The following is a 51,840-nucleotide window of genomic DNA, read 5'->3' as shown; positions in this document are numbered from 1 at the left end:
TCCCGTGGTAATACCATCAGCTAACAGATGTTGAGGGGTGTTACTGTGGTTGTGGTATTATATTCAGAGGGTGCACTGTATGGCAACGTTATATTCAGAGGGTGCAGTTTGTGGTAGTATTATATTCAGAGGGTGCAGTGGGTGGTAGTATTATATTCAGAGGGTACAGTGTGTGGAGGTATTATATTCAGGGGTACAGTATGTGGCAGATTTATATTTAGAGTGTACAGTATGTGTTGGTATTAAAAATCAGAATGTACAGATGTGTGGTAGTATTATATTCAGTGGGTACGGTGTATGGAAGGTTTATAATCAAAGAGTATAGTGTATAGTAGTATTATGGGGGGTGGGCTTGGGGAGAAAGCTGACAGTTTTCCTTTAAAGGCTTGCAAAATGAGCTGCACAAAATATGCAACAGATACTGTACATGTGAACATACCCTGACAGAGTCATTTGGTGTCTCCATTTTGGCCACTAAAATGAACGGTGCCCACTGTTGTATGCCACAGTATACATTCACATAAGATACAGATACCTGTGAGGGCAGCATAAGCCTGCCCGTCATTTGAAAAGTTGCCATTTTTAGCATTTGATCCAGCAGTAAAAAGAAGTGTAAGTTCTTCCATTATATTTCTCCAATCTTTTTTAATCCGCTTCTAGTTTGTGCTCCAAATCTGCAGGATGTGATGGCAGCGTAAGCGCAATGTGAACCTGGGCTTGTCACCAGAGAGAACTGCTACAACGTGTAAAAGGCCGTGAGAGGCTGCGGCGTAACAACGGAGACGTTAACCAGCGTGCTCCGCCGGCGTCATGACGTAAAGGGGCGGAGTTTGGGTGTCGGCGGATGACAGTGGGAGGAACCGAGGAATGGAAAAAAAATAGCAACATCCGGGAACCTGGCAGGCACAGGAGCGAGGCGCAAAATGGCCGCCCGGAACTAAGCTACAACTTCAGAAGTTTGTGGTGAGTGAGTGCAGATAGTAGGGAGAGGCAACGATCGGGAGTTGCTGACCCGACCCAGGTGGCATCTAAGGTGGTTCCCGGTCGGGGGATTGGCACTGGGTTATGTGTAACCATGGCAGCAGGGCCCATACCGGCCTGGGGGGCAGAGCTGTCCGGGGACAGATGGCGTCCGCACAGGAGGCGGCTTTCAGTATAAAAGCGGAGAGTTGGGTGAACGTAGTGTGAGGCCGGGGCCGCCGTTATTCGGACTGTGTAACTTCCCCTGGGCAGAAGCCGTTCCGCCGTCTGTTTTGTATAACTTTATTAACAGTGGATGGAAGTGAACAGTGAGCAGAACAAAGAGCCTGAAATGCGTGGGCCAGTGTTTTGTGACATAACGACAAATGTGCAGAAACTGCTTCTACTTATGTCCTGAAAACTGCCTTATCGCATAAGAGGCATTGGCTGTCCTGCCCCCATACCCCTGTGTGTCCCAGTGATCCCTTATACCAGGCTTTCCCAACCAGGGTGCCTCCAGCTGTTGCAAAACTAAAACTCCCAGCATGCTGGGAGTTGTAGTTTTGCAACAGCTGTAGGCACCCTGTTTGGGAAACACTGCCTTATACCCAGGATACATAGGTTTACATTGTGTGGATGTGCGGCTTCAGAGTACTACTAGCACTGGATTCCAGCCTTTAGTGTAAGGCCCTGTTCCTACTGCATTAACATTCAAATAAAAGGTGACCAACCTGGGTTAACATAGCCATTAAGTAACATATGCTAACCTGTGCTGTATGTTCCACAGCTAGCCCTGTTTTCTGTTTAATTTTGCAGGATTCGAAAGAGTATCATACTGCGCTTTGTGATCCTGCATGCAAAAAGTACACGCTTAACATAGCATGAAAACGCAGTCTGAATGGGGCCTAAGGTGCTGTTCACATTAGCATTATGGGGGAGATTTATCAAAAACTGTGCTGCGGAAAAGTTGCCCCAATTGCTCATAGCAATCATTCGGATCGCCTTTTATATCCTTCAAATGCCTTTTTAAACATTAAAGAGACAGTCTGCTTGCTATGGGCAACTGTTCCTTTGCACAGATTTTGATAGATCTCCTCTTATGCCTTTAGATAATAATCGCGCTGATCGCTGTAAACTGATGCTGAAGAATCCTAATGGACACTCATACGTTCATGGCTTCTGGTCATTTTGACAGCAGAAATAAACCTGTAGACTAGTGTTTCCCAACAAGGGTGTCTCCAGCTGTGGCCAAACTACAACTCCCAGCATGCCCGGACAGCCAAAGGCTGTAGACTGTGTTGTTGTCAGACTTACCAAAAACCCAGGTGAACTGCTAGTGTGAACAGAGCCAATGCTGTCAGAAAGGTGAAGCTATCCAGCACTCTACCGTTATTCACAGAATCTTCATAAACCCTATGCAGAATACATGTTTGTCCCTGAGGGAGATACATTTGTCTGTTTCATGATTCCTGTTACCAGGGAAAAGTGCATTATAAGAGCCTAAAGGACAACAGTAAGGCGGCATTTATAGTGCATATTTCGGTGCACATCAAATGACAAAATGATGCATGTCCCAATGTTTCTAAGGCTAGGTTCAGACTACCGAATTTCCGGAAATTCTGCTTGCTAAAATGTATAGTGTAGTGAATGGTTTTCCGTTCACAAATTCACACTTCGGAATTTGTGAACGGAAAATCCGCTTGGACATTTGCGCCCGAAGAATGGCGTTGCTCTTTCTTCAGGCGGAAAACCACGCGGAACACATTGCAGTCTATTGGAGACTGCAGTGTCCGCGCGGTCCTAGTCAGCGCTGGCCGCACTCGGAATCTCCGGGCCGAAATTTTCTGGCCGGAGATACCGTAGTCTGAACCTAGCCTAATAGGTATACACACCACAGTTAAAGGGGTATTCCAGATTTTTTTTTCTTCAGTCTTTGAGGCCAAGTTATAATACTCTATATGTTGCATTTTTTTCAGCACGTATTTGAAATAGGGATCGACCGATTATCGGTTTGGCCAATATTCACGATTTTGGATGTTATCAGTATCGACAATTGCCTTGCCAATAATCCGATAATGCACCGCCCTCCCACCGCCCCGGCCAGAGACCGCCGCTGCCCCATTGCCTCCCCCATCCCCGGTTTTATAACTAATTGTTCCCAGGGTCCGCGCTACTTCTGGCTCCTGCGACATCCTGTGTTACGCCATGCACTGCGCAATGACGAGTGATGTCCTCAACGCGACTTCATCGTCAGTGCGCACAGTGACTGCTCAGGATGCCGCAGGAGCCAGAAGTAGCGTGGACCCCGGGAACAGGTAATTATAAAACCGGGCAATGGGGCAGGGGCGGTGGTTGGACTAAGGACCGGCAAGGGGAGAGAAGTAGGCAGCTGCGGTCTCTGGCCAGAGGATGGGGGGGGGTTGGACTCAGGACGTCCCTAGGACAGGCAGGGGGAGAGAAGCGGGTGGTGGCGGCGGCGGTCTCTGGTCCCGCAAAAGCCGCTGCAGTTCATTGATTTAAAGCGCCCGCTTTAAATCAATGATCTGCAGCGGCTTCTTCGGGGGAGGGGAGGGGGATAGAAATAGCCAATAACTTATACCTAAAAAATCAATATCGGTCGATCCCTAATTTGAAATATGTGATATTCCACGAATTCTGAGCGAAGGCATGTCAGAAATGTTCACTGAGTGGGGCTAATCTGCCTCATGCCAAAAATTAAGACAAAAATAGCAAAAAAAACATGGACAAAAGACTAAAATATGTGACATCCTAGGCCTCCCTAATTTTTTAACCCATATTTGTTATCCCATATTTTTTTATAAGGTTGACGTGAGTGAAATCAGCGCTGCATGTGAAGTGTGCTCAGCGGCCTTGTAGATGAGCATGTAAAGCTGATATATGATGTCTGCTGTCATATGGGCTTTGTATGGTGTTGGTCTGGTGTGGAGAAAAGCCAGGTCATCTTCTGGCACTGTTCTCCCAATGAAGAGATCTTGGAGAGTTTTTTGTTACAGAAGATTAATGTTTAGAATTTTGTAACAAATATATGATGAAATGGTGCTCACAATCTACAAGGTCCCTGCGTGGACTTAGCACATCCTCAGGTACAGGGCAGTATTTTTCTTCTCTAATTTACATCATTGATCTCTCTGAAACATTTCATTCATAGTGACTTTTTACACACGTGTTCTCTTATGGACACTATCCAAAATACATTTTATGCCTAACACATATGGTCAAACTTGAGGGACAGAGTTGTCTTTATATGTATATTGTAGTTGCCACACAGGACGTGTATAATTTTGGTGGATGAGTTATTGGTGCCAGGCTCCTACCATCCTCTGTCAGTCGTAGTGGACAGCAATGCCACCAGATTCCCCGGCTAATAACTCCCAATCAAAGTGGGTCATGTGAGAGAGACCTGATGTGATCGATGTGCAGAATTTTCATAGATTTAACATATTTCATACATCCCTCCCAATTCTGCTGATCTTTTATGATAAAATGTTACCTGTCTGTCTTTCTTTCCCATCTCAGGTGCAGATTCCATTTTTTGTGAGTGCTGGACTGGACCACAAGCTACCGGCATTGAGAAGACTGTCTTCTGTTAGAATTCCATACAATCGAATTTCAGTTTTTGCTTCATCTCTGAAAGGAGTCACACAGATACATGTGTTTTCATGAAGAGGGGGGAGAAACCAGAGGGCTACAGGCAAATGAGGCCTAAAACATTCCCAGCAAGTAATTGCCCAGGCAATAGCAGACAGATGTTGCTGGAAATACGCGAGAGCCTCCGCCATCTACCCAAACCATCTGATGTTGGGAAGGCTGAGCAGGGGCCACCTAAAGCTGATGATCCAAGACAGGGTCGGAATCCTCCTAAATTTGTCACTTATCACAAAGCTTTGGCTGAGATTCGCAACTCTTTGCAGCCTTTTGCCAACTCCACTAATGCTTCTCAGAGGAGTGGAAATGAAGTAAATCGAAAAATGCTCCATGACCTACAGGCTGCTGGGTTTGATGAGGTAAGTCATCTAAAGCTCGGGGTACAGACATGACGCTTGAGTCACAAATGCAGTGTTTAAGTCAAAGCCATAAATGAATCCAAAATAAAGAAAAAATATAGTAGAAAGATAGCACTCTTTGGTATCAACTCTTGTTCTCGGCTACATGAAAACTGTCACTCCAGCCTTAAAGTGTACCTATAAACTTTTTATATAATGTAGATAATACCATTATATGTATATTTGTAATATACATTGGTTAAAAATTGCGTATATGTTTGTCCCTACAGCTATTTGTGTGTCTCTGTGAGGAGACCAAATACAGGAAGTGTGAGTGGACAAGCCGGGCTCTGTGCAGTGAGGCTCTCTGACATGCTATGGACTCACACATAAGGATGATTGACAAGCCAGGAGAATGCACAGAGCCCTGCTTGTCCTGTCCTCACTTCCTGTGTTTGCATCAGAGACACACAGACAATAACTGCAGGGACAGCATTTTTTTTCACCCAAAAATCTACACGTTTTTTTAATCAATGTTTTATTACAAATATACATATAATGGTATTATCTACATTATATTAAAAAACATTTACGACAAATACACTTTAAGGGTGTATTCACACGTACAGTATTCTGCGTACATTTGATGTGCAGGATTTCAAGCTGTATTCAGTTTATTGAAATCTGCAGCAGAGAATTCTGCGCATGAAATCTGTGCAGAATACTGTACGTGTGAATAGACCATAAAGGGGTTTTACAGTATTACAAAAACAGAGCCACTTTCTTTCAAAAACAGCACTACACCTTTCTTGGGTTGTTTGTGGTGTTACAGCTTTGCTTCACTCACTTCAATGGAACTGAGCTGCAATATCACACACAGCCTAGAGACAGGCATGCTGCTGTTTTTCTAATCCTGGAGAACTCCTTTTTAAAGAGGTTGTCCAGTTTAAAACTCATTTAAATACCCTATTAGGTAATTCTTAGTTAATAGAGGAGTTGTAAAAGATCCTTGTCTCTTAGAGTAGAGAGCAAGTTTGAAGAGTCTTATTCCTGAGGACCTATCATGTCCTATATTATACAGACAACACTTACTTACAACTAGGTCTCCCCACAGATTACAGCTAATCACTGGGGGTCCCAACAAGTGGCCACTTTGTAGCACAGGATAGTGGCATCTACTCGGCAGCTTACATCTGTTCTGATGGCGCTATTACAACACAATTGCAGTGATGAAACACACTCGGCTTGTGAAGGGTGCAGATAGTCTGAATGAAATTACATAGCTGTCTGCCTCGATTCTGTCAGTGCTCTTTCTTTCCTTTCCACTGTCCAGTCTCGGAGAAAGACTTTATTGCTATTGTGTCACAATAATAGATTCCTCTATTAAATAAATAATTTCAGGGATCCTCCCATCACTAATTTTTAAGTGTAGATAATACCATTATATGTTTATTTGTAACGTAAATTGTTTTAAAAAAAAAAATGTGTATTTTTGGGTGAAAAAAAGGCTGTCCCTGCAGGTATTGCTTGTGTGTCTCAGTGAGGAGTCCAAGTGCAAGGAGTGAGGGTGGACAAGCAGGGCTTTTTGCAGGCTCGAGGCTTGTCAATCATCCTGCTGTGTGAGCCGTGGGCGTGTTACAGAGCCTTAGTGCTCGGAGCCCTGCTTGTCCTCGTTGCACGGAGCCCTGCTTGTCCTCGTTGCACGGAGCCCTGCTTGTCCTCGTTGCACGGAGCCCTGCTTGTCCTCGTTGCACGGCGCCCTGCTTGTCCTCGTTGCACGGCGCCCTGCTTGTCCTCGTTGCACGGCGCCCTGCTTGTCCTCGTTGCACGGCGCCCTGCTTGTCCTCGTTGCACGGCGCCCTGCTTGTCCTCGTTGCACGGCGCCCTGCTTGTCCTCGGTGCACGGCGCCCTGCTTGTCCTCGGTGCACGGCGCCCTGCTTGTCCTCGGTGCACGGCGCCCTGCTTGTCCTCGGTGCACGGCGCCCTGCTTGTCCTCGGTGCACGGCGCATGTTATTTTCTGCATTATATAAAAAGTTTCTGCTAACAACAGGTACTCTTTAAATGTTAAGCTGGACTTTTACTGTTTGTTTTAAATCTGGTCTTTGCTTTGTAGGATATGGTGGTCAGAGCTTTACAGCAGACTAATAGTCGCAGTATAGAAGCAGCAATTGAATATATCAGCAGGATGAGTTGTCAAGATTCATATAGGGAAACTCCAATTGTTGCTGCAGGAAGATCACACAACACTGGAATGATACCTTCAGGTAAACTGTGAATTTTAGTGTAATATCAATTTTTGACTTTGTGCGACAAACTCCTCAGTAGAGATGAGCGAACTTACAGTAAATTCGATTCATCACGAACTTCTCGGCTCGGCAGTTGCTGACTTTTCCTGCATAAATTAGTTCAGCTTTCAGGTGCTCCCGTGGGCTGGAAAAGGTGGATACAGTCCTAGGAAAGAGTCTCCTAGGACTGTATCCACCTTTTCCAGCCCACCGGAGCACCGGAAAGCTGAACTAATTTATGCAGGAAAAGTCAGCAACCACCGAGCTGAGAAGTTCGTGACAAATCGAATTTACTGTCAGTTCGCTCAACTCCTTAGCATTACCTAGGATATGACCATGAAATTTACATTAAAATAAATTTCACTGAACACCTTGTGTAGATTATCTAGTATGTTCTAGGGATCCACCGCTATTGATTATTTAGGGCCGATACCGATAATCTATGACCTTTCAGGCCGATAGCCGATAACTTCTACTGATATTCCGGTATAAGTTATCGGCTATTAACACCCCGAAACCCCCGGCCCCCAGAAGTCGCTGCAGATCAATGATTTAAAGCGGGCGCTTTAAATCGATGAACTGCAGCGACTTTTGCGGGGCCAGAGACCGCCACCGCCGCCTGCTTCCCTCCCCCTGCCTGTCCTGGGGTCCTCCCTAGTCCAACCACTGCCGCTTCCCCATTGCCTCCCCCATCCCCGGTTTTATAATTACCTGTTCCCGGGGTCCGCGCTACTTCTGGCTCCGGTGGCGTCCTGAGCTGTCACTGTGCACACTGACGGTGACGTCGCGTTGAGGACGTCAGTCGTCATTGCGCTGTGCAGCGCACAGCAATAGCGCAGGACGTCGCAGGAGCCAGAAGTGATGCGGACCCTGGGCCCGGGAACAGATAATTATGAAACCGCGGATGGGGGAGGCAATGTGGCAGCGGCGGTCTCTGGCCGGGGAGGCGGGGCATTATCAATATATCGGCAAGGTAATTGCTGATGATGTCCATAATTGTGAATATCGGCCGATAATATCGGCCAAACCGATAATCGGTCGATCCCTAGTATGTACACTTTTAAAGCCATAAAAAATTATATAAAATATGAAGAAAACTGTGCCAGAGACCCCAATATTTGCCATGGTATATCATCAGCTGGTGTGGTGACCAATGTCGGGGTGGTGGCATCCTGGGAAGCACGGCTCTCAGACTTCAGTGTGGTTGGTATCATTTCTATGCTATGTTATTTAGGTGGCCATTTCTATTCTAGCAGTTCGGTACTTATTTTTGCACTTGCACTTTTATTGGCCTTTATATTTGAATGTGCAATTTTTGCACATGTCTATAGCATTTAGCCACTTTATATTATTGCACTTTTACTAGCATACATGCTTATAGACTGCATAGCCCATAAGATTTGATATATTGTTGTACCATTGTACTCCGGTCACCCACACTGGTTTCTATAAATTGTTCAGCACTTGCAGATATTTATTATATACGTTCCAGGCTGCTGCCTTTTCTGTTGTTGCATTCCTCCTTGTTTTTAATAAATTTTATTGTTTTTCACACTATGTACCAATAAAGATTGTCTATTTTTTGTGTAAAGAACTGTTTTTCTTTGGGTATATATCATTGTTTGGAGCCTATGAAATACAGGCTTCCAATACGCATAATTAGGTAATTTTTATAGCCCTGTTGATTTTGGGCATGGTACTAAATACCTATGGGTAGCTAATATATATAGGCACCCCTTTACTTTATCCATTTAGGTTTTCTTTCCCCAGGGTGTGTAGTCTCTACATGTTTGCTTTGTTCATTTACTTTTTATATAGATAAAACCAGAAGTGAGTTCTGGGTTTATCTAGAGAAAAATCCAGCTTGATCTACTTCTAATGTTGGCTCTAAAAACTGCAGTGGCATCTATTTTCAAAAAGAACTGTGTGGCACTACCCTAAAGGAATCCAGACAATGTTTATTTATTTATTTATTTATTTTGGTAATAAATAATAAAGGGAACCTGTGATGCCATTGTGAAGAAAAAATATCTAGCATCTTCACAAAAAAATACTATTAGCCAGAGTCTTGTCCAAAAGATGTGCTCATGTAAATGTCAGCCATATTAAATTTGGAACTATGCAAATTTGAACTATGCCCCAAGGCTGCCACGCCTATCTTCTTTCCTTCAGTACTCGGACCGCTGTGTGATTGACAGGTCCCAGCGCATGCGCCCTGCATTACTCCTAGGTGTCACCGGTGTGAATGCACTGTATGCTGTGGTCACTAGAGGCAGATAGCTTGCTCACCCTCTGCCTCTAGCATTGTGCAGGCGCTGTGAGCAGGAAGGCATTGGGAGCAAGCAATCCCAGCGATGAAAGAAAGGAGATAGGCATAGCATAGCGCATCCCCTGCCATGCCTATCTGACTGTTAGTGGCTGTACAAAAAAGACAATTTTCAGTTCATAAAACCAGCTATAAAGGAGGCAAAAGTCATGGTGGATTGCTATAATAAACCCAGTTCACAGACTGTTGTTAGGTTGTATAGCTCAGAAATCATGACCGCTGCGCTTTAAAGCCATAGTAATTAATTGTCCTTCAGTAGTAGTGCAAGACCTATGTAGCTATAACACATTTTTCTATTTTATTTTGCAGGTAATATTCAGCATTCTGTTAATCGCCGGCAGAGCTGGAAAGGGTCAAAGGAGTCCTTGGTTCCCCCAAGACACATCTCACCGTTGTCTGACAGTGTTGTTTATGGGGCATCAGAAATTCAAAGTACCCAAACAGATATGGGAAGGCCATTGTCTGGATCAGGCCTTCCAGCATTTGCCCAGGCACTTCCAGGAAATGGTCAGCGAGTCAATCCTCCACCTCCTCCACAAGTCAGAAGTGTTACCCCTCCTCCACAACCTCCACCCAGAGGTACTGCTCCATCCCCACAATCGTGGGAACCAAATTCACAGACAAAGCGTTACTCCGCTAATATGGATTTTGTTATTTCCCGTATATCTCCAGTTCCACCTGGAGGTTGGCAGGAGGGATATCCCCCTCCAAATATGAACTCTGCACAGATGATGAACCCACAGTCTCAAGGACAGAGATCTATTAATCCTGTGCCTGTAGGAAGACAACCCATCATAATGCAGACAAACAGCACCAGCAAATTTGGGTATGCTGGGAGGCCTGGCATGCAGAATGGTAATGGACAAGCTGAATTCATAGCGCACCAAGGGAATAACAATGTAGGAAGGAGTCAGCCACCACCGTATCCTATGTCAAATGGTCCGAACAGTACAGCACTACAGATGCAAGGCAGTAATGGACCAATGTCTCCTCCTGCTTTTAACAATGGAAATCTTCCCTCATCTATGCTAGTACCAAATAGAAATAGCCACAACTTGGAAATGTACAACCTAGGCATTCAAGGCCATCCAACTTCATGGCCACAGTCCTCTTCAACCCAGTCCCCCCAAGGAAATCATGACATGCCATCATGGCAAAATAATATTCCTGTGAGGTCCAACTCTTTCAATAATCCAATGGGAGTTCGCCAGGTGCATCCTGCTAATACTCAACCTTCCGCCACAACTGTGACTGCTATCACTCCTGCCCCTATACAGCAACCTGTAAAGAGCATGAGAGTGTTAAAACCTGAACTTCAGACTGCGCTGGCACCTGCACATCCATCTTGGATGTCCCAGAGTGTACAACCAGGACACTACTCTGAAGTAGCTGCACATAGCAACCTGCTGCCACAACAACCAGAAGCACCAAATTATCAGGGGCCGCCACCACCGTACCCAAAGCACTTACTGCAGCAAAACACAACTGGTTATGAGGGGGGCTTGAAATCTGGCAAAGATGATACATCTGTTCCTCACTCCATCCAAGAAGAAGGCGATAAAAACACTGACGCTCCGGTTGAGGCCACAGAAAAAGAAAAGAAACAGATCACAACATCACCTGTGCCTGTAAGGAAAAACAAGCGAGATGAAGAGAGAAGAGAGTCTCGCATCCAGAGCTATTCACCCCAGGCGTTTAAGTTTTTCATGGAGCAACATGTGGAAAACATTCTTAAATCCCACCATCAGCGACTGCATCGAAAGAAGCAGCTAGAAAGCGAAATGTGCCGGGTAAGAATCTAACATTACCTACATTAATGACTGTTTTCTAAAAGTAACCTACAAGGGTATTCCTATAACAATAATATGGCATATAGCATGTATACACCATAAAACAGTTCAGGTTAGACCTCTGGGATCACCCCAATCTGGAGAATAAAAACAGATTGTCTGGATTTCCCATGCACAAAAACTTACCTGGTAAACGTCTTTAATGTTAGCCATACACATAAGATCCAATCCTCTGTAACTCTGTCATGCTTAGATTGATCAAACAAGGGCTAGCAAAGATATTTTCACATGTTGATATATGACAGAAGACAATGGTGGAGGGGTGGGGTGGGGGATGACAAAGGATTACTAGCTAAAAATGTTAGACCTTTTATTAGCCATCATGTTGTTAATAGTAGACTATCTACTTTATGTATTCAGGTTTGGTTAGTGAGCTCTTAGGCTCAGATTTATCAAACTGTATGAGAGAAAAAGTGAAGGGATTTTTCCACAGCAACCAATCACTGCTCAGCTAACAAGCTCTGGTAAAGTGAAAGCTGAGGTGTGATTGGTTATTTTGGGAAAATCACTCCGCTTTTTCTTTCACACAGTTTGATAAATCTGGGCCAAAGGCAACCAATCACTGCTCAGCTAACAAGCTCTGGTAAAGTGAAAGCTGAGCTGTGATTGGTTGTTTTGGGAAAAAAATCACTCCGCTTTTTCTCTCACACAGTTTGATAAATCTGGGCCAAAGGCAACCAATCACTGCCAAAGGCCCAGATTTATCAAAATGTGTGAGAGAAAAAGCGGAGTGATTTTCCCAAAACAACCAATCACAGCTCAGCTTTCACTTTACCAGAGCTTGTTAGCTGAGCAGTGATTGGTTGCTGTGGAAAAATCACTCCACTTTTTCTCTCATACAGTTTGATAAATCTGAGCCCTTTGTCTTTTTATGCAAATGATAGAGGTATAGTGTAACTCAGTGTTTCCCAACCAGGGTGCCTCCAGCTGTTGCAGAACTAAAACTCCCAGCATGCCCGGACAGCCAAAGGCTGTGGCTGTCCAGGCATGCTCGGAGTTGTAGTTTTGCAACAGCTGGAGGCACCCTGGTTGGGAAACACTGGTGTTAACTACTCCTTATTTAATATGTATTTGGCAAATTCACTACATTTTCTTCTGAATGTTTGTCTTCTCTTAGATTTTCTATATCTCTCTTCCTTTTTCCCACTCACTAACAGATGGTTTAAACAGTTAAGGTGTGAGCTTGGCTGAGCTCTTCAAGCCTCCATTACTGGGTAGGCAAGTAAACGTCAGCGCCACAGTGCTGTGTTAACAATAGCATGATCCTCCTGGGCTGCTGCATGTGTATCCTACGTGACAATAATGTAAGCATGAGGTTTACCATGTCACAGACTCCTGCACATTTAACTTCCAGACTTGGGCCAGTTTCACATGAGCAAAATATGTGCATACATTTGCATTGATGTTACAACCAAAAGTCCTGGTCTGACCACTGGTTCTAATGGCCCATTGGTCGTGGTCAGGCTAGGACATGCGGCTGTTGTGTGAAATCAGCCTTAAACTCAGTGGGGGAATTTATCAATAATGACACCAAAAACTGGCAGAAAAATGTAGCAAATTTTTGTGCGACATGCACCATTTTTTGTGTGAAACACACCTCATCAAATTTTTCAAACAAAATGGGGCTTGCTCAAAAATTAGCAACTTTTTCATGCTAGAAAACTGTCACGCTAGCCTTGGTAAATTCCCTCAATATGTTATGCTTGCAGTTATATATTTATTTTGTACAACCATGTTAACACAACTACTCATTTTGTATGCCATATGTTTCAGACTTTTATGAAAGGTTTTTTATATTTTTTTTCCCTCACATTTTTTCTTTTTCTTTATTTGGTTGTGAATTTGTCTTATTTGGTCAGGCAGTGTTTGGAGTTTTGTTAATGCTGGATAAAATTAATCTATGGAAATGGCCAGCGTGACTATTACAGAAATTAACATTCTGCGCAAATACTATTCACTTTTGTCTTGTTTGGCAGCGAGGTAAAAAGTGGCTGTGGCTTTTTAAGGGACCCATTCAGGTATTATTGCACTCGTTGCCCCTAAGCCTGGATGTCTTGTAGGGTCAGAGAACTTAAACCTGAAAGCATGCAGCACAAGGTTCAGAAAATATTCACACGTTTTAATGTTATGTCAACCATTCGCAGTGGTGAGTTTTTACTGCCCGTATGCTGCCTGTTTTTACATGTTAGTTCTCTGAACCTACAGTAAATCCTGGGCAAGGGGCATACTGCTAAAAAACAGTGTGCTGCCCTCTGCTAAGGAAACCATTACCTTTGCAACATGCCCCTTTTAAGGGGTATCCATTCAGCATTGTTGTTGCATATAATGCATTCAAAAAGTCTTCACACTTTAATTTTTTTTTTCATATTTTATGTTGCAGCCAGATGCCCAAATAAATTTTCGTCAACATCATTTTGCACTTAATACCCTATAATGACAAAGAAAAATCACTTTTGAAAATTGTTGCTAATTTAATCAAAAGGAAAAAGTATTGACACTTCACTTAGTGCTTAGTTGTAGCACATTTGGCAGCGATTACAGCCTCCAGTCATCTTGGCAGGGCAACATCTCTTTAATAGGTCACCGCGGAAGATCTGGGTTCTAAGCCTGCGAGTCCGGTGGTGCTGGGAACTAAGGAACTCAAAGTACACAATAAGGTATGCTCAAGAAGAAAAGCGGTTACCCACACTCACTGCTGGGCTTCAGTGAAACGACTCTGCTGTATCTCCTCTCACGGACGTCTCCAGTGTTAGACCCGCTGCAGGGCGCTCAGAGGTGACTGCCGGCTGGTTTAGCGCTAGTTGCACTTCTTCCGGCCTCGTATGACGCAAAACCAGGCGGCAGTTTCCTCTTAGCGCCCTGTAGCGGGTCCAACACAGGAGACGTCTGTGAGAGCCAATACAGCCGAGTCGTTCCACTGAAGCCTAGCGGTGAGTGCAGGTTAACCGCTTTTCTACTTGAGCGTATCCAGTCATCTTGGGTATGATGCCACAAGATTTACACACCGGTATTTAGGAATATATTGCCATTCGTCTCTGCAGATCCTCTCCAGCTCTGTCAGGTTGGATGGGGACTTTTAGTGGACAGCTAGCTTCGGGTTTCTCCAGAGTTGTTTTGTTGGGTTCAAGATGTTCAGAGTTGTCTCTTATTAACTCCTGTGTTGTCTTGGCTGTGTGCTTGGGGTCACTTAGGGAGATTTTATCAAAACCTGTGGAGAGAAAAGTTGACCAGTTGCCCATAGCAACTAATCAGATCACTTTCATTCTTAAATAAAAGAAGCGATCTGATTGGTTGCTTTGGGCATCTGGTCAACTTTATCTCTGCACAGGTTTTAATAAATCGCCCCCACTGTCTTGTTGAAAGGGGAACCTTCTGCTCAGCTTGAGGTCCAAAGCTCCTTGGATTAGATTTTAATTAATATTAAGAATATTTCTGTATTGTGCTCCATTCAGCTTTTCCTCAACCCTGACCAGTCTACCTGTCCCAGTGACTGGGAAAACAAACCCCACAGTATGATGATATGCTGCCATCGGGTTTTGATTACTCTTCAAAGTGAATTTTGATTCTCGCAATCTGCCTGTCCTTTTAGATGCATTTTTGGAAACTGCAGGCTTTCATTTGTCTTTAACTGAAGAGAGGCTTCTTTCTGCCATAAAGCTCAGATTGGTGGAGTAGTGATGGTTGACGTTCTGGAAGTTTTTCTCATCTGCACACGTGATCTTTAAAGCTCCGCCAGAGTGACCATTGGGATCTCAGTCATCTCTTACCAAGGCCCTTCTGCCACATAAACCAAAAAAAAAAAAATACTTTGAACTGAGGGGAAGTGGTTGCTGTGGCTCCGGTCATGATCACCACTCCAATCTCACACCAGTCACACTGTACTGACAACATAAGCATAAGGAGAAGTCACCTGCCCCTCCTCTCGTCACCTCTTACCTAGGCCCTTCTCCCCTACTTAGTTTAGTGGGGTGGCCAGCTCTAGGAAGAGTCTTTGTTGTTATATTTAAGATTTATTGAGGCCACTGTGCATTAGGAAACGTTCAGTACAGCAGAATTTTTTTTTTTTCTTTTCGTACCCTTTTTTAGATCAGTGCCTTTACACTATTCTGTCTCTGAGCTCTACAAGCAGTTCTTTTCACCTCATGGCTTGTGTTTTTCTCTGATATGCATTGTCAGCTTTGAGACCTTATATAGACAGGGCTGTGTCTTTCTAAATCCTGTCCAATAAACTGAATGTACCAGTGACTCCAATCAAGGTGTAGAAACATCTTGGGTGGTCAAGAGGAGAAGGAAGCTCCAGAGTTAAACTTCAATTGTCAAAGCAAAGGTAAATTTAAGGCCGCACTATAACAAAAAAAGGCTTGAGACTTTACAGACACATATATATTTTATATCTTTTCATTACATTTTCAAGATATCTGCTCGATTGGGAGTTTTAAAGGGTTACTCTGCTCCCCAGCGTCCGGAACTCAATGTTCCAACTGCTGGGTGCGGGCTTCTGTGTTCACGCCCACCTCCGTGATGTCACACCCCTTCCTGTGATGTCACGCTCCGCCCCCTCAATGAAAGTCAATGGGAAGGGGACACAGCGGCCGTCACGCCCCCTCCCATAGACTTGCATTGAGGGGGCGGAACGTGACGTCACAGTGCGGGGCATGACATCACAAGGGGGGCGTGAACATGGAAGCCCGCACCCAGCATTCGGAACATTGAGTTCCGAAAGCTGGGGAGCGGAGTAACCTTTGAACCTCTTAAGGACCCAGGGCGTACCTGTATGCCCCAAGTCCACTCCCTTTCTATAGCGGGTCGGGCCCAACCTCTAACAGCCGGGACCCATGGCTAATAGCGCGCGGCACTGAACGCTGCGTTTCAAAGTTGATCGCTGCGTCTAAAGTGAAAGTAAACTACCCTCAGCTGGCTCAGTGGGCTATTCGGGACCGCTGTGGCAAAATCGCGGTGTCCCGAACAGCTGGAGGACATAAGGAGGATGCCAACCTTCCTCCTGTGTGTCCGATCGCCGAATGACTGCTCAGTGTCTGAGATCTAGGCATGAGCAGTCAAGCGGCAGAATCATTGATCAATGTTATCCTATGGGATAACAATGATCAATGTAAAAGATCAGTGTATGCAGTGTTATAGCCCGCTATGGGGGCTATAACATTGCAAAAAAAAAAATAATAATGATAATTTAACCCCTCCCCTAATAAAAGTTTGAGTCACCCCCCCCCCCCCCTTTTCCCATTTAAAAAAAGTAAACAAACATGTGGTATCGCCGAGTGCGGAAATGTCCAAATTATTATTTTATTAATTTTTTCATGATATAAAAAAAAATGTACCAAAATTACGCAATTTTGGATTTTTTTTGCGCGCAAGTCATTGACCATGCGGTTTAACAATATAAAAATATATTGTTAAACCGCATGGTCAATGACTTGCGCGCAAAAAAAATCCAAAATTGCGTAATTTTGGTACATTTTTTTTTATATCATGAAAAAATTGATAAAATCGACAAAATCAAACCTATATAAGTAGGGTATCATTTTAATCTTATAGACCTACAGAATAAAGAGACTAGAGATGAGCGAATTTACAGTAATTCAACTCACGAACTTCTTCGGCTCGGCAGTTGCTCACTTTAGCCTGCATAAATTAGTCCAGCTTTCAGGTGCTCTGATGGGCTGGAAAAGGTGGATATAGTCTTTGGAGAGAGTCTCCTAGGGCTTTATTCACCTTTTTCAGCCCACCGGAGCACCTGAAAGCTGAACTAATTTATGCAGGCTAAAGTCAGCAACTGCCAAGCTGAGAAGTTTGTGACGAATCGCATCACTGTAAGTTCGCTCATCTCTAAAAGAGGCTGTCATTTTTACCGAAAAATGTATTGCGTAAAACGAAAGCAATACATAGTTTTTTGTTTTTTTTCATTTCGTCGTACATTTTTGGGTAAAATGACTGTCATTAAAAAGTAGAATTGGCACAAAAAATAAGCAATCATATGGATATTTTAGGTACAAAATTGAAAAAATTATGATCTTTCAAAGGTAAGGAGAAAAGAAACGAAAGTGCAAAAACGGGAAAAACCCCGGTCCTTAAGGGGGTTAAAGACTTGACTTGTGGGGAGATTTATCAAAACCTGTCCAGAGGAAAAGTTGCTGAGTTGCCCATAGCAACCAATCAGATCGCTTCTTTCATTTTTCAGTCGCCTTTTCGAAAGTGATCTGACTGGTTGCTATGAGTAACTCAGCAACTTTTCCTCTAGACAAGTTTTGATCTCCCTTTGACAGATTTAAATGTATATTTGTTAATTTATTATTGTTTTGTCCTTTTTTTGTACAAAAAAAACTTGCTCTATGTATCTTATAGGGGTACTCCAGGGAAGTTAAGAAACCACCACAATACTTGTTCTGTGTCCTCTGTAGTTATTCATGGGGTTTTGGCAGCTACTTTGACCCCTGATGTCTCCTAAATACTTTGTTCCTTGTTTGCAGCACAGACTACAACTCCCAGAAGTCAGTGCAGCTCTGTGTAATGGCTGCTAGCCAACTGCTTTCACTATCTGTGTGCATGCTTACACTGCAACTCACACACTGTACGTGTCTTTTCCTCAGACTATCCTTCCCCCAGCAATAAATCTTGCTGTGCTCTGAATAGCAGAAGTCAGTGATTAGATTTTCAGCAGAAAAACAGCAGCTATGTGCTCAGTTTTGATTGAGAATCTTCACTGCTTTTTGCTCACAAGCTCCTCACACAGGGAGGGGAGGTGTGGCTGTACAGCCAGAGCTCTAAACCAAACAGATATCAGACAGAAATCAGTTGTTGTTGTCTTGAAGGGAGGGGGCTAGGTCTTACTGAGGAGACAAAGTAAATCTAAACATTAACCCCTTCCCGACCTATGACATACCTGTACGTCATGGGTGGCAAGGTGTTCCCGACCCATGACATACAGGTACGTCATGAACATTACTGCCGCTACTCGCGGCACCCCGCAGCGCCCGGAAAGATGGTGGCTATCACTGATAGCCAGCCATCTTACCGTGCGACCACGGGGGGTTTCATCCCCCACCCCCCCCCCCCAGCGATCGCTGCTATCAGCTAGTCAAATCTGACTAGTTGATAGCAGCGTTTCGCTATGAAAATACTTAGCAGCGCGGTCTGTGAGTCCCGATCACGGGGATCGGGACACACACCGCTCTGCTAAGTGTCCCTGACCCGTCCCCCGGCGTCACTTACCCGTCCGAGCGGTGTCCCGAGCGGTCCCGGCGGTCCCGGCGTCCTCCATGCGGTCCTGGCTGCGCTGCGTCCCGGAGGTGAGTTTCCGGCAGCAGGGCGGCATCTTCATTGGCAGCAGTGAGATCGCCGTAAAGCGATCTCACTGCTGCCTCTGAGAGTTTCAAAACTGCAACTCCCAGCATGCCCAGACAGCCTTTGGCTTTCTGGGCATGCTGGGAGTTGTAGTTTTGCAACATCTGGAGGTCCACAGTTTGGAGACCACTGTATAATGGTCTCCAATCTGTGCTCTTCCAGATGTTGCAAAACTACAAATCTCAGCATGCTCAGTCTGTCCAGGCATGCTGGGAGTTGTAGTTCTCTAACATCTGGAAGAGCACAGATTGGAGACCATTATACAGTGGTCTCCAAATTGTGGACCTCCAGATGTTGCAAAACTACAACTCCCAGCATGCCCAGACTGCCCAAGCATGCTGGAAGTTGTAGTTCGGCAACATCTGATCCTTCAGATATTGCCGAACTACAACTTCCAGCATGCCTGGGCAGTCTGGGCATGCTGGGAGTTGTAGTTTTGCAACAACTGGAGGCACACTAGTTGGGAAACATTGTCCGTTTCCTACCTCAGTGCCTCCAGCTGTTGCAATTGTTGCAAAACTATAACTCCCAGCATGCACTGGCAGACCATGCATGCTGGGAGTTGTAGTTTTGCAACAGCTGGAGGCACACTGGTTTGGAAACACTAAGTTTGGTTGCAAAACACTTGAAAGTTTATTACTTAACTTAGTGTTTCCAAACCAGCGTTCCTCCAGCTGGAGTTTGCAACAGCTGGATGTTTGCCCCCTCCCCCCAATGTGAATGTACAGGGTACACTCACATGGGCGGAGGTTTACAGTGAGTGCTGCAAGTTTGAGATGGCGCAAATTTTGCGCTGCAGCTCAAACTTCCAGCGGCAAACTTGCTGTGAAGCTCTGCCCATGTGACTGTACCCTAAAAACACTACACTACACTAACACTAACCTAAAATAAAAAGTAAAAAACACTACATATACACATACCCCTACACAGCCCCCCTCCCCCCAAAAAATGAAAAAGTCTGGTACGCTACTGTTTCCAAAACGGAGCCTCCAGCTGTTGCAAAATAATAACTCCCAGTATTGCCGGACAGCCATTGACTGTCCAGGCATGCTGGGAGTTTTGCAACAGCTGGAGGCACCCTGTTTGGGAATCATTGGCATAGAATACCCCTATGCAAATCCCTAATTCAGGCCTCAAATGCGCATGGCGCTCTCTCACTTTGGAGCCCTGTCGTATTTCAGGGCAACAGTTTTGGGACACATATGGGGTATCGCCGTACTCGGGAGAAATTGCCTTACAAATTTTGGGGGGCTTTTTCTTCTTTAACCCCTTATGAAAAGGTGAAGTTGGGGTCTACACCAGCATGTTAGTGTAAAAAAATAAATTTTTTACACTGACATGCTGGTGTTGCCCTATACTTTTCATTTTCACAAGAGGTCAAAGGGAAAAAAGACCCCCAAAATTTGTAACTCAATTTCTCCTGACTACGGAGATACCCCATATGTGGGCGCAAAGTGCTCTGGGGGCGCACAACAAGGCCCAGAAGGGAGAGTGCGCCATGTACATTTGAGGCGATTTGCACAGGGGTGGCTGATAGTTACAGCAGTTCTGACAAACGTAAAACAATAAATATCCATATGTGACCCCATTTTGGAAACTACACCCCTCACGGAATTTAATAAGGGGTGCAGTGAGCATTTACACCCCACTGGTGTATGACAGATTTTTGGAACAGTGGTCTGTGAAAATGAAAAATAAAATTTTTGATTTGCACAGTCCACTGTTTCAAATATCTGTCAAACGCCAGTGGGGTGTAAATGCTCACTGCACCCCTTATTAAATTCCATGAGGGGTATAGTTTCCAAAATGGGGTCACATGTGGGGGGGTCCACTGTTCTGGCACCATAGGGGCTTCCTAAATGGGACATGCCCCCCAAAAACCCTTTCAGAAAAACTCACTCTCCAAAATCCCATTGTCGCTCCTTCCCTTCTGAGCCCTCTACTGCGCCCGCCGAACACTTTACATACGCATATGAGGTATTTCCTTACTCGAGAGAAATTGGGTTACAAATTTTAGGGTGATTTCTCTCCTTTTACCCCTTGTAAAAATAAAAAAATTGGGTCTACAAGAAAATGCGAGTGTAAAAAATTAAGATTTAGAATTTTCTCCTTCACTTTGCTGCTATTCCTGTGAAACACCTAAAGGGTTAAAACACTTACTGAATGTCATTTTGAATACTTTGGGGGGTGCAGTTTTTATAATGGGGTCATTTATGGGGTATTTCTAATATGAAGACCCTTAAAATCCACTTCCAACCTGAACTGGGCCCTGAAAAATTACGATTTTGAAAATCTTGAGAAAAATTGGAAAATTGCTGCGGAACTTTGAAGCCCTCTGGTGTCTTCCAAAAGTAAAAACTTGTCAATTTTTTTATGCAAACACAAAGTAGACATATTGTATATGTGAATCAATATGTAATTTATTTGGAATATCCATTTTCTTTTCAAGCAGAGACTTTCAAAGTTAGAAAATGCTAAATTTTCAAAATTTTCTTGAAATTTTTAGATTTTTTACCAAGAAAAGATACAAATATCAGGGAAATTTTACCAATAACATAAAGTAGAATATGTCACGAAAAAACAATCTCGGAATCAGAATGATAAGTAAAAGCATTCCAGAGTTATTAATGTTTAAAGTGACAGTGGTCAGATTTTCAAAAAATGCCCAGGTCATGAAGGTGAAAATGGGCTGGGTCATGAAGGGGTTAAAGGACCTCTGTAGTGCAATATAACTTATTCCCTATCCGTCCAGGAGATCCCGGGGGGCTCCAGCGCTCTCCTGGATGGGACCCCATAGAGATACATGGAGGGGGTGTGTCTGCCGCAGCTTTCTGCTGCGGACAAAACTTCACTTCCTGCAGACTGCTGCGGCCTGTCCAGGAGATCCTTTGGATAGGGGATAAGTTATTTTGCGCTGGAATACTACTTTAAGTTTTTCTCTCACTTGCTGCATGTAAGTGACAGCTGAAAGAAGCTCTATATAGTAGGGGTGTGAATCGCCAAGAATTTGGCGATTCGATTCGAATCGTGATACCAGTGTGGCAATTCGATATATCCCGATATATCGCGATACCGCCTAGGTGACGATACATCGCGATATATCGCCCACCTGGGAGCATTCATAGATCCCAATAGACGCCGCTGTCAGCTTTGACAGCGGCGATCTAGTACTCCGGTGCACACTTTTCTCATGTTATCCCGTCCGGGCTGCAAAATAAAATAAAACGCACTCTCTTACCTGCCAACGAGCCCGCGGAGCTCCGGTACAGGTGTTCGGTCCCCGGGCTGTATTCTTCTTACTTCCTGTTAGTCCGGCACGTCACATGGAGCTTCAGCCTATCACCAGCGGAGGCGGGACATCGCTGCGGCTGGTGATAGGCTGAAGCTCCATGTGACGTGCCGGACTAACAGGAAGTAAGAAGAATACAGCCCGGGGACCGAACACCTGTACCGGAGCTCCGCGGGCTCGTTGGCAGGTAAGATACGGGCGTCCGCAGATAAAAATTTCACATCCCTAAAAGAATCGATTCAAAAATATTTTGAATCGATTCTGTATCGGCAAATGAAAAATCGCGATTATCGCGAGAATCGATTTTTTTCTTACATCCCTACTATATAGCTAATGAATGATATTTAGACAAATACATAGGTTGGCGAGAAGGAAAGGACGGGCTATGGGTTTAGTTCCCCGGAGTACCCCTTTAAATAATGATGTTTTAGTTTTTGTTAAACAGCCTCTACATTGTCCTGTTATTAGTCCATCAGAAAGGCTTTTCTAAATGTAGAGTCTCTCTTTACCCCTCATCTGTTGGCATCCATAGATGTCCATAGCCTTTAATAATGGTTAACCTGTTGGTAAAGAGGGCTATAAAACAGTACTGTACTGAAATGAAATAACATGAAGGTTCCCATTTAGGAAAGATCTATAATTTCACATGCTGTAATGGAATTGTTATTTATTTATTTATTTTTAATGGGCACTCTTATTATATATAAAAAAAACAAAAAACATTTGATATGTCAGAGACATATCAAAGTTTTTCTTGGTTGGGGTCTGACAGTTCTTACCCCCAGCCAATCAGTAGAAGAGCTGGAAGGGGTGGTCTCAGTGTGTTTTTTCTTTTGTGGCCTATGACTTGGACAGTCTCATAATGTGACAGAGTTGGGAGAGAAGTGTCTGAGTGTTTCATAGGACCTGTGTTTTATTTTATTTTATTTTTTTAAATAATGATAGGTACATTTTTAAACAGAACTTGTCAGGTTCTTGGGTCTTTACACTCCGGCCCCAGAACCTAACAGGTGAGTGGAACTATGTTCCAGTGCTATCCTCCTTTGCTACATAGAGCAAAAAAAATTACCTTTTGAACTGAGGGGAAGTGGTTGCTGTGGCTCCGGCCATGATCACCACTCCCATCTCACACCAGTCACACTGTACTGACAACATAAGCACAAGGAGAAGTCCCCGTCCCCCAAAATGTACTGAAAATGATCTTCTGATTTGTCATAAGTATACGCATGTATAACAAATTTCCTTGGGGAAATGAATCCCCTCAGGGATAACCCTGACTAAAGGCACCCAAATCAATTATAAAACTTAACTTTTATTACATTTTCATTTAGATTAGTATTTGTACTCATTAGCCACTAGGTGGCAGTGGTATATTAAAATTCCAGCACTGTACATATATGTTACATTTTTGTGGTTTGCTAATTAGCATCAATGGGTTTACTGATTTTATTTATTCCATCAGCCTGCTGGCTCATACAGCCAGTATGAACTCCTTTATTATGCATACAGCATTAATAAACAAGACTGGCTGCGTTATTATTGTTACTACCAGCTGGCTTCCAGTATTCCCTGTTTCACATAGACTATATGTCAGTGCTGCTCTAAAATCTTATGTCCCTCCTTCCTAACGTTTCGCCATGAGATGGCTTTTTCTAAGGGCACGAGGCTAAATAAAATCAGTAAACCCATTGATGCATATATGTACAGTGCTGGAATTTTAATATACCACTGCCACCTAGTGGCTAATGAGTACAAATACTAATCTAAATGAAAATGTAATAATAAAGTTTTATAATTGATTTGGGTGCCTTTAGTCAGGGTTATCCCTGAGGGGATTCATTTCCCCAAGGAAATTTGTTATATATTAGTTGCCCAGTGACACCCAAGGGGAGTCTTTTTTTTTGGTGTTTGTGCAAGTATACGCATGATCATTGATAAAATCTGAGATCTTTGATTGCCAGTTATTTCCATATAAGCACTCTATAGAAAACCTAAACCACTTTGGCACAGTCCATCCTTCCAGACAAACTGCCATGGATTTTTTTTTTCAAAACCTTTGCAGAGAAAAAGTTGCCTAGTTGCCCATAGCTACTAGAGTAGTGTGAAAAATAAAAACTGAACTCTGGTTGCCATTAGCAACAAAGAACGTTTTGAAATACCTTCCCCAGTAACAAAATTCTGACCAGTCTGTTAAGTTCCTAGCTTACATACTTCATAATTGAACGTTTTTAGTCCTTTTTACAACTTTGTGACATGTCTGAAATGACACTTAACAGAAAGCAAAGGAAAATATTTTACAGTCTTAAATAAGTAAATACATAAGCTATTTGGTTTCAGTAGACACCAGATCTCTCCTTGATGTTAATGGCAGTAAAACAACACTGGCTTTAACCCTGTACGGAATATTTGTAATAAAAGCACATATTCTGAGCATGCTGACCCTTTCATTCAGGCTTTCTTTGGTAGTCATACTCCATCGTCATAAATTACCATTGCATTAAAAACATTGGAATTGAAAACTACTAAAACTGGCATTTACAATGACCTTCACCTAACTTTGGTGTGCACAGGACCTAATTGTCATATAGTTCCTTATTAAAATGTATGTTCTTACATTGTTGCTTTGTAATAGGTGGGTCTGTCGTCAGACGCTCAAGACCAAATGAGGAAAATGCTGTGTCAGAAGGAATCTAACTATATCCGACTTAAGAGAGCCAAAATGGACAAATCTATGTTTGTAAAAATCAAAACTCTGGGAATTGGTGCCTTTGGAGAAGTGTGCTTGGCCAGAAAGACAGATACCAATGCTCTGTATGCAATGAAAACGTTACGGAAGAAGGATGTGTTGTTACGCAACCAAGTAGCCCATGTCAAGGCTGAGCGAGACATCTTGGCGGAGGCAGACAATGAATGGGTAGTACGACTGTACTATTCCTTCCAGGACAAAGATAACCTGTACTTTGTCATGGATTATATTCCAGGTGGGGATATGATGAGCCTTCTTATCCGCAAAGAGGTGTTCCCTGAAGATTTGGCTCAGTTTTATATTGCAGAGCTTACTTGTGCAGTTGAAAGTGTCCATAAAATGGGCTTTATTCACCGTGACATCAAGCCTGACAACATCCTTATTGACCGTGATGGTCACATTAAGCTCACAGATTTTGGCCTGTGTACGGGATTTCGATGGACACATGACTCAAAGTACTATCAGAGTGGTAAGGATTAAACAGAAATAATGTTTAAGAACATGTTTCAAGGTGAGTCTTGCCTTTAAAGGTGTACCCCACCCCTAGACATCTTATCCCTTATCCAAAGGATAGGGGATACGATGTCTGATCGTGGGGGTTCCGCCGCTGGGGACCCCCGCAATATAGCACGCAGCATCCACCTGTTACTACTCCGTCAGCGCTGGAGGGTCTAACAGGTGGGTGCTGCGTGCTATATTGTGGGGGTCCCCAGCTGCGGGACCCCCACGATCAGGCATCTTATCCCCTATCCTTTGGATAGGGGGTAAGATGTCTAGGGGTGGAGTACCCCTTTAAGGTCCTTTTGGGTTGTACATGAACACCATGCATTTAAATAGTGTAATGCTTTATTTTCCTATAGGGAAAATGATGATTAGTCAGTGATAATGGCTGAAGGTAACCATTGTGTACAGATAGTAATGTAAAGCATTTGCAGTGATGATACTGTTGAATTTGTAACAAAAATAAATCTAAAGATGTTACATGGCGAGCTTTCAAACTTGCTTAGGGTTGTTCTCCTACATGGTATGACAAAATATCTAAAGATACACAATTTATGTATGTACACAACCTATCAGAGAAGACACTTAAAAGAACTAACCAAACCTTAGAACATACTGATTTAGGAATATAAATCCTTCCTTAGTTTACAGATGAGCAGACATGAGGGTGAGCGATTTATTGTCTCCTGAATACTGTTAACTCCCAAATGCCCCCTTATCTCTGGATCAGATTCCTAAGATGTTGTAGTGCGCCAAAAAACCTTGGGAGAGATCCAGCCCTGTTTTCAATATGTCACATAGTGTCATGAATTTACCATCTAGACACTGGTAATGTCTGACTTAGTATGCAAGGTTTTTAGACACAGACACAGGTTTTTGTCATATCCTTTTGAAAGTTTTAGATTTATCAAACCTGTTCAGAGGAAAAGTTGACCTGTTGCCCAAAACAACCAAACTGATGGCTTCTTTTAAAAAAAAAAAAAAGCAATCTGGTTTCTATGGGCAACTGACCAACTTTTTCCTGCACAGGTTTTAATAACCAAAGTAAAGGTCTGCCTATTTGTTTAAAAGGTCAGTATTATTGGTACATAATGTAACCCCTTAACGATCACAAGCGTATATTTATGCTTGTGGCCGGCTCCCGTTATGTGAAGCATGCTCAGGAGCTGAGTCTAAACCAGGAGAAAATACTGCTGGTTAGTTCAGCCGAGCTGTTCTGGACCATTGCAGTGAAATTGCGGCTTCCCGAATAGCTGAAAGGACAGCAGGAGGCGCCTTACCATGCTCCGCGCTGTCCGATCGTCGATTGATTGGTCCAGCCTGAATCGAAGGCATGGAGCAATCGAGCACAGATTACACTGATCAATGCTATGCTATGGCATAGCATTGTTCAGTGTATGCAATCTAAGGATTGCATGTAATAGTCCCCTATGGGAGCTTAAAAAAAAAAAAAAAAAAAATGAATAAATGTGATTTACCCCCTTCCTGAATTAAAGTTTGAATCACCCCCCAAACTATAAAAATACACCGCACGGTTGTGCACGTAAAAAAAAGTCCAAAATTGCGTATATTTGGTCACTTTGTATACCCTAAAAAATTTATAAAATGCGATCAAAAAGTCCCATCAAAACAATTATGGCACCAATAAAAACTTCGGATCATTGCGCAAAAAATGAATTCTCATACTGCCTTGTATAAAGAAAATGAAAAAAGGTTTATAGGGGTCAGAAGATAATTTTAAACATACTAATTTTGGTGCATGTAGCTATAGGTTTTTGTAATTTTACAAAAAAAAAAAATGTAATTTGGTATCATTGTAACCATATGGACCTACAGAATAAATATATGGTGTCATTTTTTGCACTGTGTAGAATCGGAAGCCCCCAAAAGTTACAAAATAGCATTTTTTTCCCCAAAAAATTTTGCCCCCCAAATATTTTTCTTCTGGTTTCGCCATACATTTTTGGGTGAAATGATTGATGTCATTTCAAAGTACAATTGGTGGCGAAACAAACAAGCCCTCATATGGGTCTGTAGGTACAATATTGAAAGCATTCTGATTTTTAGAAGGTGAGGTGGAAAATACGAAAATGCAAAAACAAAAAAAAACTGGTCCTTAAGGGGTTAAAATAAACTTTTATTTTACTTTGCTATAGGGGACCACCTCCGACAAGACAGCATGGATTTCAGCAGTGAATGGAGTGAGCCAGCGAATTGCAGGTGCAGCGACAGACCAAAGCCTCTTGAGTGGCGAGCAGCAAGACAACATCAGCGCTGCTTGGCACACTCTCTGGTTGGGACTCCTAACTACATTGCTCCAGAGGTCCTGTTGCGTACAGGTAAAGAGAAGACTTCAAAGCCTAAAATGTCATTCTTTTGAAAGTGTAGAATTATCCAGTTTACTGTCATAAGAAAAAAAACACCTTTGACATGTCAGAGAGAAGTTTTGATTGTTTAGGGTCTGAGTGCTGAGATCCCCACAGATCACTAGAATAAAATGCTGTGTATCTATTTCATCCAATGAGAAGACTGCAGGGAGAGAAAATCCTTTAAAGGGGTACTCCATTGGAAAACTTTTTTTTAAATCTTTTTAAATCAACTGACGGAAAATTACAGATTTGTAAATTACTTCTATTAAAAAATCTTAATCCTTTTAGTACTTATAAGCTTCTGTATGCTCCACAGGAAGTTTTCTTTTTCAATTTCCTTTCTGTCTGACCACGGTGCTCTCTGCTGATACCTCTGTCCATTTTAGGAACTGTCCAGAGTAGGAGCAAATCCCCATAGCAAACCTATCCTGCTCTGGTCAGTTCCTGATATAGACTGAGGCGTCAGCAGAGAACACTGTAGTCATGTAGAAAGGAAATTCAAAAAGAACATAACTTCCTGTGGAGCAGACAGAAGCTTATAAGTACTATAAGGATTAAGATTTTTTTAATAGAAGTAATTTACAAATCTTTTTAACTTTCTGTCATAAGTTGATTTAAAAAAAAAAACTGTTTTCCAGTGGAGTACCCCTTAACTCCTTGGGGATGGAGCCCATTATAACCCTAAGGACGGGAGCATTTTTTGCAATTCTGACCACTGTCAGTTTAAGCATTAATAACTCTGGGATGCTTTTAATTTTCATTCTGATTCCGAGATTGTTTTTTCGTGACATATTCTACTTTATGGTAGTGGTAATTTTTTGTCGATACTTGCATCATTTCTTGGTGAAAAATGCCAAAATTTGATGGAAAAAATAGAAAATTTCGCTTTTTTCTAACTTTGAAGCTCTCTGCTTGTAAGGAAAATAGACATTCCAAATAAATTATATACTGATTCACAAATACAATATGTCTACTTTATGTTTGCATCATAAAGTTGACATGTTTTTACTTTTGGAAGACACCAGAGGGCTTAAAAGTTCAGAAGCAATTTTCCAATTTTTCACAAAATTTTCTAAATCGGAATTTTTCAGGGACCAGTTCAGTTTTGAAGTGGATTTGAAGGGCCTTCATATTAGAAATACCCCATAAATTACCCCATTATAAAAACTGCACCCCTCAAAGTATTCAAAATGACATTCAGAAAGTTTGTTAACCCTTTAGGTGTTTCACAGGAATAGCAGCAAAGTGAAGGAGAAAATTCAAAATCTTCATTTTTTTACACTCTCATGTTCTTGTAGACCCAGTTTTTGAAATTTTACAAGGGGTAATAGGAGAAAAAGCCCCCCAAAATTTGTAACCCAATTTCTCTCAAGTAAGGAAATACCTCATATGTGTATGTCAAGTGTTCGGCGGGCACAGTAGAGGGCTCAGAAGGGGAAGGAGCAACAATGGGATTTTGGAGAGTGAAATTTGCTGAAATAGTTTTTGGGGGCATGTCACATTTAGGAAGCCCCTATGGTGCCAGAACAGCAAACAAAAAAACACATGGCATACTATTTTGGAAACTACACACCTCAAGGCACGTAACAAGGGGTCCGGTGAGCCTTAACACCCCACAGGTGTTTGACAACTCAGATGTGTAAATGAAAAAAAATATTTTTTTCACTAAAGTGCAGTTTTTTCCCCCCCAAATTTACCATTTCTACAAAGGGTAATGGGAGAAAAATCCCCCCAAAATTTGTAACACAATTTCTCCCGAGTACGGAGATACCCCATATGTGGCCCAAAACTGTTGCCTTGAAATACGACAGGGCTCTGAAGTGTGAGGGCCATGCGCATTTGAGGCCTAAATTAGGAATTTGCAATAGGGGTGGACCCGGTTACAAGGATGGGGTTTGTCTCCACCAAAACCCTACAGCAGTGTTTCCCAAACAGGGTGCCTCCAACTGTTGCAAGACTCCCAGCCTGCCAGGACGGTCTATGGCTGTCCGGCAACACTGGGAGTTGTGGTTTTGCAACAGCTGGAGGCGCCGTTTAGGAAACACTGCCGTATGAGACGTTTTTCATTTTTATTGGGGGGGGGGGGGCGACGTGTAAGGGGGTGTATATGTAGTGTTTTACTTTTTATTATTTGGTAGTGTAGTGTTTTTAGGGTACATTCACACAGGCGGGGGTTCACAGTAAGTTTCCTTGAAGGAAACCCACTGTAAACCCACCCGTGTGAATGTACCCAAACCTTCAGCTGTGGCAAAATTACAACTCCCAGAATGCACTGACAGACCGTACATGCTGGGAGTTGTAGTTTTACAACAGCTGTAGGCACACTGGTGGGGAACCACTGAGTTAGAAAACAGACTCTAGCTCAGTGATTCCAACCCATGTGCCTCCAACTCCCAGCATGTACAGTTTGTCAGTGCACTCTGGGAGTTGTAGTTTTGCAACAGCTGGAGGCACACAGGTTGGAATCACTGAGTTAGGAAACTCTAGCTCAGTGTTTCCCAAACAGTGTGCCTACAGCTGTTGCAAAACTACAATTCCCAGCACGGCCAGACAGTCAGGGATGCTGGGTGTGTAGTTCTGCAATATCTGCCCCTTCAGATGTTGCAGAACTGCAACTCCCAGCATGCCTGGACAGTCTGGGCATGCTAGGAGTTGTAGTTATGCAACAACTGGGGAAGAACAGTTTGGAGACCGCTAAGTAGTGGCCTCCAAACTGTAGCCCTCCAGATGTTGCAAAACTACAACTCCAAGCATGCCTAGACTGTCCAGGCATGCTGGGAGTTGTAGTTCTGCAATATCTGAAGGGCCAGATATTGCAGAACTACATGCCCAGCATCCCTAACTGTCTGGCCATGCTGGGAATTGTAGTTTTGCTACAGTTTGGAGACCACCGAATAGTGGTCTCCAAACTGTGCCACTTCAGATGTTGCAAAACTACAACTCCCAGCATACCCAGACAGCCTTTGGCTGTCTGGGCATGCTGGGAGTTGTAGTTTTGCAGCTTTTAGAAGGCCACAGTGAAGATCACTTATCGCGATCTTCACTGCAGCCTTCTCCGCCGCACTTTCCGGCCACCGCTCCTCCTGCTGCAGCCGCTGCTCCGGGATGCAGCCTCCGAAAGTCCGGGTAAGCCGGACCATGCTCCCTCCTCGCCGCCTGTGTTCCCCCGGCTCTGCACCGACTTCGATCGGTGGGCAGAGCGGGGGGAAATGAACTCTAACCCCCCTGCCCCCCTCCTGCCATTGGTGGTCAGCCTGACCGACCAATGGCAGGGGATAGGAGGGGGTGGCAAAACTGCCACCTCGCTCCTATCCTTTAGGCTGGTCGGAGCTGTGTCTGACAGCTCCGATCATGCTTATTTTCCGGGAGATCGGGTCACCAGTTACCCGATTTGCCCGGATTGCGGCAAATCGCAGGTCTGAATTGACCTGAGATTTGCTGCGATCGCCGACATGGGGGGGGGTCTCAGGACCCCCCTAGGCATTGCCATGGGATGCCTGCTGATAGATATCCGCAGTCATCCCGGTCCGATCACCGCCCAGCGAGCTGCGGTGATCGGAAATACCGAGGGCGTATGGTTACGCCCTCCGTCCGTAAGTGACGGGACGCGAGGGCGTATGCATACGCCCTTTGTCCCCAAGGAGTTAATGACCCATGACGTACCAGTACGTCATGAGCCACTCCCGTTCTAGAATGCGTGGCCCCGCGTCATAGCGAGTCGGGCCCGACCTCAAACAACGGCCGGGACCCGTGGCTAATAGCGCGCGGCACTGATCGCGGTGCCGAGGGCTATTAACCCTTTAGACGCGGCGTTCAAATTTGAACACCGCATCTAAAGTGAAAGTAAGTCATTGCCAGTTAGCTCAGGGGGCTGTTCGGAATGTCTGCGGCAAAATCGCGGCATCCCGAAAAGCTGAGATACAGCAGGAGGGTCCCTTACCTTGCCTCCTGGTGTCCGATCGCCGAATGACTTAGTGCCTGAGACCAGGCATGAGCAGTCAAGCGGCAGAATCATTGATCAATGGTTTCCTATGAGAAACCATTGATCAATGTAAAAGATCAGTGTATGAAGTGTTATAGCCCCATATGGGAGCTATAACATTGCAAAAAAAAAAAAGTGAAAAAAGATCATTTAACCCCTTTCCTAATAAAAGTTTGAATCGCCCCCCTTTTCCCATAAAAAAAAAAAAAAACTGTGTAAATAAAAATAAACGTGGTATCGCCGCGTGTGGAAATGTCAGAATTATAAAAATATATCATTAATTAAACTGCACGGTCAATGGCGTTGGTGCAAAAAAATTCCAAAGTCCAAAATAGTGTATTTTTGGTCACTTTTTATATCATGAAAAATGAATAAAAAGCGATCAATGAGTCCGATCAATACAAAAATGGTACCGCTAAAAACTTCAGATCACAGCTCAAAAAATTAGCCCTCATGCCGCCCCATACGCGGAAAAATAAAGTTATAGGGGTCAGAATATGACAATTTTAAATGTATACATTTTCCTGCATGTAGATATGATTTTTTTCCAGAAGTGCGACAAAATCAAACCTATATAAGTAGGATATCATTTTAATCGTATGGACCTACAGAATAAAGAGATGTCATTTTTACCGAAAAATTTACTGTGTAAAAACGTAGGCCCCCAAAAGTTACAAAATGGTGTTTTTGTTTTGTTTTTTTCAATTTGGTCTCTCACAATGATTTTTTGGGGGGTAAAATGACTGACGTCATTACAAAGTAGAATTGGTGGTGCAGAAAATAAGCCATCATATGGATTTTTAGGTGCAAAATTGAAAGTTATGATTTTTTAAAGGTAAGGAGGAAAAAACGAAAATGCAAAAACTGAAAACCCTGGGTCCTTAAGGTGTTAAAGGGGTTTTACCATGATCCGCGTTCCACAGAAAACGTAATATTTTGTTAGGTTCAACGAAAATAAATGTCTGAAAAATAATACATACATGACCTTATTTATTTCTCTGCCTACTTTTTTATCCTTTCCCTTTTCATCTGAAAATCTGTGTGGTGGGTGAAGCTTCTGATTTCCCAACAGTCATACTATGCAGCACAGGAATGAGCATCTGCACAAATAAGTCATCCATCAAGAGAAGTTATCTCTCCTCACACAGTGTACAGTGTTATTATAGGGAATAATATCCTCCCCCTGGCCAAGTAAATTTAGTGTTACAGACTGTAATATAGAAGCTACAGCAGTACACAATGTATATTTACCTTATCATGGCCAGTAATTAATTAGACAGACTCCCTCATACATATTTATTGCAGTGGATGATGTTCTTCTAAAGGTACAGCTTCTACACTGTATGTACAGTGTAGCAGCTCTATATACCAAAGTCTATTTAGCTGTATAGTCACTGGAGAACTGAGCATGCCTGACCAGAAGAGAAAACTGGCTCAGGATGTATCTAATGGTAACAAGCAAAAAACAAGAGAGCATCTAGCCTATATTGGTAGGACTGCCTTTCAAAACTGGTTGATTTATAAAAATTACTTGTATTAGCAAATATGTTAAATTTTACATAAATAATCAGTTTAGACTATTTATCTTCAAGTAAAACCCCTTTAACCCCTTAAGGACTCAGCCCATTTGGGCCTTAAGGACTCAGACAATTTTATTTTTACGTTTTTGTTTTTTCCTCCTCGCCTTCAAAAAATCATGACTCTTATTTATATTTTCATCCACAGACTAGTATGAGGGCTTATTTTTTGCGTGACCAGTTGTCTGTTGTAATGCCATCACTCCCTTTACCATAAAATGTATGGCGCAACCGCAATTTTGCTAATTTTGGAAGGTTTCGTTTTCACGCCGTACAATTTACGGTAAAAATGACGTGTTCTTTGTTCTTTGGGTCAATACGATTAAAATGATACCCATGATAACATACTTTTCTATTACTGTTGCACTTAAAAAAAAAAAAAAAAAAAAAAAAACTTTTTAACCAAATTAGTACGTTTAAAATCCCCCTATTTTGAAGACCTATAACTTTTTCATTTTTCCGTATAAGCGGCAGTATGAGGGATCATTTTTTGCTCCGTGATCTGTACTTTTTATTGATACCATATTTGCTTATATAAAACTTTTAATCCATTTTTTGGGGAATAAAATGTTATTAAAAAAAGCAGCTATTTTGGACTTTTTTTTAACGTACGTTCACGCCGTTCACCGTACGGTATCATTAACATTTTATTTTAATAGTTCAGATATTTACGCACGCGGCGATACAAAATATGTATATAAAATATATATTTTTTCATTTTTGGGGGTTAAATAGGGAAAATTGGACAATTTATGTTTTTATTGAGGGAGGTTTTTTTTTTACTTTTATTTTTACACTGCAATAGTCCCCATAGGGGACTATTTATAGCTAATACTGTTCAGTGCTATGTATAGGACATAGCACTGATCAGAGTTATCGGTCATCTACTGCTCTGGTCTGCGGGAAGGCAGATCAGAGCAGAAGATGCCGGGGAGGCAGGTGAGGGGACCTCCGTCTGCCGTGCTGGATGATCGGATTGCCGCGGCAGCGCTGTAGGTGATCGTCCATTTTAGTGACCGCAATGCGGCAGATGTGTTGATCTGTATTGATCACTGCATCTGAGGGGCTAATGGAGGACATCTGCGGGATCGCGGATGTCTGCCATTACCGGCGGGTCCCTGGCTGTGATCAGTAGCTGGGACCTGCCGCGCATGATCCGGACATCGCTCCGATGCTCGCGGTTATGCTTAGGACATAAATGTACGTCCTGGTACGTAGTATCAGCTCACCAGGACGTACATTTACGTCCTGTGTCCTTAAGAGGTTAACTGAGCGCTTTTATTTGTTTGTTCGTTCTAGTGGTCGGTGGGGGGTTCTGCACAAAGACCCTGACCGATAAAAACCTTTTGAGGTGTCTCTGACATGTCAACATTTTTTAGATAACAGGGACTCTTTAACACTTTATGGTCTGTACGAGTAGGGTGAACAGATCATGTACAATAAGTTACCAATTGAAGTGCAGTTCAGATGGCTGCCAAAATTGGAGCTCACTTAGTTAAAACTACTGAACTAAAGTTTTACACAAGAAAAAGTAATGTGTATGGCTATATAGAAAGGTGGAGCTTGCCTTGTGATCGAGTGACATGAAATCATCTCAACTTCTACTTGGCAAAATTAATGGACAGGGGACCTTCATTCTCTGGTTAGGTGTCAGTTATCCCAGAAGGACCTTTCATATGGATATGCCATAAATGTCAATGACTGGGAAACCCTTTTTCCACATGGAATAATTCCTTTTTTTTTTTTCTTTTCCTTTCATATTGTAGGATATACGCAGCTCTGTGATTGGTGGAGTGTTGGAGTTATACTTTATGAAATGCTTGTTGGGAAGGCTCCTTTCCATGCAGGGTCACCACTGGAAACACAAATGAAAGTAAGACCAAAAAATTTTTTCTTATTGTAGCTTCCAATGTATATATGAAAAATTGAGGCTGTTAACAATTTTTCATACATAGGAAAGAGCAAATATCCCAAAATTTATTTTGTGTGCTATTCCCTCAAAACTGCCATCAGATTAGATTCTGATTGTAAAGTGTCAGGACAGAAGCTCAAATGCAGAAGTCTTTGTTCCCGTACAGTACATTGAGTGCTTGGCTACAGTGCACAGATGCCATGGCTCCTTTAAGTGGCACTGCCTACTATATGCTTTGAATGCCACAGACATCTGAGCAATGCTGCTAAAATTAATCCAAAAAGTTTGGATTTGAACTAATCAAAATTAAGGAAAATTGATACTAATTCTGTTTGTTCCAAATCTGTTCTCTCGTCTCTAATCATGGGCTAATGTAGCATGTGTTTTATATAAGTTATATGATATCTATTAACATGGTGCCATAGTAGTCTATGGGTTGTCTATTCTATCATCTATGTAATATGTCATGCAGAGCTTATGATATATACTTTAAAAATATGCTTTTGCCACCTATAGACTATCCTGACACCTATTCAATATAATAATCTACTATACTATACAGTACTTAATTTTTGGGGGTATACTGATCCATATAGACCTTAGACACTCTTGGCATCCATTGTAACACTAGACATGTTTAGTGCATGTGTCAGGAGTAATATGTATGTGTATATACAGTCATGGGCGTAAATTTTGGCACCCCTGAAATGTTTCTAGAAAATGAAGTATTTCTCACAGAAAAGGATTGCAGTAACACATGTTTTGCTATATACATGTTTATCCCCTTTGTGTGTATTGGAACTAAACCAAAAAATGGAGGAAATAAAACTAATTGGACATAACTCCAAAAATGGTCTGGACAAAATTTATTGGCACCCTTAACTTTAATATTTGGTTGCACATCCTTTGGAAAAAGTAACTGAAATCAGTCGCTTCCTATAACCATCAATAAGCTTCTTACACCTCTCAGCCGGAATTTTGCACCACTCTTCTTATTGGAAGGGCACCTTTTCCCATCAGCAATTTTAAGATCTCTCCACAGTTGTTCAATGGGATTTAGATCTGGACTCATTGCTGGCCACTTCAGAACTCTCCAGCGCTTGGTTGCCATCCATTTCTGGGTGCTTTTTGAAATGTGTTTGGGGTCATTGTCCTGCTGGAAGACCCAAGATCTTGGACGTAAGCCCAGCTTTCTGACACTAGGCTGTACAGTGCCACCCAAAATCCGTTGGTAATCCTCAGATTTCATGATGCCTTGCACACATTCAAGGCACCCAGTGCCGGAGGCAGCAAAACAGCCCCAAAACAGCATTGAACCTCCACCATATTTCACTGTAGGTACTGTGTTCTTTTCTTTTGTAGGCCTCATTCCATTTTCAGTAAACAGTAGAATGATGTGCTTTACCCAAAAGCTCTAACTTTGTCTTATCTGTCCACAAGACATTTTTCCCAGAAGGATTTTGGCTTACTCAAGTTCATTTTGGCAAAATGTAGTCTTGCTTTTTTAATGTCTGTGTTAGCAGTGGGGTCCTCCTGGGTCTACTGCCATAGCGTTTCATTTCATTTAAATGTTGATTGATAGTTTGTGCTGACACTGATGCTCCCTGAGCCTGCAGGACAGCTTGAATATCTTTGGAACTTGTTTGGGGCTGCTTATCCACCATCCGGACTATTCTGCATTGACTCCTTTCATCAATTTTTCTCTTCCACCCACGCCCAGGGAGATTAGCTACAGTGCCATGGGTTGCCAACTTCTTGATAATGTTGTGCACTGTGGACAAGGGCAAATCTAGATCTCTGGAGATGGACTTGTAACCTTGAGATTGTTGATATTTTTCCACAATTTTGGTTCACAAGTCTTCGGACAGTTCTCTTCTCCTCTTTCTGTTGTCCATGCTTAGTGTAGTACACACAGACACACAATGCAAAGACTAAGTGAACTTCTCTCCTTTTTTATTTGCTTTCATGTGGGATTTTTATATTGCCCACACCGGTTACTTGCCCCAGTGAGGAGCATCACATGCTTGAAACAATCTTATTTTTCCACAATTTTTAAAGGGTTCAAATAATTTTGTCCAGCCCATTTTTGGAGTTTGGTGTGACATTATGTACAATTTGCTTTTTTTTCCTCCATTTTTTTTTTGTTTAGTTCCAATACACACAAAGGGAATAAACATGTATAGCAAAACATGTGTTACTGCAATCCTTTTCTGTGAGAAATACTTAATTTTCTTGAAAAACTTCAGGGGTGCCAACATTTATGGCCATGACTGTATGTGTGTGTGTATGTATGTATGTATGTATGTATGTATGTATATATGTGTGTATATATATTAGGGGTGTGAATTTGGCGATTCGATTCGAATCGCGATACCAGTGTGGCGATTCGATATATCGCGATATATCGCGATACCGTCTAGGTGACGATACATCGCGATATATCGCCCACCTGGGAGCATTCATAGATCCCAATAGACGCCGCTGTCAGCTTTGACAGCGGCGATCTAGTACTCCGGTGCTCACTTTTCTCATGTTATCCCGTCCGGGCTGCAAAATAAAATAAAACGCACTTTCTCTTACCTGCCAACGAGCCCGCGGAGCTCCGGTACAGGTGTTCGGTCCCCGGGCTGTATTCTTCTTACTTCCTGTTAGTCCGGCACGTCACATGGAGCTTCAGCCTATCACCAGTGGAGGCGGGACATCGCTGCGGCTGGTGATAGGCTGAAGCTCCATGTGACGTGCCGGACTAACAGGAAGTAAGAAGAATACAGCCCGGGGACCGAACACCTGTACCGGAGCTCCGGGGGCTCGTTGGCAGGTAAGATAAAGTGCGTTTTATTAAAAATTCCACATCCCTAAAAGAATCGATTCAAAAATATTTTGAATCGATTCTGTATCGGCAAATGAAAAATCGCGATTATCGCGAGAATCGATTTTTTTCTTACATCCCTAAAATATATATATATATATATATATATATATATATATATATATATATATATAAATTATAATGTGTATATGTGTGTGTGTGTATATATATAGAGAGAGAGGACACAGGAATAAATTACGTACATGATGGGCAGCCCACAATAATTCTATCCGGCTGGAATGTTACCAGATCAGGTTTTAGTTATAACCAAATTACCTAATTTTCTGTGATAAAAACACTTGCAGTATTTATTTCTTTAAGGTAATAAAATGGCAAACAACACTCCATATCCCTCCTCAAGCCAATCTCTCCCCAGAAGCTTCTGATTTAATAGTGAAGCTCTGCCGGGGACCTGAAGATCGCTTAGGCAAGAATGGCGTTGATGAGATTAAAGCTCACCCGTTTTTTAAGGGCATAGACTTTTCTAGTGACTTGCGTCAACAGCCTGCCTTGTATACTCCCACTATTACTCATTCTACGGACACGTCCAACTTTGACCCAGTGGATCCAGACAAACTCTGGAATGATGAAGATAAAGATGGAAATAAAAATGACACCCTAAATGGGTGGTATAAAAATGGCAAACACCCTGAGCATGCATTTTATGAGTTCACTTTCCGGAGATTCTTTGATGATAATGGACACCCATACAACTATCCTAAACCTTTTGAATATGACTGTGAAGAGACACAGAGCAACGGCTACCAACAGTCTGAAGCAGAAGATAGTGGTCGTGGAGGGAAGAGACCTACAAACAGGGACTTAGTATATGTATGAATAGGACACAAATGGGTCCGTGGAATCGCTCGTATATGCAGTTTTTTGTTTCAAGAGGTGTGAGCCGAGGCTTCTTTCTGCTACATTGGAAACCTCAAAAATCAAGGAGTGCGCTTATTTTGTGACCTCTAGTGCTTTAGCACTATTGGTAACATTCTCATCTTAAAAAGAGATTTATCCAAGCAGTAGTTGTCGCTGCTCTTAGAGTGATGCTGGAATTTATCCTCGCTGAATTTTAAATATAAATTGAACATTTTTCTTATCACAGCACCTTGTTTTTACACTTTTCTGTGTTTTCAGATTACCCTTTCTATGTGTTATTAGGCACACGGTTTATTCCGTCAGAATGGACTGGGAGGTTTAATTTAATTTTAAACTGTAAAGGTACAAGTTTTGCAAGACAATGAGGGACATTTATATAAAAAAAAGTTCATTAAAAGTCTCATAATGGTTATATATCAATTTATGTATTTATGTAATTTCAAGTATTTATAAGACATCATAAAACAGAATATTCAAATTAAAGTTTGAGACATCTGGATCCTATGGAGAATTTTGAAAAGAAAATATGGATTGTCAGGACCATCATTTATGTTAAGAAATCCACTGTTTCTATCAAATGCAGCCACTTGGGAATAGAACATGCATATTAAAGGCTATGGAATATTTATTAAAGATGCATTGGTTCTGCTTCTATCACACTAATTTTGTCGTGATTGTACCTTGTAAAATTTGTGACATTGAAGATTCTTTTTATTGCCCAAAATGCAGATGAGGATTTTTCATAGACTTCATCTTGATTGTTTTTGTTCCGCTTAAGATATCAGACATTATTAACCCCTAAGGGCGTACAGGTACTTAGCGCACCGGATGTAAATGTACGTCTTGTGTCCTGCCGCAGCAAAGAAGCAGGTGCAGGAGCTGCTCACATCATAGACCACGGGTCACGTCTGCTATCAGCAGCCAGGGACCTGCCATGCTGATGTCAGGCATAAACCCCTCAGATTCCGTGATCAATATGGTAACGTGGCGGTTCTGGTAGCTGATCCTGACACCCATGGCAGGGCTGCGGGGATCGGATCAGCCAAGATGGCGGCTGGTGGTCTCCTTACCTGCCTCCTGCCGTCATCATGGGGTCTTCTTCTCTGGTCTTCCTTTGAGCAGACCAGAGAAGTAGATCACCAATAACTCTAATCAGTGCTATCCCTGACTTGCAAAAACTTTTGACATTAGGTTTTTCTTTTTTAAATGACAGGGAATCTTTAAAGGGGTACTCCGCCCCTAGATATCTTATCCCATAACCAAGGATAGGGGATAAGATGTCTGATCGCAGGGATCCTGCTGCTGGGGACCCCACAATCTATCCTGCAGCCCTTAGTCATCTGCAGCACGGAGCTAAGTTTGCTGCGTGGCTGATGACTCACGATACAGGACCCGGCGGTTCGTCACGACCCGCCCCCTTGTGACGGCACACTCCACCCCTTAACGACCAAGGACGTATATTTACATCCTTGGCCTGCTCCCACGATATAACGGGTCGGTCCCGGCATGTATCTGATTCTGGGACCCGGGGCTAATAGCGCGCGGCATCGATCACGGACCTGCGTGCTATTAACCCTTTACTCTTAACCCTTGCGTCTAAAACGAAAGTGAAAGCTGCCCGGCTGCTCAGTGGGGCTGATCGGGACCACTGCAGTGGAAATAAGGTGTCCCGATCAGCTGGGACACGAGCGGAGGTCCTCTTACCTTACTCCGGCGTGTCCCTTTCTTCCCTGCCTTATAAGAGACATAGTGGGAGATCCATCAAAACCTGTGCAGAGGAAAAGTCGACCTTTGTCGATTTTTGAAAAGGCCTGTGAAAAATAACATAAGCAAATCTGATTGGTTGCTATAGGCAACTGGTCAACATTTCCTCAGCACAGGTCTTGATAAATTTCCCCCAAAAACTTTTCCATTGATTGGGCCATATGAGGGCTTATTTTTGGAGTGCCAATTGCACTTTGCAAGGGCTCGTTCACATATGTCCAGCGGCATTCATCTTTTTCCTCCGTTGCTTGCTAAAAAAGGAAACTGATTCTAGAACTGTTCACATTCATCCAGCATCTTAATTTGGACGCCGGATGGTTGGACACGGGAACACAGCTTGCAACAATGGATGCCAGATGCTACACAACTGATGAAAACTGATGCATGTTGTCATCAGTTGTGGCATCAGATGTGTCGAGATTTAGGCTGAGTTCACCTATGTCAGTCATATGTGAGCCCAGCCTAATTTGGGTTTATAGTTTGTCTGATGAGCCAGGGAATCTGTCAGATAGATGTGAAGTTAATTTTAATTCATGGGAGTTAGAGATGAGTGAAGTTAAAGTGATTTGATTCATCACAAACTTGTCGGCTCGGCAGTTGCTGACTTTAGCCTGTATAAATTAGTTCAGCTTTCAGGAGCTCTAGTAGGCTGGAAAAGGTGGATACAGTTCTAGGAGAGAGTCTTCTAGGACTTTATCCAACTTTTCCAGCCCACCGGAGCACCTGAAAGCTGAACTAATTTATGCTGGCTAAAGTCAGCAAACGCCGAGCCGAGAAGTTTGTGATGAATCAAATCACTGTAACTTCGCTCATCTCTAATGGGAGTGACTAGCTGATGGGCAGGATTATACAATCAGGATGTGTACATTGAGAGGCACCCCCTGACTGAATAATCCCACCCATCACCTTATACTTGCATAATTAAATTTAAGTTCACATTTATCAGGTGATAGGCTGGATTCCACAGTAGTAGTAGTAATTCAATTTCATGCCCATCTGATTCCTTGAATTGTCGGACAAATTATAAACCCTCATATGTTAGGAACAGAAAATTGTATCATAAAACTGTAAAAAGGTGTGATCAGAGCACCCCAAACTATTTAATGTCATTAAAGGCACAGTTTATGATCAGCCACATGTATTTAAAATGTCATGTTTTTTTATTTATTTTTTTTATTTCCACAGTGAGTCTGCAGCAAAATTGACATACAATCTATTTGGAAATGTTATATATAGCCAATAGCGCTATTGGCTATATATAATGTTTTTGTCCTTGTTTATTTATGATTGGTATATAGGGGAACTACTAGTCCAATAGCAGCATACACGAAAATAGGGGGTTTCCACCTAAACAATCTATGCGAAAAACTGCATAACTTGCAGCCTTTTGCGAACTAAAAATAAAAAATCTATTTTTTTCCCTGCCTGAGTATGTAAAAACATATGAGAAATCTTTGGTAAATTATTAAAAAGGAAAACTGAAATATTACATTGACGGGAGTATTTAGACCGTTTACTTGATTTACTTTAAGCACCTTTTCACAAAGATTACAGCCTCCAGTTGTCTTGGGTATAATGGCACAAGGTCTGCACAACTATATTTGGGGTGTTTCGGCTATCTTCCTATGCAGATTCTCTCACGCTCTTTCAGATTTGAGGGGAACCATGAGTGGACAGCCATTTTTAGGTCTTTCCAAAGATTATTTCTGTCAGGGTTCTGGCTGGGCCGCTTAATGACCTTCACATAGTTATCCCTAAGGGTACGTTCACACAAGCGGATTTTTGCAGCGTATTTCGCTTGTGAAAGCCCGCTCTATGCTGCCTTTACATGTGCCTGCTCGTAGCGGCAATACGCCGCTATGAGCAGACACACTGCGATGTGCGAGTCGCAGTATTCTTGCACATCGCGGGAGCTCTCTGCCTAGCTCAGAGCAGTGAGAGTGGCCGCGAGTACGCCGTGCACATCGCTGCAGTAGGGCTGGGCGGTATACCGGTTCATACCGAATACCGACATTTTTGGGCTGCACGATATGAATTTTTTTTCATACCACAATACCGGTTGGGCCCCTCCCCCTTGGGAATGAATCAGCGCAACGCTGTCCCCACATCGGCGAACTAATATGTGACCCACGAGCGCTGTTCTGCTTCCCCCAACCAAATCATGTTAACCGCCAGCGCTGTTCTTCTCCCCCCCCCCCCCCCCCAATTATCAGCCCACAGGGTACTACTCACATATGTCAAGCACTGCCCTCCTCTTTGTTGGGGGCCGCTGGCGCTGGAACTCACTGTACGCCAGTGGTCTCCAACCTGCGGACCTCCAGAGATGAACTTTTGTTATTGACCAAATACTTATTTTCCACCATAATTTGACAATCAGACAATGTGATTTTATAGATTTTTTTTCGTCATTATGTCTCTTAGTTGAGGTATACCTATGATAAAAATTACAGGCCTCTCATATTTTTAAGTGGGAGAACTTGCACAATTGGTGGATGACTAAATACTTTTTTGCCCCACTGTAAGGTTAAATCATGATGTGAACAGTCCCCTTATATAGGACCATATACAGTCATGGCCGTAAATGTTGGCACCCCTGAAGTTTTTCAAGAAAATGAAGTATTTCTTACAGAAAAGGATTACAGTTGTACAAACACATGTTTTGCTATACACATGTTTATTCTTTGTGTGTATTGGAACTAAACCAAAAAAGGGAGGAGAAAAAAGCAAATTGGACATAATGTCACACCAAACTCCAAAAATGGTCTGGACAAAATTGGCACCCTTAACTTAATATTTGGTTGCACACCCTTTGGAAAAAATAACTGAAACCAGTCGCTTCCTATAACCATCAATAAGCTTCTTACACCTCTCAGCCGGAATGTTGGACCACTCTTCCTTTGCAAACTGCTCCAGGTCTCTCTTATTGGAAGGGCGCCTTTTCCCAACAGTAATGTTAAGATCTCTCCACAGGTGTTCAATGGGATTTAGATATGGACTCATTGCTGGCCACTTCAGGACTCTCCAGCGCTTTGTTGCCATCCATTTCTGGGTGAAAACCCAGCTTTTTTTTCCCACAATTTTGATTCTCAAGTCCTCAGACAGTTCTCTTCTCCTCTTTCTGTTGTCCATGCTTAGTGTGGCACACACAGACACACAATGCAGAGACTAGGTGAACTGCTCTCCTTTTTATCTGCTTTCAGGTGTGATTTTTTTATTGCCCACACCTGTTACTTGCCCCTGAATAAACATGTTTATAGCAAAACATGTGTTACTGCAATCCTTTTCTGTGAGAAATACTTCATTTTCTAGAAAAATTTCAGGGATGCCAACATTTATGGCCATGACTGTACATGGGGAGTATGTGCAGAGCATTGCACCCTAGTATCTGTACATTCCTATGTCAGAGGACGGGATTGGACTAAAAATCATTGGAAGCGGGATTGAAAAACCAGTCCAGTGCAGAGCTCTACTACATAGTGTATAAGGAGAACAGCAGGCAAACTCCAGTAATCCTTCTACCTCTCTGTGCAACATGTGCAGCATAAAACCAGAGAGGAAAGGGTTACAGAGCAGAGTGCAGTGATTGGCTGACAGCTCAGTGACACACAGTGAGGGAGGAAGAGCGACACGCCCCCTCCTCAGAAGATCTGATATAAGCTGATTTTAAAAGAAATACAGAAGCTAGACACATAAAAGTTATATGTACGTGATCAGGATGAGGTACTGAGCAACATATAACTTTCTTTTGTTTTTTTCTGGGATATGATAGGTGCGCTTTAAGTGTCATGATTATGACACTTAAGGGGTTAAATGAAGGAGAAGAGCAAGAATGCTGTTCTCTGTCATTGACTGTGCACGACTGCTGACAGCTCCTTCACTCGCTTCATAGTTGGTCTGCTGCTCAAGATGTAAATGTACTTCCTGGTGCATTAAGTATATTATATTTACCTCCAATGGGGGAGATTTATTAAAACCTGTGCAGAGGATAAGTTGACCAGTTGCCCATAGCAACCAATCAGATCGCTTCTTTATTTATTTTTTAAAAGACCTCTGAAAAATGCGATCTGATTGGTTGCTATGGGCAACTGCTCCACTTTTCCTCTGTACAGGTCTTTATATATCCCCCCAATGTCCATAAGGGGTTATCATTCTGATAATACACTGTAACAAAAACTTGTAAACTACCTCCTCATGTAATCTACTTACTACTGGGGTGACACACTATAACAAACCCTCTCCTCATGTAATTACCTTACTACTGGGGTGACACACTATAACAAACCTCCTCCTCATGTAATCTCCTTACTACTGGGGTGGGTAGCCCAGGGTAACAAACCTCCTCCTCATGTAATCTCCTTACTGCTGGGGTGGGTAGCCCAGGGTAACAAACCTCCTCCTTATGTAATTACCTTTCTATTGGGGTGACTCACTGTAACAAACCTCCTCCTTATGTAATTACCTTTCTACTGTGGTGACACACTATAATAAACCTCCTCATGTAATCTCTTTACTACTGGGGTGACACACTGTAACAAACCTCCTCCTCATGGAATCTCCTTACTACTGGGGTGACACACTGTAACAAATGCCCTCCTCATGTAATTACCTTACTACTGGGGTGGCACAGGGTAATAAACCTCCTCCTCATGTAATTACCTTACTGCTGGGGTGGCACAGGGTATTAAACCGCCTCCTTATGTAATCTCCTTACTACTGGGGTGACACACTGTAACAATCGTCCTCCTCATGTAATCTCCTTACTACTGGGGTGACACACTATAACCTCTTCCTCATGTAATCTCCTTACTACTTGGGTGACACACTGTAACAAACCTCCTCATGTAATCAATTTACTACTGGGGTCGATAGCACAGGGTAACAAACCTCCTCCTCATGTAATCTCCTTACTACTGGGGTGACACACTGTAACAAACCTCCTCCTCATGTAATCTCCTTACTACTGGGGTGACACACTGTAACAAACCTCCTCCTTATGTAATCACCTTACTACTGGGGTGACACACTGTAAAAAACCACCTCCTCATGTAATCTCCTTCCTACTGGGGTCCATAGCACAGGGTAACAAACCTCCTCCAGCTCAGCCCCACCTCCTCCACAGGTCCTTCAGGCACAATCTCTCCTCTCCTCCACACTAAGCTCCTCCCCCAACATGTGATGGTGACATCATCACAGGTCCTACATGTCCAGCATCTAGCAAACTCAGTTCGCTCCGTGCCTGATGACTAGTGTTGAGCGGCATAGGCCATATTCGAATTCGCGAATATTCGCGAATATATGGACGAATATTCGTCATATATTCGCGAATATTCGCATATTCGTTATATTCTCGTTTTATTTTCGCGTATGCGAAAATACGCGCATGCGAAAATTAGCATATGTGGAAATTCGCATATGCGAAAATTAGCATATGCGAATTTTCGTATATGCGAATTTTCGCGCGCCAGTCTCACACAGTAGTATTACAGCCTTCTTTACACCACACAAGCTGGAAGCAGAGAGGGATGATCACTGTGATGTGTACTGTGAAGAAAAAAAAAAAAAAAAAAAAAACGAATATTCGTAATTACGAATATATAGCGCTATATTCGCGAAATTCGCGAATTCGCGAATATGCGATATTCGCGAATAATATTCGAATTGCGAATATTCGCGAGCAACACTATTGATGACTCACGATACAGTGGCCGGAGGATCGTGACATCATGGCCCCGCCCCCTCAATACAAGTTTATAGGTGGAGGCGTGGCAGACTTTGCTCCGTGCAGCTGTTGAGGGGGCTGCAGGAGAGATCGCGGAGGTCCCCAGTGGCGATCAGACATCTTACATCTTATCCCCTATTCTTTGGATAGGTGATAAGATGTCTAGGGATGGAGTACCCCTTTAATGAAAAGAGCCTATTTCTGGACACTCAAGAAAAGTTCCTCCCCTCTGCACACATCGGGGGACATGTATCAAGCTTTTTTACATAGCTTTGTGGTGTAGATTTCTTGCACTTGTGCAAAATGTGTGCAACTTTTTGCTAAAAAGTGATTTTGACAAAAATGACTTAGGAACACACTTTTTTTTACTTTTTTGTTTGCAGTGGGTGGAAAAAGTCTCAGAAAAGTCACAGAGAAGGAATCATACAAAGTGGTGTTCTAAAGTAAAATTTCACAAAAAGTTGTGCTAGCCCCATGTAAATCACCTGCACCATTTAATACATGCATATACACTACAACTACAAAATCAAAACCTTTGTATAACATCAGTGCACCCAGACTGACGTTGATAAATGTCCCCCATTGTCTTTAAAGCTCCAAGTGACCATTGGGTTCTTGGTGACCTCTCTTTCCAAATCCCTTCTCCCCTGATTACTTACTTTGGTGGGGCGGCCATCTCCTTTTGGAAGAATCCTGTTCTTTTCCAAAAACCTTTTCAAATATTTTGGACTTGGTGTTTTTTTTTTTATTAATGTTTACACCATTTACTGTATAGGATCATTAACATTTTAGTTTAATAGTTCGGAAATTTTCCGCATGCGGCAATACCAAATATGTTTATTTAATTGTTTTAGATTTGTTTTATTTGTAAAATGGGAAAAGAGGGTAATTAATGTTTTTGGGAGGGGACAGGCTTAGGGCTCGTTCACACAGCTGCCTGCCCCTGTAAATTCATACCCGTTCTCAAATCCGTTTGATACGTTTGCAAACGGCTGTAAAAGGATCCCATTGATGTGAATGGGATTTTTTTTACATTCCTTTGTCACGTGTTTGCACCCGTAAGCTTCCTATTCCCTTTTTTTAAATGTGAAAATACATTGCAGGCAGTAAAAACGGGAAAAAAAAAAAAAAACTGTTTAAAAATGCGTTCTTTTAAAATTAACATTGAAGTCTATGGCAAACGGATGAGCCTTTAACCCCTTAAGGACACATGACGTTCTCATACGTCTCCATTTCCGAGTCCTTAAGGACACATGACGTATGAGAACGTCATGTGTTTTACCGGCCCCCCGCAACCATCTGGAGCGGAGCCGGTGCCCGATGCCTGCTGAAATCGTTCAGCAGGCATCGGGGCATATCGCCCAGGGGGGTCATTATGACCCCCCCATGTCGGCGATGGCCGCAGATCGCTGGACAATTCAGTCCAGCGATCTGCGGCGGATTCCGGGTCAATCGGGTCTCCAGTGACCCGGTGACCCGGAATTATTGGCTGATCGGGGCCGTCAGAGACGGCCCCGAACAGCCAGAGCCAGCAGGGGTGAGGTGGCACTGGTGCCACCTCACGATCGCCCTGATTTGTCGGCCGGATTACCGGCCGACCAATCAGGGCGCCTGCTGCGGGTGTCACTCCCGCAACCCGCTCCGCCCCTCTTCCGGAGGACGTGAGCGGGTGCGGGACGTGCACCCCGGGTGCTGGGGACCCCGATCCCCGGCGTCCCTGTTGGGATCGGGGCCCCAGGAGCAGCGGCGGCGACGACGACGAGGGACTGACCTGTGCGGCGAGGATCGTTGGAGGTGAGTGACAGCAAAAAGGGCATGCTGGGAGCTGTAGTTATGCAACAGCAGGAGGCAGACCACCACAACTCCCAGCATTCAATTATGGGCATGCTGGGACTTGTAGTTTTGCAACAGCTGGAGGCACATTCTTTCTATGGAAAAGTGTACCTTCAGCTGTTGTATAACTACAACTCCCAGCTTGCACAATCAGCTAAAGTGCATGCTGGGAGTTGTAGTGGTGCATCTGGTGGTTGCATAACTACAACTCCCAGCATGCCCGTTGGCTGTCGGTGACTGCTGAGAGTTGTAGTTTTGCAACAGCTGAAGGCACACTGAGTTAAGTAGCAAACCAGTGTGTCTCCAGCTGTTGCATAACTACAATCCCCAGCATCCCCAGCCAAAGTAGTATGCCTCCAGCTGTTGCATAACTACAACACCCAGCATGCCCTTCCGCTGTCCGTACATGCTGGGGGTTGTAGCTTTTGCAACAACTGAAGGCACACTGGTTGCAAAATACTGAGTTTGTTACCAAACTCGGTGTTTCACAACCAGTGTGCCTCCAGCTGTTGCAAAACTACAACTAAAAACACTACAATACACAATAAAATAAAAAGTAAAAAACACTACGTATACACATACCCCTACACAGCCCCCCTCCCCAATAAAAATGAAAAATGTCTGGTACGCCACTGTTTCCAAAACGGAGCCTCCAGCGGTTGCAAAACTACAACTCCCAGCATGCACTGATAGACCGTACATGCTGGGAGTTGTAGTTATGCAACAGCTGGATGTCCGTCCCCCCCCCCCCAATGTGAACGTACAGGGTACACTCACATGGGCGGAGGATTACAGTAAGTATCCGGCTGCAAGTTTGAGCTGCGTCAAATTTTCTGCCGCAGCTCAAACTGCCAGCGAGAAACTACTGTGAACCCCCGCCCGTGTGACTGTACCCTAAAAACACTACACTACACTAACACAAAATAAAATAAAAAGAAAAAACACTACATATACACATACCCCTATACAACCCCCCTCCCCTCCCCAATAAAAATGAAAAACGTCTGGTACGCCACTGTTTCCAAAACGGAGCCTCCAGCTGTTGCAAAACAACTACTCCCAGTATTGCCAGATAGCCATTGGCTGTCTAGGCATGCTGGGAGTTTTACAACAGCTGGAGGCACCCTGTTTGGGAATCACTGGCGTAGAATACCCCTATGTCCACCCCTATGCAAGTCCCTAATTTAGGCCTCAAATGCGCATGGCGCTCTCACTTTGGAGCCCTGTCGTATTTCAAGGCAACAGTTTAGGGCCACATATGGGGTATCGCCGTACTCGGGAGAAATTGCCTAACAAATTTTGGGGGGTATTTTCTGCTATTACCCTTTTAAAAAATGTAAAATTTTTGGGAAAACAAGCATTTTAGGTAAGAAAAATATATATTTTTTTACATATGCAAAAGTCGTGAAACACCTGTAGGGTATTAAGGTTCAAATTACCCCTTGTTACGTTCCCCGAGGGGTCTAGTTTCCAAAATGGTATGCCATGTGGTTTTTTTTTGCTGTCCTGGCACCATAGGGGCTTCCTAAATGCGGCATGCCCCCAGAGCAAAATTCGCTTTCAAAAAGCCAAATGTGACTCCTTCTCTTCTGAGACCTGTAGTGCGCCAGCAGAGCACTTTTCACCCCCATATGGAGTGTGTTCTGAATCGGGAGAAATTGGGCTTCAAATTTTGGGGGGTATTTTCTGCTATTACCCTTTTTAAAATTGTAAAAATTTTGGAAAACCAAGCATTTTAGGTAAAAAATATATATATTTTTTTACATATGCAAAAGTTGTGAAACACCTGTAGGGTATTAAGGTTCACATTACCCCTTGTTACGTTCCCCGAGGGGTCTAGTATCCAAAATGGTATGCCAAGTGGTTTTTTTTTTTTGCTGTTCTGGCACCATAGGGGCTTCCTAAATGCGGCATGCCCCCAGAGCAAAATTTGCTTTCAAAAAGCCAAATGTTACTCCTTCTCTTCTGAGACCTGTAGTGCGCCAGCAGAGCACTTTTCACCCCCATATGGGGTGTTTTCTGAATCGGGAGAAATTGGGCTTCAAATTTTGGGTGGTATTTTCCGCTATTACCCTTTTTAAAAATGTAAACATTTTGGGAAAACAAGCATTTTAGGTAAAAAAAATTTTTTTTTTTTTACATATGCAAAAGTCGTGAAACACTTGTAGGGCATTAAGGTTCACGTTACCCCTTGTTACGTTCCCCGAGGGGTCTAGTTTCCAAAATGGTATGCCATGTGTTTTTTTTTTTTGCTGTTCTGGCACCATAGGGGCTTCCTAAATGCGGCATGCCCCCAGAGCAAAATTTGCTTTCAAAAAGCCAAATGTTACTCCTTCTCTTCTGAGACCTGTAGTGCGCCAGCAGAGCACTTTTCACACCCATGCGAGGTGTGTTCTGTATCGGGAGAAATTGGGCTTCAAATTTTAGGGGTATTTTCTGCTATTACCCTTTTTAAAAATGTAAAATTTTTGGGAAACCAAGCATTTTAGGTAAAAAATATATATATATTTTTTTTTACATATGCAAAAGTCATGAATCACCTGTAGGGTATTAAGGTTCACTTTACCCCTTGTTACGTTCCCTGAGGGGTCTAGTTTCCAAAATGGTATGCCATGTGTTTTTTTTTTGCTGTCCTGGCACCATAGGGGCTTACTAAATGCGGCATGCCCCCCAAAAACCATTTGTCACTCCTTCCCTTCTGAGCCCTCTACTGCGCCCGACGAACAATTAACATAGACATATGAGGTATGTGCTTACTCGAGAGAAATTGGGTTTCAAATACAAGTAAAAATTTTCTCCTTTTTACCCCTTGCAAAAATTAAAAAAATTGGGTCTACAAGAACATGCGAGTGTAAAAAATGAAGATTTTGAATTTTCTCCTTCACTTTGCTGCTATTCCTGTGAAACACCTAAAGGGTTAATACACTTACTGAATGTCATTTTGAATACTTTGGGGGGTGTAGTTTTTATAATGGGGTCTTTTATGGGGTATTTCTAATATGAAGACCCTTCAAATCCACTTCAAAACTGAACTGGTCCCTGAAAAATAGTGAGTTTGAAAATTTTGTGAAAAATTTCAAAATTGCTGCTGAACTTTGAAACCCTCTGGTGTCTTCCAAAAGTAAAAACTCATAAATTTTATGATGCAAACATAAAGTAGACATATTGTATATGTGAACCCAAAAATATATATTTTGAATATCCTTTTTCCTTACAAGCAGAGAGCTTCAAAGTTAGAAAAATGCAAAATTTTCATTTTTTTCATCAAATTTTGGGATTTTTCACCAAGAAAGGATGCAAGTTACCATAAAATTTTACCACTAAGTTAAAGTAGAATATGTCACGAAAAAACAATCTCGGAATCAGAATGATAACTAAAAGCATTACAGAGTTATTAATGTTTAAAGTGACAGTGGTCAGAATTGCAAAAAACGCTCCGGTCCTTAAGGGGTTAATGTTATCCGTACACCCGCTGACTAGTCTTCAATAAGCGTTAATTTTTTACGTAAATTTGTTTTCCCTTAGTCCTAACATCAGCACAAGTGGGGTGTTCTGCCCCTGTGAAGCTGGCAGGACGGTGGAATTTTTAATTCCGCCCAAGTAATTAAAGACTT

The 51,840-nt window shown here is 42.8% G+C and overlaps 1 protein-coding gene across 2 annotated transcripts; it reads left to right on the top strand.

Moving 5' to 3' along the window:
- Positions 1 to 462: 462 nt before the first annotated feature.
- Positions 463 to 39,711, top strand: LATS1 (large tumor suppressor kinase 1). 2 transcript variants are annotated; one of them, XM_056566772.1, is made up of 8 exons: positions 463 to 963; positions 4,498 to 4,985; positions 7,080 to 7,230; positions 9,887 to 11,367; positions 24,708 to 25,290; positions 27,479 to 27,661; positions 35,017 to 35,123; positions 38,353 to 39,711. In XM_056566772.1, the coding sequence occupies exons 2-8, from the start codon at positions 4,641 to 4,643 to the stop codon at positions 38,866 to 38,868; spliced, it is 3,366 nt and encodes a 1,121-aa protein (XP_056422747.1). In that variant the 5' UTR covers positions 463 to 963; positions 4,498 to 4,640; the 3' UTR covers positions 38,869 to 39,711. The 2 variants fall into 2 exon arrangements, with proteins under 2 accessions (XP_056422747.1, XP_056422748.1); XM_056566773.1 differs by lacking the exon at positions 463 to 963 and adding an exon at positions 1,015 to 1,033.
- The last annotated feature ends 12,129 nt before the right edge of the window (positions 39,712 to 51,840 follow it).

This window comes from Hyla sarda, chromosome 3, assembly GCF_029499605.1.
Source record: "Hyla sarda isolate aHylSar1 chromosome 3, aHylSar1.hap1, whole genome shotgun sequence".
Taxonomy (NCBI): Eukaryota; Metazoa; Chordata; class Amphibia; order Anura; family Hylidae; genus Hyla; species Hyla sarda.
This window is presented reverse-complemented; position numbering and strand designations above follow the sequence as displayed.

Excerpts from the sequence above, each read along its gene's own strand:
- LATS1 (XM_056566772.1), top strand. The coding sequence starts at position 4,641 with ATGAAGAGGGGGGAGAAACCAGAGGGCTACAGGCAAATGAGGCCTAAA. Across the intron at positions 4,986-7,079 it reads AGGCTGCTGGGTTTGATGAG|GATATGGTGGTCAGAGCTTT; the intron begins GTAAGTCATCTA and ends TTTGCTTTGTAG. Across the intron at positions 27,662-35,016 it reads AGAGGTCCTGTTGCGTACAG|GATATACGCAGCTCTGTGAT; the intron begins GTAAAGAGAAGA and ends TTCATATTGTAG.